The sequence below is a fragment of the Lolium rigidum genome, chromosome 4 (genome assembly GCF_022539505.1).
Source record: "Lolium rigidum isolate FL_2022 chromosome 4, APGP_CSIRO_Lrig_0.1, whole genome shotgun sequence".
Classification (NCBI taxonomy): domain Eukaryota; kingdom Viridiplantae; phylum Streptophyta; class Magnoliopsida; order Poales; family Poaceae; genus Lolium; species Lolium rigidum.
The window spans coordinates 63,288,946-63,361,034 of record NC_061511.1 but is presented as its reverse complement, the minus strand read 5'-3'; the positions used below and the strand labels follow the sequence as shown (position 1 = coordinate 63,361,034).

At 45.0% G+C, this 72,089-nt stretch overlaps 1 protein-coding gene across 2 annotated transcripts; it reads left to right on the top strand.

Annotated features, from left to right (window-relative positions):
- Positions 1 to 26,854: 26,854 nt before the first annotated feature.
- LOC124708160 (phosphoglycerate mutase-like protein AT74H) lies at positions 26,855 to 37,830 on the top strand. Of its 2 annotated transcripts, XM_047239848.1 has the most exons (4): positions 26,855 to 26,952; positions 30,005 to 30,117; positions 36,126 to 36,892; positions 37,029 to 37,830. In XM_047239848.1, exons 3-4 carry the CDS (start codon positions 36,352 to 36,354, stop codon positions 37,472 to 37,474), a joined length of 987 nt encoding a protein of 328 aa, XP_047095804.1. In that variant the 5' UTR covers positions 26,855 to 26,952; positions 30,005 to 30,117; positions 36,126 to 36,351; the 3' UTR covers positions 37,475 to 37,830. The 2 variants fall into 2 exon arrangements, with proteins under 2 accessions (XP_047095804.1, XP_047095803.1); XM_047239847.1 differs by lacking the exon at positions 26,855 to 26,952 and having other exon boundaries at positions 29,688 to 30,117.
- The last annotated feature ends 34,259 nt before the right edge of the window (positions 37,831 to 72,089 follow it).

Here is a 72,089-nt window from a genome sequence, read left to right as displayed (position 1 = left end):
AACAAACACACAAAACTAATTATGGGAGAAATGCCCTTTCACACGCACTCCCTCTCCTTCATAGGCAGTGGTAGCAGCGGTTGGTACGCCTCGTAGTTGACATCGTCGTTGTCGAGGCCCTCGAGGTGTGCCTCGATCATCTACCATTGAGCGTCGTGCTCGGCCTCGAACCACTGTCTCCACATCAGGGAGTCAACACCGGATCCCCCACAGATCCGGCAGGAGGTGGGCTCTCGGCAGCGGAGGATCTCCAAGGGGCATCCGCGCATGGTTATTAAGATCAGCTGGTGCGTGTGCGTGCATGGGGATGACAAGTGATTGGAGTGCGACAACGGTCTTCATTATTTATTAAGACTAGCCGGCGGTTGCGCTTGCGTGTGGGACCACGTCTCCTCACCTCCCTCGAGCACTAATGGGCGGGCTCGAGGATTTTCCAAGAGGACACACGCATAGATGTGGTCGTCCACGTGTAGGGCATACCCAGCCCATGGGCGTAATTGTATGTAAAACGAGCTAATATCCATATTTAGTGTTTTGTGCAACAATTAGAACAAAATATGGTGTTTTGTGCAAAAGCAAGACATGATTGTGTTTTTGTGGAAAAAATGGCCCAACATATGGTGTTATGTGCAATTTCCTCTATGCACTGGGCAGAAGCAAATAACTAACAGAGGGCAGCTTCTTTGTCGGACAGCAAAGGATCATACGACGGACCGTTCCACTTTTTACTAGGGCTTGATAGGCATTAACACGACGAGTCAAGTCTATGCTCACTAGAGTACTCCATTACGACGTGCGTTCTATAGCGGACTAGTAGGAAATTTTACTTACCATTTTTATATGCCGTAATACCATTGGTAAAAAAATCTTCTCCTTTTACATCTTCCATGCCGCGTGCAAATGGTCAAACACTCTGCTGTTACTTGCGTGCGGGTGCTACAGCGCCCCAGCCATTTTTTATGTTAGCACTTACCAGTTTTCAAAAAATCTAAAATAAAACTATGCATGGGCCTAGATAGCGTTGTACTCCTATATAATATTTTGTGTGCCTGTGAAGTTTCATCCGAAAATATGACAATAGATGACCTACACACAAAAAATGATTTCTGAATAGTATGGGACACTAAATATTCACTTATGTCTTCTCTTTTATTTGCACGTGCCAAAGTTCATGGAGCCCTCATGTGTGGTTTTCGTAATATATTCCTTAAAAATAATGTAAACTTCCAAAAAAAGTTGATATGAATATATTCCAAAAAAAATATGAACCTCCAAAAGAAGTGAATCTCCAAAAAATGAAGCAAACTTGCAAATAAAATGAAGTGAAGTTGGAAAAAATATAATGAACTTCCAAAAAATAGTGAACTTCCAAAAAATGATGTGAAACTTTTGAAAACAATGAACTTCCAAAAAATAGTGAACTTTCAAACATGTAGTAAACTTCAAAAAAATGAAGTGAACTTCCAAAAAAAAACTGAAGTGAACCTCCAAAAATAATAAGTGAACTTCAAAAAAAAGTGAACTTCCAAAAAAAATATAAAGTGAACTTCGAAAATAAGGATAGAACTTTCATAAAATGAAGTGAACTTCCAAAATAATGAAGTGAACTTCCAAAAAAGTGAAGTGAACTTCCCAAAAAATGAAGTGAAGTTGCAAAAAAAAAATGAAGCGAACTTCCTAAAAAATGGAGTGAACTTCCAGAAAGTGGGTGTGTCGATTGATGGAAGGTGGGGTGGAACAACGAGAGTTGAGGTGGTGTGGGGTCTCTATGGATGGTGGCATGGTGTGTGGGGTTGGCGGGCGAGGTGTGTGGTGGGGTTTGTGTCGGTGGGAGATGGGGTCCAAGGTGTGGGATGGCGTATGGTGGGGTCTATGTGGGAGGTAGAGTGGTGTTGGAGTCTGCGAAACATGGGATGGGTCCACGAAAGGTGGGTTGGAGCGGGGTTAGCGGGAGATGGGATGTGTGGCGCTCGACGGGAGGCAGGATGGGGTTAACGGAAGGTGGGAGGGCTGGGGTCGACGGGGTGGGGTGTGAGGTCGATGGTAGGTGGGGTAGTGTGGGGTCAGCGCAAGGTCGAATGGTATCGGCGGGAGGTGGGTGGGGTCGGTGGGAGGAAGGGTGTGGTGGTTTCAGCGGAATGTGGTGTTGGGTTGGGTTAGCGGGAGGTACGTGGGTCGGGGAGAGGTCGGTGGGAGGCTTGGTAGGGTACGTGTGGGTCGGAATGCAGTGGGTGGTGTGGGTTGGCGGAAAGAGGGTTGGGTGAGGTTGGCAGGAGGCAGGATGGGGTGTGTGTGGGATGTAGGGTGAGGGTAGTTTAGTGTTGGCGGAGGTGGGTTTATCGGTTGAGTGGGTGAGTCGGGTTTAGAATGTCTTTAGCGAGGGGTTTGTAGAATTAATAGCTATTATAAACCTCTTAGGGGGTTGTAGTATAGTCCCTGATGTGGGCATTACCCTTCGGGTACCGACATTGCTATACCCGGTGCAGATTATGAAGATGAACCATCACAATGACTCGACAAGGTGGACCCGCATGTAATATCAACTTGGACTACAAGAAAAAAGACTTCAATTCGTATTCTACTAGGACTCTTGTAAACCCTAGCCTAGTTGATATATAAAGCCAGGCAGGGGCACCCCTTAGGGGGGATATCCAGAAACAGAAAAACATAGACGCGATACGCCTAGACGTCGCAACCCGCCGATATGACCTAGACTAGATACAACAACTCCGCCTATGGCGGCCCCCTGTACAAATATGTCTATATAGTGGATTGCTAGCAGGACGTAGCGATCCTCCACCGCAGGGACGTGAACCTGGGTACGTCGTGCCTTTTTTCGCTCCCGGAATCTCCATCATCGCCTTCCGTCAACCCTAAGCCCCTTATGGTGGGTGATGACCCACAAGTATAGGGGATCGCAACAGTCTTCGAGGGAAGTAAAACCCAAATTTATTGATTCGACACAAGGGGAGGTAAAGAATACTTATAAGCCTTAACAACTGAGTTATCAATTCAGCTGCACCTGGAAAAGCACTAGCAACAGGGGTGATGTGAAAGTAGCAGTGATATGAGAGCAGTAGTAACAGTAACACAGCAGCAGTAATAGTAATATGAGAGCAATGGCACCAGAAAACAGTTGACATGTAGAACGAGTATATGATGATGAAAGATGGACCGGGGTTCCCAGCTATCTACACTAGTGGTAACTCTCCAATAACAAGTGTTGGGTGAACAAATTACAGTCGGGCAATTGATAGGATTGAAATAGCATTAAGACAGAATATCAAGATCATTAATCATGTAGGCATGTTTTCCAATAATAGTCGTACGTGCTCGCAATGAGAAACTTGCACAACATCTTTTGTCCTACCAGCCGGTGGCAGCCGGGCCTCAAGGGAAACTACTGGATATTAAGGTACTCCTTTTAATAGAGTACCGGAGCAAAGCATTAACACTCCGTGAAAACATGTGTCCCTCACATCACCGCCATCCCCTCCGGTTGTCCCGATTCTTGTCACTTCGGGGCCTTTGGTTCCGGACAGTGACATGTGCATACAACTTGTAGATACAATCTAAGCAATAAGTATAGAGCTCAAATCTAAGATCATGCCACTCGGGCCCTAGTGACAAGCATTAAGCATAACAAGATTGCAGCAACAATAACTTCATAAACTTTGTAGATAGACAATCATAATGTAACAATCCATCGGATCCCGACAAACACAACACCGATTACATCGGATGAATCTCAATCATGTAAGGCAGCTCATGAGATCATTGTATTGAAGTACATGGGGGAGAGAATACCAACTAGCTACAGCTAGAACCCGTAGTCCATGGGGGAACTACTCACGGAGCATGATGGAGGCGATGGCGTTGATGGAGATGGCTTCCGGGGCACTTCCCCGTCCCGGCAGGGTGCCGGGACAGAGACTTCGTCCCCCGAATTGGAGTTTCGCGATGGTGGCGGCGCCCCTGGAGTCTTTCTGGAGTTTCGTCAAGAGTTACGGTGTTTTTAGGTCGAAAGGGGTTAAATAGGCGAAGAGGCGGCGCAGGGGGGCACCTGGGGGCGCCACACCACAGGCCGGCGCGGGCCCAGGCCAGGCCGCGCCGCCCTATGGTGTGGTGGCCCTCTGGCCCCTCTCCGACTCTTCTTCGGTGTTCTGGACGCTTCCGGGAAAAATAGGAGGTTTGGTCTTCGTTTCGTCGAATTCCGAGAATATTGCCCGAACAGCCTTTCCGGAACCAAAAACAGCAGAAAACGAGGAACCGGCACTGTGGCATCTTGTTAATAGGTTAGTTCCGGAAAATGCATGAAATCATCATAAAGTGCAAGCAAAACATGTAAGTATTGTCATAAAACAAGCATGGAACAACAGAAATTATGGATACGTCGGGGACGTATCAGCATCCCCAAGCTTAGTTCTCGCTCGTCCCGAGCAGGTAAACGATAAAAAGAATAATTTCTGTAGTGACATGCTACTTACATAACCTTGATCATACTATTACAAAGCATATGAAATGAATGAAGTGACTCAAGGCAATGATCTATAGTTGCTAACAAATAGATAACATATAGCAAAACTTTTCATGGATAATACCTTCAAGACTAGTATCAAAAGTCTTGCATAAGAGTTAACTCATAAAGCAATAAGTTCAAAGTAAAGGCATCGAAGCAACACAAAGGAAGATATAAGTTTCAGCGGTCGCTTTCAACTTGTATCATGCATATCTCATGGATAATTGTCAACACAAAGTAATATGATGAATGCAAATATGCAAGTATGTAAGAATCAACGCACAGTTGACACAAGTGTTTGCTTCTAAGATGGAAGGAAGTAGGTAAACTGACTCAACATAAAGTAAAAGAATGGCCCTTCAAAGAGGAAAGCATCGATTGCTATATTTGTGCTAGAGCTTTGGTTTTGAAAACATAAAGAGAGCATAAAAGTAAAGTTTTGAGAGGTGTTTGTTGTTGTCAACGAATGGTAGTGGGCACTCTAACCCCCTTGCTAGACAAACCTTCAAAGAGCGGCTCCCATGAATTATTTTTATTTTTGGGTGGCACTCCTTCCAACCTTTCTTTCACAAACCATGGCTAACCGAATCCTCGGGTGCCCGCCAACAATCTCATACCATGAAGGAGTGCCTTTTTATTTTAGTTTCATTATGATGATGACACTCCTCCCAACCTTTGCTTACACAAGCCATGGCTAACCGAATCCTCGGGTGCCGTCCAACAATCACATACCATGGAGGAGTGTCTATTTTGGTTAATTAATTTGGGACTGGGAATCCCATTGCCAGCTCTTTTTGCAAAATTATTGGATAAGCGGATGAAGCCACTAGTCCATTGGTGAAAGTTGCCCAACAAGATTGAAAGATAAACACCACATACTTCCTCATGAGCTATAGAACATTGACACAAATAAGGAGTAATAAAGTTTTGAATTGTTTAAAGGTAGCACTCAAGCAATCTACTTTGGAATGGCAGGAAATACCACATAGTAGGTAGGTATGGTGGACACAAATGGCATAGTGGTTGGCTCAAGTATTTTGGATGCATGAGAATTAATCCCTCTCGATACAAGGCTTAGGCTAGCAAGGCTATTTGAAGCAAACACAAGTATGAACCAGTACAGCAAAACTTACATAAGAACATATTTCAAGCATTATAATACTCTACACTGTCTTCCTTGTTGCTCAAACACTTTTACCAGAAAATATCTAGACCTTAAGAGAGATCAATTATGCAATCCAATTTCAACAAGCTCTACAGTAGTTCTCCACTAATAGGCTTAGACTACATGAAAAAACTTAATCATGATCTACTTGAGAGCTCAAAACAATTGCCAAGTGTCAAATTATTCAAGACATGATGAGGCATTTTCTGTTTCCAACCAAATATAAATAAGTGCAATAGCTTCCAACTTTTATCATTGAACATTAAAAGTAAAACGAAGAACACGAGTGTTCATATGAAAAAGCGGAGCGTGTATCTCTCCCAATCAAGGATTGCTAGGATCCGAATTTATTCAAACATAAACAAAAATAAAAGCACACAGACGCTCCAAGTAAAACACATAAGATGTGACCGAATAAAAATATAGTTTCAGGGGAGGAACCTGATAAGTTGATGAAGAAGGGGATGCCTTGGGCATCCCCAAGCTTAGACGCTTGAGTCTTCTTGAAATATGCAGGGATGAACCACGGGGGCATCCCCAAGCTTAGACTTTTCACTCTTCTCGATCATATATCATCCTCCTCTCTTGACCCTTGAAAACTTCCTTCACACCAAACTTCTCATAAACTTCATTAGAGGGGTTAGTACTCAAAAAATTTGAATCCACCTTGGTCCTGTAGTGGCACATTGAAAGAACTCAATAAAACATTAGCTACAGCTTTCCACGTCTAGAAAACCTCGCTTAAAGTCCACAAGAGACAATGCAAAAAACAGAGACAGAATCTGCCAAAACAGAACAGCCAGTAAAAACGAATTTTAATAAAATACTTCCGTTACTCAAATCAGAAAACTCAAAACTAATGAAAGTTGCGTACATATCTGAGGAACACGCACGTAAATTGGCATATTTTTCTGAGTTACCTACAGGGAAAACAGCCCAGATTCGTTACAGATAGAAATCTGTTTCTGCGCAGAAATCCAAATCTAGTATCAACCTTCGATTAGAGGCTTCACTTGGCACAACAAAACACAAAACTAAGATAAGCAGAGGTTGCTATAGTAGTAAACAACTTCCAAGACACAAATATAAAACAAAGTACTGTAGCAAAATAACACATGGGTTATCTCCCAAGAAGTTCTTTCTTTACAGCCATTAAGATGGGCTCAGCAGTTTTAATGATGCACTCGCAAGAAATAGTATTCGAAGCAAAAGAGAGCATCAAGAGGCAAATCCAAAACACATTTAAGTCTAACATGCTTCCTATGCAAAGGAATCTTGTACACAAATAAATTCATGAAGAACAAAGTGACAAGCATAAGAAGATAAAACAAGTGTAGCTTCAAAATTTTAAGCATATAGAGAGGTGTTTTAGTACCATGCAAATTTCTACAACCATATTTTCCTCTCTCATAATAATTTTCAGTAGCTTCATGAACAAACTCAACAATATAGCTATCACATGCAGCATACTTTTCATGATTTCCAAACACATAATTTTTATCAAGTTCAAGAATAGTGGAATTAAAACTTTCAAACTTACTTTTATTAATAATATAACAAGGTAGTTGATCAATCTCAATAGATATGGGACTCATAGAATAAGTCAAGAACTCTCCAATCCCATTTTCATTAGTAGTACAATTAATATTATCAAGTAACATAGGACCATCATCTAGAGCCTTATCATAGACATTTGCCAAGCAAAATTCTTGAGTACCATGCATTTCGACATCAGGCACAAACAAAGCATTATCATAAGATTTATCAAAGTAGCATGGATTATCATATATAACAGTAGCATAATCATTCTCACAAGTATTACTCATAGGTACTATTTCAAGAGAATCCACAGGAACATAACATTCAACCTCTTCCGGTAAGCATGGAGGACAATCAAATAGTGTAAGAGATAAAGAGTTACTCTCATTAGAAGGTTGACATGGGTAGCTAATCCATTCTTCCTCCTTTTGTTCATCACTCTCCTCTTCTTTTTCATCCAATGAGCTTTCAGGTTCATCAATTTCTTCTTCCATCGGTTCCTGCAAATTGTGAGTGCATTCTTGTGCATTAATGTGTCTCTCTTTATAATCAAGGATATAAGGATTCCTACTGTAGCATTCTATGCAAGAATTAAGGATAGTAGAGACATAATCTTTAAGGCCCTTACAAACAACACAAGTTTCATACTTCTCAACCATGAAGGATTCTATCTCGGAGGCTCCCATAAATAAGACAAATTGTTCTACCTCTTCGAACCCATAATGAATATAGCAATTCCGATTATAGCTCTTAATTAAAAATTCCTCACTAAAGCCACATTGAAATTTAAGATGTTTAGTATCCTGTTGAGAGCAACAGTTTATATCATGGCATTCAAGCAAGATTTTAGCAATTGTATTCAATTTTTCTATCATAGCACTCATTATTTTACCAGTTCTTGATTCTCTATAACAATTATAACATTCTATAAGCTCCAAGTAGGTTGTAGGTTCTCCCATAACAGCAATTTTTAATTTTTTGGTTTTTCAAATTTTTATGGATTTTTGGGTATATGAGACAAATAAAACAAGACAAAATTATACTAAGCAAAAGTAAACTAAGCAAAATAATACTAGACAGAAATAAACTAAGCACAAATAAACTAGACAAAAGTAAATTAAGCGAAACAAAATAAAATAAAATAGAAAGAGAGGTGGAGTGTACTCCCCAGGTGAACTTATGAGTAGAGCTATGCCTCCCCGGCAACGGCGCCAGAAAATAGTCTTGATGACCCACAAGTATAGGGGATCGCAACAGTCTTCGAGGGAAGTAAAACCCAAATTTATTGATTCGACACAAGGGGAGGTAAAGAATACTTATAAGCCTTAACAACCGAGTTGTCAATTCAGCTGCACCTGGAAAAGCACTAGCAACAGGGGTGATGTGAAAGTAGCAGTGATATGAGAGCAGTAGTAACGAGAATACGACAGGCAGTAATAGTAATATGAGAGCAATGGCACCGGAAAACGAGTTGACATGTAGAACGAGTATATGATGATGAAAGATGGACCGGGGTTCCCAGCTATCTACACTAGTGGTAACTCTCCAATAACAAGTGTTGGGTGAACAAATTACGGTCGGGCAATTGATAGGATTGAAATAGCATTAAGACAGAATATCAAGATCATTAATCATGTAGGCATGTTTTCCAATAATAGTCGTACGTGCTCGCAATGAGAAACTTGCACAACATCTTTTGTCCTACCAGCCGGTGGCAGCCGGGCCTCAAGGGAAACTACTGGATATTAAGGTACTCCTTTTAATAGAGTACCGGAGCAAAGCATTAACACTCCGTGAAAACATGTGTCCCTCACATCACCGCCATCCCCTCCGGTTGTCCCGATTCTTGTCACTTCGGGGTCTTTGGTTCCGGACAGTGACATGTGCATACAACTTGTAGATACAATCTAAGCAATAAGTATAGAGCTCAAATCTAAGATCATGCCACTCGGGCCCTAGTGACAAGCATTAAGCATAACAAGATTGCAGCAACAATAAGTTCATAAACTTTGTAGATAGACAATCATAATGTAACAATCCATCGGATCCCGACAAACACAACACCGATTACATCGGATGAATCTCAATCATGTAAGGCAGCTCATGAGATCATTGTATTGAAGTACATGGGGGAGAGAATACCAACTAGCTACAGCCTAGAACCCGTAGTCCATGGGGGAACTACTCACGGAGCATGATGGAGGCGATGGCGTTGATGGAGATGGCTTCCGGGGCACTTCCCCGTCCCGGCAGGGTGCCGGGACAGAGACTTCTGTCCCCCGAATTGGAGTTTCGCGATGGTGGCGGCGCCCCTGGAGTCTTTCTGGAGTTTCGTCAAGAGTTACGGTGTTTTTAGGTCGAAAGGGGTTAAATAGGCGAAGAGGCGGCGCAAGGGGGCACTCAGGGCGCCACACCACGAGCCGGCGCGGGCCCGGGCCGGGCCGCGCCGCCCTATGGTGTGGTGGCCCTCCGGCCCCTCTTCGACTCTTCTTCGGTGTTCGGACGCTTCCGGGAAAAATAGGAGGTTTGGTCTTCGTTTCGTCGAATTCCGAGAATATTGCCCGAACAGCCTTTCCGGAACCAAAAACAGTAGAAAACGAGAACCGGCACTGTGGCATCTTGTTAATAGGTTAGTTCCGGAAAATGCATGAAATCATCATAAAGTGCAAGCAAAACATGTAAGTATTGTCATAAAACAAGCATGGAACAACAGAAATTATGGATACGTCGGGGACGTATCAGTGGGCATTGCCGAGGAACCGCCTCGTCAATTGGCGCCGTCTGTGGGAAGCGTGACGACTGGATTTTATCATCTGGGCAGGATCCTTCATTATCAACATCATCAAGATCGTATCTCGATCCAGTCCGGCGGATCCTCTTCATCGTGCAGAGTCGAAGGATGTATCTTCGCTTCTATACGTTCGAATCTCCATCATGCGTTTGGTTCTGATCACTGGTAGAAAAAGAGGCTTCCGTCCAGCCCCATTAGTCGCGAAAGTATAGGAACCACGACTAGTGGAGTCTTTAGTCGCGGTTCGCCTCCCGAACCGCAACTAAAGGCCTGGGCCCAGGGCGCTCGGTGGCCAGCTGGTGCACGTGAGGCGCTTTAGTCGCGGTTGGCCAGGCCAACCGCGACTAAAGGTTCCCGAAGGCCTTTAGTCGCGGTTGGCCAGGCCAACCGCGACTAAAGCCCCACCCCTACATATACCATTCAGCCCACAGCACTTAGCCATTTGGTGCCACTTCTCTTCACAAACTTCACAAGGGGGTGTAGGTTTGCTTTTGGCTCCTCTTATGCACACAAAGTGTTTGATGAAATGCCCCAAGAGCATGAAACAAACATGATATGAAGTGTCGGAGCAACACTTGAGCTTCCTCATTTATTTTTTCCTCCTCGATCGCGGTTAGCAACTTGAACCTTTCATATATATATGTGTCATTGATAAAATATGCATGTGTGTAGTTCATTGTTTAATTTCTATTGTTTGTAGCTAGTTAGTTTAACAAATGCATGATGGTTAATTATACATTTTATATTATAATAATGCAGATGAATCGGCAATGGATGTACGGTAACCGACTCTCTGGCGAGTTCACTACGGGTTTGAAAGATTTCCTCGTAGTGGCTAATGCGAACAAGCAGAAGGGTTTTGTTATCTCGTCCATGTGTTGACCGTAAGAATCGGAAGGGTTACTCTTCCTCAAGAGAAGTTCACCTGCACCTGCTTCGGCACGGTTTCATGCCAAGCTATAATTGTTGGACCAAGCATGGAGAAAGAGGGGTTATAATGGAAGAAGATGAAGAAGGGGATGATTTCATCGATGAAAACTATCTTGCTCATTTCGGTGATACTTTCATGGAGGATGCTGAAGGTGAAGGGGAAGGTGAAGGGGAAGGTCAAGGGGAAGGTGATCAAGAAGAGGCACGTGATGAGCCCGCTGATGATCTTGGTCGGACCATTGCTGATGCACGGAGCCGCTCGCGGAACCGAAAGGAGAGGGAGAATTTGGATCGCATGTTAGAGGATCACAAAAAGTCGCTGTACCCGGGATGCGATAATGGTCTGAAAAGCTGGGCTGCACACTGGATTTGCTTCGAGATGGAAGGCACGGGAAGGTGTAGCTGACTCGGGATTTGAAAACTTGCTGAAAATGTTGAAGAATATGTTTCCAAAGAATAACGAGTTGCCCTACAGTACGTACGAAGCAAAGAAGGTTGTCTGCCCTCTAGGTTTAGAGGTTCTGAAGATACATGCATGCATCAACGACTGCATCCTCTACCGCGGTGAATACGAGAATTTGATTGAATGCCCGGTATGCACTGCATTGCGTTATAAGATCAGAGGCGATGACACTGGTGACGATGTTGAGGGCGAGAAACCCAGGAAGAAGGTTCCCGCCAAGGTGATGTGGTATGCTCCTATAATACCACGGTTGAAACGTCTGTTCAGGAACAAAGAGCATGCCAAGTTGTTTCGATGGCACAAAGAGGACCGTAAGTCGGACGGGGAGTTGAGACACCCCGCGGATGGAACGCAATGGAGAAAGATCGACAGAGAGTTTAAAGATTTTGCAGTCGACGCAAGGAACATAAGATTTGGTCTAAGTACGGATGGCATGAATCCTTTTGGCGAGCAGAGCTCCGAGCCATAGCACCTGGCCCGTGACTCTATGCATCTACAACCTTCCTCCTTGGTTGTGCATGAAGCGGAAGTTCATTATGATGCCAGTGCTCATCCAAGGTCCGAAGCAACCCGGCAACGACATCGATGTGTACCTAAGGCCATTAGTTGATGAACTTTTATAGTTGTGGGGCAGACCTGGTGTCCGTGTGTGGGATGAGCACAAAGAAGAGGAATTTGACCTACGAGCGCTACTTTTCGTAACCATCAACGATTGGCCTGCTCTTAGTAACCTTTCGGGACTATCAAATAAGGGATACAATGCATGCACGCACTGCTTACATGAGACTGACAGTGTACATTTGCCAAATTGTAAGAAGAACGTGTACCTTGGGCATCGTCGATTTCTTCCGAAAATTCATCCAGTAAGAAAGAGAGGCAAGCATTACAACGGCAAGGCGGATCACCGGCCGAAGCTCGCGGAACGCACCGGTGCTCGAGGTATTTGATATGGTCAAGGATTTGAAAGTCATCTTTGGAAAGGGTCCCGGCGGACAATCAATTCCGAAGGGAGCCGACAGTGCACGCACCCATGTGGAAGAAGAAATCTATATTCCGGGAGCTAGAATATTGGAAAGTCCTAGATGTCCGCTCCGCAATCGACGTGATGCATGTTACGAAGAATATTTGCGTGAACCTCCTAAGCTTCTTGGGCGTGTATGGGAAGACAAATGATACAAAGGAAGCACGGCAGGACCAGAGCAACGTTTGAAAGACCCCGATAACCGGCATCCGGAATGGTTTCAAGGTCGTGCCAGCCTACGCTCCGACCAAAGAAGAGAAGGTCATCTTTTCCGAATGCTTGAGCAGTATGAAGGTCCCGTACTGGATTCTCGTCCAATATAAAGGGAATAATAAACATGGCGGAGAAAAAGTTCCAAAACCTGAAGTCTCACGACTGCCACGTGATTATGACGCAATTGCTTCCGATTGCTTTGAGGGGGCTCCTGCCGGAAAATGTTCGAGTACCCATTGTAAAGCTATGTGCATTCCTCAATGCAATCTCTCAGAAGGTAATCAATCCAGAAGTTCTACCACGGTTACAGAACGATGTGGTCCAATGTCTTGTCAGTTTCGAGTTGGTGTTCCCTCCATCCTTCTTCAATATTATGACGCACCTCCTGGTTCACCTAGTCGAAGAGATTTCCATTCTCGGTCCCGTATTTCTACACAATATGTTCCCCTTCGAGAGGTTCATGGGAGTATTAAAGAAATATGTTCGTAACCGTGCTAGGCCAGAAGGAAGCATCGCCAAGGGCTATGGAAATGAGGAGGTAATTGAGTTTTGTGTTGACTTTGTTCCCGACCTTAAGCCGATTGGTCTTCCTCGATCGCGGCACGAGGGGAGACTAAGTGGAAAAGGCACGATCGGAAGGAAATCAACGATATGTATGGACGGCCATTCTATGACCGAAGCACACCACACGGTTCGACCAATTCCAAGCTTGGTGGCTCCGTACTTTGAGAAACACAAGAATATTTTACGCTCGGACAACCCGGGAAGCCTCGGATCCTGGATTAGGAAGGCCCACATGGAGACTTTCGGCAGCTTGGTTGAGAAAACATTTAATGCATGACAATAAGGTTGTAGATCAGCTCGTACATGTTGGCCAAGACACCATCTTCGACTATAACGACTTTCCAAGGGTACGAGATAAATGGGAATACATTTTACACGATCGCCCAAGATAAAAAGAGCACCAACCAAAACAGTGGTGTCCGCTTTGATGCAGCAACCGAGAATGGGCAAAAGGTCACATATTATGGTTACATAGAGGAGATATGGGAACTTGACTATGGACCCTCCTTTAAGATCCCTTTGTTCCGGTGCAAATGGTTCAAGCTAACAGGAGGTGGGGTAAAGGTGGACCAGCAATACGGAATGACAATGGTGGATTTCAACAATCTTAGTTACCTTGACGAACCATTCGTCCTAGCGAAAGATGTCGCTCAGGTTTTCTATGTCAAGGACATGAGTAGCAAACCGAGGAAACGGAAAGATAAGAAAACGATCAGTACATCATGCGATGATCCAAAGCGCCACATTGTTCTTTCAGGGAAAAGAAACATCGTGGGAGTGGAGGACAAGACAGACATGTCGAAGATTATAATATGTTTGGTGAAATTCCGCCCTTCAAAGTGAACACCGACCCAAGCATTAAGTTAAATGATGAGGATGCTCCATGGATACGGCCCAATCGTAAGCAAGCAGGGACACAAGGGAAGAAATGATGTGTAATAATTTATTGTACCAAACTTTGTTGAATGGATCATGTGAATTATATTATCCGTGATGTGTTCTGGTGTCCATTTTCGAATGATTCGATTGATTCGAGATAGCACCGATGATACATGAAATTTGGAGTGATTTAGTCATACTCCTGCCTAGGCGTATAATATGCATACTCGTAGTCTTCATAGTCGCGGCCGTTGTACCGGTAGTCGTCGCCTTCTAAGTTGCCGCCGTCGCTCGCCGCTGCCGTCGTCGCCGTCGTCGGCCGGCGCTCGTGGCTCGAACCGAGGCCAGCGCAGAGCGGGGATATCGTCGGCCGTGATGTAGTCCATGACGCTCCGCGAGTCCGGCCGTACCACCATAGCCGACGGCCAGCCCTCGTGGAAGTTCCAGGAGGCAGACCGTCCTCCTCATACCTGGCGAGCGCCCTCTCACGCCGATTGATGAAGAAGGCGTCCCAAGTATGCTGGTTATCGGGATGCCAGCAGGGATTCATCCGCTGCTCCGGCGTGAGGTCGAGGTAGTAGTGGTTCGTGATGGCCGCCCGGCGCGTAGTACCCTGAGGGAGGGGAGGGACCGGCACGCCGCCGGCGCTTAGGCTCCAGCCGGCGGGGCCGCGGTAGCCCGGTGGGCAAGGGTAGTTCGAGGCGCAAAGCTCCTCCACCTGCTGGTAGGTTAGAGTGGGTGCGGTGGAAGCCATGAGAGAGTGATGGGAGATTGTAGAGATGTGATAATGCTGGCCAGGCCGGGCTACATATATGTAGTGAGAAATGGCGGGAAAAATTGGAGCGGGAAGACAAGAGGCGGGAAGAAAGTGGCGGGAAGAAAGAGGCGGGAAGAAAGAGGCGGGAAGACAGGAGGCGGGAAGAAAGTGGCGGGAAGAAAGAGGCGGGAAGAGGGGGTCGGCAGAAAGACAGAGGCTGGAAGAGGGGGCCGGCTGAAAGACAGAGGCGGGAAGAGGGGCCGACGGAAAGATAGAGGCGGAAAGAGGGGGCCGGCGCCGGAAAGACAGAGCCTCCTCCTTCGAATCTGGCCATGTATCCGCACCGGAAAGACGGAACCACTTTATTGAACAAAAACAACCGACAACAACTTTATAAACTAAATTTAAACTAATAGAACCGACAACGACTTTATTGAAATTACAATAAAATAGATAAATTACTAGTCTAGTCTCTACTCGTCGTCGGAGGTTGTCTCCGTCCAAATGTCATCCCACCGAGGGTCGTTTTCGGTCCAAGTTGTATTCGGGTTCTCGAGCTCGAAGGCGGCGACAGCCCGACGGTGGCGCCTGTTGGACCTACGTTGTGCCCTAAGGTTAGCAAAGAACGTGTCGGTGTTGTCGACATCGTTGGGGAACTGCGCCCTCCACTGGCGCATCAACTGCTTGTCGCGCTCGGCGATGGCGATCCTGCGCTGCAACTGGCGGTGCCGGCGACGGTCCTCATCGTCGACGAGGCACGGCGGTGGCGCGAGGAACTCCGCCTTCTGTCTTCCCGCCTCCTGTCTTCCCGTCTCCTGTCTTCCCGTCGTCGAAGAAAGTGGCGGGAGGTAAGAGGCGGGAAGAAAGTGGCGGGAAGAAAGAGGCGGGAAGAAAGAGGCGGGAAGAAAGAGTTTTGAAAAAGGCCTTTAGTTTTATTGAAATGAATTAGTTTTATTTTTCTGATTTTTTTGATATATAATTTGTATTTTTAAGATTTTGAATTGAATTAGTTTTATTTTTCTAAATTTTTTGATATATTATATGTATTTTTCACATTTAGAAATGAATTATTTTTATTTTTCACATTTAGAAAATGAAAGAATTTTGAAAAAGGCCTTTAGTCGCGGTTGGCCTGGCCAACCGCGACTAAAGGTCATTTCCGCGGGAACCCTTTAGTTGCGGTTGGCCACACCAACCGCGACTAAAGGTCGATTTGTATAAATACGCGCGCTCGGCCCAGGGCGGTTTCACTTCATCTCCCTCCTCGAAGACGCCGATCGACAGACCGACGCCGTCAGGCTGCCGCGCCGAAGCTCACCGACGAACCGCCCGCGCTCGCCACCATCTCCTCCCCGCCGCCGACGAACCTCCTCCCCGGCCCGCCGCGCGCCGTCACCGCGCCGAAGCTCCTTCCGCCGCCGCGCGCCGTACGTCGCCGATTTCCGCGCGCCCGAAACGCCTTGTGGTGCCCTTCCTCGATCGCCGGCGCCGCCGCACGCTCTCCTCAGCTCGTCGCATGCGTCTGCGCCGCCCTCGTGTACGTACTGCCGGCCCGACTACTTCCGCCGTCGGAATGAACTCCGCTCGCCGCGCGCCGCCGCGCCGCCGGTCCCGAGAGAGAGAGAGATCGAGGGAGAGGCAGAGAATTGGAGAGAGAGGGCCGTCGGTCGGCCGGATTTTTTTCTTTTTTTTAATGTTTTGTTTGTTATTTTTAATTTTAACTATACTTAACAAAAAAAAACTTAAAACTTTGTAATTATAATTAATGAATTAATTAGTAACTATATATAGTTAACAAAAAAACATAAAACTTGATAATTTTGACTTAACAAAATTTTAAGTGGACAAAAAATTTCTGAATTTTGAATTAACAAAAAATTTCCACCGCCACCGACCACCGCGTAAATATCCAAAGTAAATTATCCAAAGTAAATTATGTGAAGAACTAATTTGCACCGCCATCGCCACCGACCCGCGTGTATACGGAGGGGCGGCGAGGCCTCGCCTCCCCCTCCGTATACGCGCGGGTTTTTTTTTGTTTTTTTACGAGAGAGAGGAATGTTATTAAGTAAAAATTATACTTTGGAATGTTATATTTTCTTAACATATAATACCTCAGCCTCCGTTTTAATTAAGTTACTCGAATGCATATCCTTGAGGGTAATTAGATAGATAGGTGTGTCGTCTGATCATTGAGGCTGCGCCGATCACCCACCGCCACTGTCCCCCTTTCGCCACCGCCACCGCCACCGCCCCCCTTTCGCCACCGCCACCGCCACAGCCCCCCTTTCACCACCGCCACCGCCCCCCTTCTTCACTTAATTAATTAGTTTTTACTACATGTTTTCAGGACTGACATATGGCGGACGATAGAGCTGACCCGATTATGGACAACTATGATCAAGCAGCTGAAGACCATATATTTGGCATTATCAAAGGCGATATTATTTATGTGCCGACCGAACAAGATGAAGAAGACCTCGAGGATATTTCTTCTTATCTGAATCTTGACGGTCAAGATGAAGGCCGTCAGCAAGATGATGGGGAAGAAACGTCGATAAACGACGATCTTCAATTGCAAGTAGGAACCAGCTCCGGCGTCGAGGTATATATATACGTTGAGCCTCTGGTGATACAAACTTACTGATTTGAATAAATATGTGTGTACTAACGCGCGCGACTCTCTTTCTTATTTTAGCCCTCGGCCGGATCATTGAAACAATAGAGTACGTCGTCAAAACGTGGCGCAACCAAGACGCTCAAACAAGGAGAAACATATACCATCGAGGTTGTCGACAGTGCAACCGGCAGGCCGCTGGAGCCCCCCAAGCACGCCACCAAGTTTATCAACCAATGCGGAGCCGTTGTTAGAGAGAACGTCTCGATCACCCTCCAGGACTGGATTGATCCAAAGAAGGCACGTCTTGGTTTCACTTTTGTCGACAAGAGAACAAAAAAAGATTGCTTGAAAAAGCTTCTGGAACATTTCATCCTACCTCCGGAATACCACAAGTTCGATGAGGAGGGCAACAAGATTGAGGAAAACAAGAAGAGGAGGAGGCTAGTCAAAGAGTTCGCTCTTCATAAGATGGCCGAAACATTCCGGAAATTCAAGCAAAATCTAACCCGTGACTATGTCAACCAGAACAAGACTCCGAATTTCACAGGACAATATGAGAAACTGAAACATGATTGGCCAGACTTTGTGAAGCAGAAGAAATCGGAGCAGTTCATTGAATTATCGAAAAAAATAAGGAAAATGCGGCTAAGAAGGAGTACAATCATATTATGGGGCCAGGAGGGTGTCGCCTTTGGGAGCCTAGGTGGGAGAAGATGGAGAATGAGCTGAGGACGCGAGGAATCCGTCCAGGTACGGAGGGATGGGACCCAAGGGCCAAAAGCTGGTGGTACGGGCATGGGGGAACGCTAGACCCGGAGACAGGGGAGTGTGTTCACCGTGACAAAAAGTTTAAACCCACCCAAGCCCTTATTGACGCAATGAGGGATGCTCAACTGGGGAAGATCAAGTTCAACAGAGAGAACGACGCGCTGACAAAAGCCCTCGGGAAACCTGAACACGGAGGACGTGTACGAGGCATGGGGAACATTCCGTGGAAAATAGGGTTCTCCCAGAAAGATGACCCGTACGGTTACAGAAGCCGTAAGAGAAAGATGGATCGGGATGCAGATGTTATGGCGCGGTTGGTATCGGAATTCGATACGATGAAGAAAACCGTGAGTATACTAGTACAAGAAAGATCGGCAGCTGGGGCGCATGAAGATCATCCAACTGGATCTCGGAAGCCAGCCGCGGATGAGAAGCAGCGTGGCTTCCACGGAGAACCCGTCGGCTACTGATAATGCAACGGCGGTCGAAATTACTGCACCGGAGCCTCCTCGCTACCCCGTGGACGATGTAAATGAGATGAAAGAATGTCATCTGCATTATCCAATTGGGAACATGTCCACGAAGGTAGCCATCGGCAGTGCTTTACCATGTGAGCCCGGAGCACTCCACCACAACAACCCCATTCCGGATGGCTATGCTCGTGTCACGGTGGAGGAAATAGTCCCGGGGTTTGAGGAACTCGGAGATTGACATTGCTACACCGGAAGGGGAGAGAAGACTTGGAGGTGTCAAGCGCCGGTTCATTCTATGGAAAAAGAAGTTTATCAAGTTTCCAGGCGAGGCGCCAAGGCAAACAAGTCCACCCCCCTCCGGTGGTGGTGGCGATGGCGGCGGCGGCGGTGGTGGTGGTTCACCTACACCTCCTTCACGTCAGCCGACGCCGCCCCCAATTCACCTCCGACGGTGTAGCGGACGCCACCCCCGGTCCTCGTCCGGCGGGTGATCGACGCCGCCCCCCAATCCACCTCCGGCGAAGAAGCGAGAGCGGTCCCGGGTTATTAACCCGGACCCTTATGTACCTAGAACCACAAAGATACCAGAGCCATCATTGAAGCCTCTCATCCCGAGACCTTGGGAACTTAGTGTCGAGGAACATGCAGCGGCCGTGGCTACTCAAGCATGAGAAATGGAAGGAGGACTGCAAGAAGAAAAGAGAGGGCGAGCCCAAGCCGGTATTTTCCGACAAGCAAAAGCGAGTGGGCTAAGTCATTTTTGAACACACCGTCCCAAGCCGCGAAGAATCTGCCTGACGACTATGCACGTGAACTTTGTAGGCAAGCACTCGCGTTCAAGAGGAACCAAGAGTTGGCGGAGAAGCAGGAGAAGAAAGCCTTGGAGGAGGCCGAGAAAAAATTAGAAAGTATAAAAGGGGGAAAGAAGTTGCCCAGCTCGGGGAACAAAGTAAACAATCGATCGCCCCGCTCATAGTGCAATCCGCCGGTCCGGATGCCCCCGATATCATAGCAGCTGCGACAGCACATGGATTGACTGTAACGAGTGCCACAGAACAAGCGGCCAACTTAGGTATCACTCTTCGTGCACTGTTAGGCCTTGATGAGGCGCCAATGAAGGACGTAGTATTTACATATGTGGAGAATGGCCCTCTCGTCGAGCCTCGCGCAGGAAGAGGATCTACCTCGACAAATGAAAGGTCTGCTAAATTGGTACAAGGGTTACATAAAACTTAAAAACGCCAAAGACTATATTTATGCGGAAGTTAGATATGAGCATCACTTCAAACATTACTATATAACAATTCATCGGAGTGAATTGTTCCAGCTGTTCAATCTCGCGCGGGCTCGACAAATCTATCATCGGTTGCTACGTTCGTAAGTGATTTATTAATTTCTACCCCATCTCGTTCATTGCCTCGCACTATATATATATATATATATTGTCCTAACTATCTTGTTGTGTACGCTATTATGCAGTAATGAAGAAGCGGGAAATGCGAATAAGGAACATCCATGATGTTGGGTTCATTGACCCACACATCGTTAATTCATATGTGTTAGAACACCACCCCGCCGACGTGGAGGAAGACTCGTGGCGGTTTCTTAGAAAACAGGAACTCAAAAGTGATATTCTATTTCCTTACCATTTTGGGTGAGTGTTTCGTCTTGAGCACATTCTCTTTTGTTTACTCCATGCATGGTATGTGGCTAATCGATGAGTTATGCATGATTGTGCATGTATCGTGTCCACAGGTTCCACTGGATTCTGATGGTAATTCAATTTCACACCTCTACAGTTCTCGTCCACGACTCTCTGATTATGGATCCGGCGCTTTGGGCCGACATGAGAAAAATGATGCAAAAGTAATTATTTTCATTCATTTGCGCTCTATATCGATCGGCCTATTTCGTTCATCATTTCCTAATATCAAGTAACTAATTAATAACTCTCTTGTTCATTTAATTTTCTTTGCCTCGTAGGGTTTGGAGACGGTTCGTAGATGAAAAGGTCGGTGAATTCAAAAAAGAGCTACAATTTAAAAGGGGGCAGTGCGGACGACTGGGGATATTCAGCCACCGGGGACCAATCTATGTGGATACTATGTTTGTGAGAGGATCCGGAGATACACCAATGAGCGGGACCAGCCGTCTGAGAACAACATCAAGAGGAATAACCTCCGGAAGACGCTTAGTCCAGAAGCTCGCTTCCGACCACTTCAAGAGGAACTAGCTGGATGGTTCGCGAGGGAAGTCATCGATCCTAGAGGAGAACACTATGTAGAGGACGTAGAACTTCATATTCACTAAATTATGGATGGAAACTTGTTCAAAATTGTATATGGTCATCCGATATTGAATATATATTGTATATTCCTCTTGAATTATTTTTGGTTCTAATTTCAAATTTGTTTGAAATTGTACATTCATATGCATGTATGTAGTACCGTAGAATATGTGAAACTCCTTCAAAATTAAAACCCAAAAGAAATAAAACAATACAAATTAAAAAGAAACCAGATTTAGGGGGAGGGGGGGGGGGGCTAAACCCTAAACCCTGCGGAGGCCTTTAGTCGCGGTTGGCCAGAAGAACCGCGACTAAAGGTCCTCCGCCTTGGCGCTCGCCTGCCGCCCACGTGGACGGGCCTTTAGTCGCGGTTCGTAAGGAACCGTGACTAAAGGGGGGCCTTTAGTCGCGCCTAATTGGTCGCGGTTGCGCAACCGCGACCAATAGCAGTTGCGAACCGCTACCAATGACCGTTTTTCTACCAGTGTGATATATATGGCGCAAGCAGCAGTGGTCGGGTCAAGTCCTGAGAGAAAATAGATCGAGGAAAACATGTTTCGTTACCAGGAGCAAAAGTCTTCAATCAGCCAAGGCAGCAGCCGTTGCTAGCCATCCAATCTTTTTTCTCATTTATTATTTTATGAATTCTTTATTTTATCTAGATCTGACTCTCCATCCACGCGTTTGGATGTTTTTTTTGCACACAAGAAGGGGTCTAGAAGACCCAAGAGAACCATTCATTAAAGTGGCAGGAATACATTTTGCAGTAAGCCCCTCGCAACAACTCACTCTAAGAATCTAATATTTGAAGATAGGGGCCTACACTTTACAGAAAACACCCTAGAAAGAACTAGATCGAAGCAATCAAGGACAAGAGTGTCTCTGCCACTCGCCGCCGGCGCCCTCAAGGCGTCTCCGCCGAGGAACAAGGGCCAACTGCTCGGGAGCCCCCTCTGACGAGAACCCGCAGTCTCGGTCCACCACCATCCTGCGGGGAACGAATCACTTCGTAGGAGAGCAGCTTCGAGCACTCGCGACGGAGTCGAGCCATGGCCTCCTCATCGGAGGTTGTAGAGTTGTCGTCCTCACGGTCTTGGATAGCAACGGCGAGATCGCCAGCAGCTTGATTGATCTCAGACGAATAGCACCACACAGGCAGGGGTCGTCGATGTTGGCCTTGGAAGGTAGCTGGTCCGCCGCACCTTTCCTCCTCGCCACCACGGCAGGCCGGGAGAGCGTGCAGCCGAAACACCCACCACCCCGAACAGCTCCGGCGATAGGAGCCTCCACCTCCCAGATCCAAAAACAGCAGATCTTGCCCCCACTCCTCCAGTCCACCATGGCCAGCAAGGGGAGGAACAGAAGACCGCTTCACCGCATCAGATCGGCGCTCCCCCTCGCCACCACGGCCGGACAGGAGGGCTTCATCGACGCCGAGAGACTGAGGACGAGCAAAGTCAGGATCCACCAAATTATTGGGGAAGGCGGCGTTGCCGACGCTCGTTCTTCCCTCCGGCCGCAGGAGCAGAAGAACGAGCAACAACAACCCTAGAAGCATCATGGATCCGGTGGGCGGGATCAAGAGCTTCGCCTCCATCTACGGGCAGATCGCCCAAAACACCGGCAGAGGCCGGAACACACCAAGAAACCTACAAATCTAAGGACCTAGACTACCCCGGCGCCAACCTAAACCAACTCCGGCCAGCTATTCTGGCGAAGCGGCCGTCGGCGGCCCGGTCAACGACGGTGGCCTCTCAATAGTACTGTAGAGGGAGGAGAGCGGTGCGGGGGGGGGGGGGGGGCGGGGAATGTGTGTGGGATGTGTGTCGTTAGGATGTTTCAACTTTGTTTTTTGACTACGAAATCAGATTAGCTCAAAGCAGACACGTACGTGGCTCAATGACCCGGCGGCCGATGCGTTCTAGTTCAGCTACACGGATATCAAAACGAAATTATCTAGAGGACAAGATGCGGTTACGGACAATAGCGACGGTGTCCGTCGCGGTTTCATACACTTACCTACTCCTGATCCAACAAAAATTTCATCATCGACGACCATCCGACACAAAAATATCAGGCGCTATATTTCCAATTATTTAGTACTCGCAAAATTTATTCCACCAAATATTTTTCGGCTCGTACTATTTTCTGCGTGCAGTTTTTTTGCGCCGTAATATAATTGCAGATTGAAACAAAACTTCGACTACTCTGCTCGGTCGACCGCGCTCGTCATCGCGGACTCGATATACTCGAGTGCCCAACAGCTGCGGATCCGCCATATCAACTACGTCTTCTTCATTGGTCATGCCGTCCAGGCACCGCGCGGCTACGTCAACTATTTCTGGCCGCGGGACTACTACACCTGCCACATCGACTATTTTTTTGGCCAGGCGATTACTCCAACCGTGCCCACCACATCAACTATTTTTGATTGCGCAATAACTTTGACTGCGTCCACCATGCGACCTGCTTCCATATTGGGCTCTTCACAGTCGAGCTAATGGTCATCGTCTATGGTTATCAATGGATTTATCTTCTATGGCTAATATTGATCTGATGCATTCCCGGGTCGCTGGCTTCATCATCTATGGTTATCAATGGATTTATCATCTATGGCTATATAAATATTCATCCGGTGCACTCCCGGATCAGTGGATTCATCGTCTGTGATCTTCAATGGATATCATCTTATATAATATTGACCCCATACACTTCCGGGAGCACTGTAATTACTCAGGGGATCCAGGAAGATCTTCGATTATTGCGTTTACTCCCATCGAGAGCGCTGGAATTCAAGCAAACATGAAGAGTCGTTATACTATCAATGATTTCATCTAAGCCTCAGGGAACATGCGAGTGCTGCAATCAATGACAATCAAAGGATCTTCAAAAATACGACAAAGTACAAACCGTTTTCGTCAAAGCCTCAGGGAACATGCAAGCGCTGCAGATGATGAAAACGATACACACCAAGAAAGGCCCACGCCGGTACATCAAACATAGAGTACCAAGAGCTACAGAGTCGATAGTGCACATGGTTCCCTCGTTGACTCGGGGGCTGCTGCCGACATAATTCAAAAATAAATACGGCTTAGTAAGATGCAATGAGTCTGTCGTGCACATGGTTCCCTCGTTGACTCGGAGGTTGCCACCTATGATTTACAAAGATACACGGCTCAGAAAGATACAATGAGTTCGTCGGGCCTGCAGTGCACCCTATGTTCGGGTGTTGCCGCCGATGATTTACAAAAATACACGGCTTAGTAAGATGCAATGAGTCCGTCGGACCTGCAGTACACCCCATGTTCGGGTGTTGCCGCTGACGATTTACAAAAATACATGGCTCCCTGAGTTCGTCGGGCTTGCGGCGCACCCTACGTTCGGGTGTTGCCGTGGACCAATCATCGACTCCTCCATAACATCATCAAAATCATCGACTCCTCCGGAACATCATCAAAATCATCGACTCCTCCGGGACATCATCAAAATCATCGACCCCTCCGGGACATCATCAAAATCATCGACTCCTCCGGGACATCATCAAAATCATCGAATCCTCCGGAACATCATTAAAATCATCGAAACTTTCGTGACATCATCAAAATCATCAATTCATCTGTGACATCATCAAAATCATCGACTCTTTTGTGACATCATCAAAATCATCAATTCATCTGTGACATCATCAAAATCATCGATATCATCAAAATCATCCAAATGTTCTCGGAACTCGAAGAAATATACGATATTCGACACAATATTTTTTACCCTATACATGACTACTTCATAGTCATCTACAGGCTCGGGGGCTACACCCGATAATAAGATGGCAGCCTCGTCGATAAAGAAGAACGGACCCAAAGGTTCTAACAATCCAGCTCTTCGGCTTCTCTCGAAGCTTGCACCTTTTATCGGATGATGGAATAATTCGAAGACGTCGACATCAACATCAAGATCTTCGAGTATTAAAACTTGAGTCTACATACGGTTGCAAGCACACGTCCATAGACTCTGGAGCTACTCTCATCGGGAGCGATGTTCGCACACCCGATAAAAAACAATTATGACTCTACATCAACAAGATTCAACATTTTTCGGATGATCAAGACATTCAGATGAAGACAACTTTAGTCCCTGCCCGAAGCTTCACTTCGGCCAGACACTCGGGGGCTATTGATGTGGGCATTACCCTTCGGGTACCCGACATTGCTATACCCGGTGCAGATTATTAAGATGGACCAGCGCAATGACTCGACAAGCTGGACCCGCATGTAATATCAACTTGGACTACGAGAAAGAAGACTTCAATTCGTATTCTACTAGACTCTTGTAAACCCTAGCCTGGTTGATATATAAAGCCAGGTAGGGGCACCCCTTAGGGGGGATATTCAGAAACAGAAAAACATAGACGCAATACGCCTAGACGTCGCAACCCGCTGATTAGACCTAGACTAGATACAACAACTCCGCTTATGGCGGCCCCCTGTACACATATATCTATATAGTGGATTGCTAGCAGGACGTAGCGATCCTCCACCGCGGGGACGTGAACCTGGGTACGTCGTGCCTTCTCTCGCTCCCGGAATCTCCATCATCGCCTTCCGTCAACCCTAAGCCCCTTATGGTGGGCATTGCTGACGAACTGCCTCATCAGTCCCACTATATATAGAGAGAATTAATATCTATCATACAACCTCTTGGTTTATTATTAGGGTTTAGGGTTAGGGTTAGGGTTTACTAGGATTTATGGTTTATGGTTTAGGGTTTAGGCTTTCGGGTTAGGGTTTATGGTTTAGATAGGGAGGATGATTTTTTACATATCGCAACATCATACACACATACGTGGATGATATTCTTTTAGGGAGGAAAGAAATATTTACTTTTAGTATTGTGTTGCTAAGGATTTGAACCAATGTTTGATTTTCAAGTCTGATACCACGTGGAATTGTTATTGCATGCGTGATTGAGGTGACCCAGCATACCACTGCATGGTGTATTATGCTTATCGTTGATATAACACCAATGAAACACCGTTCCACTAGTATTAGATCCCTCAGAGTGGTACAACAGAAACATATGCGAGTCCAATGAATTGTATTTTGGGGATTTTGCCGCCATATACCCCGCATATTTGCAACATAGGAATAATTTCTGCTACAAACTTTATGCGGTTTTGCTACAATTGGTAAATATTTTTGCTACAAGGTCTCCGACGAGGTCCTCAGGTGAGGCCTCCGGCGAGTTCTCCGTCGGTTTTTGCTTAAGTGACATAATTCTTTTGCTACGAGATCTCCATCGAGGTTCCGGTGAGCTCTCCGGCGAGCTCAGTATTTTTCTTTCGTATCATGGACAAACTTTTTTTTGCTACACTAAAGTAAAAGCGAAAATACTTTTTGCAATATAAAGTTAAAAGGACACATGTCAACACAGAACCAGATGCTAGGAAATAAAATCCCGGAAAATTTCCAGCACTGTCCATGTAAAATATACACCACCTGTTTACTGAAGATGGTGTAATCCGACGTTCTGGAAACCGAGATCCGGGCCGCCGGCTGCGCGCGCGATCCACCTCGTGGTCGTGGGGTCGCAAACCCACCAAACACTCACCAACAGATCCGGTGACGCGCGCGGGCCCCACCCGTCATCTAGACAGAGGGCGATTGTTGAAGAGAAGAAAAAGTCTGGCTCTACTCGCGCGGGCCAACCGACACACGTCATGCCTCGCGCATGCTCACGCGAGACCCCACCGGCCAGCCAGCCAGTTCAAAACCAGCAAAAGAAAAACAATTATGTTCAAATCTCTCCGTCTCTGTTCTCTCTTGTCCTCTGATCCGCTCTCTTCTCTCCCTTCCTGCCTTTCTGGACCTCCTCTCCTCACGACCGAAGGCGCCTTTCCTCTTCCTCCTCCTACTCGCGACGGCGGAGGAGCCGCTGAACCGCTCCACGCCGGCCGCGGCCACGAGGTACGCAGCACGATGCAATCGCTCCCCCATGTTTCCGTCTTATGCGATTCGCGGTATCGAGGTGGGATTATCCGCTCCTGCCTTCGTTGCGCTAGCTTGTTTGGTCGATCCCTGGGCGTTGAATTTCGTGGATTCTGAGGCTCGATCACCGGTTCGGGGTAGATTTTGATGCTCACGCTTGCTGCGCGCGCGAGCTGGGGCGAATTTGGTTGGACGGGAGGTGGGAAATGGGGGCCCCGTTGAGGGGATCGGGCGATGCGGAATTGCAGTGCCTGTGCTGCTCCGTTGGGAGATGTCTTCTCGTTGATGAAGGATTTGGATGCCTGTGCTGCCGTTGCTCCTTGCACGATGGTGACTGACCAAGTTGCGCTGCTGCACCTCAGGTAGTCAGATTGTAGGAGCGATGACCATGTAATAGATACTGAATTGACGAAAGCTGCAGTGGAGTTGGAAGCATAACGTTGTATTGCCTTTCTTAGTGGAATATGCTGCATTCAGATGTCATTGTTCCACTTTCTGACACCTAACACTTCTGTTTTTGTTGCTTGGATAGTTGGAATTGACATGCTCTTCTTGTTTGAAAAGGACATGCCAACTACTATGACTGAATCTCCTTGCGAAAACTACTCTGTCTGTATGGCCATGAATGATGACATCTCTCAGGAGTCATGCCCACCTAACCATTCATATATTTCCCCATAAAGGAAATTTTGTCTGTTAAGGGCACGACTGGTTTGTAGCCTCAAGTCGACAGGCTTAACCTTGGTCATGCCATAGTTGCTTATGCATCTAGTAGTATTTCGTTGCCTTACACACTTTGTTAGCTCCACAGCCACATGTCATAATTTCAGTTGTTTTTTGTTGCTAATTTGGTCACATTGTGCAATGTCACTTTGCTGAATTGGTGAAAGCTGCAGTGGAGTTGGAAGCATAAGGTTGTATTGCCTTTCTAAGCGCAATATGTTGCATTCAGATGTCAGTGTTCCACTTTGTGACACCTAACAGTTCCGTTTTTGCTGCTAGGATAGTTGGAATTGACATGCTTTTCATGTTTGAAAAGGACATGCCAACTACTTTGACAGAATTTCCCTGCGAAAACAACTCTGTCTGTATGGCCATGAATGATGACATCTCTCAGGAGCCATGCCCATCTAGCCATTCGTATATTTCCCCATGAAGAAACTTTTGTCTGTTAAGTGCATGTCTGGTTTGTAGCCTGAAGTTGACACGCTTAACCTTGGTCATGCCGTAGTTCCTTATGCATCAACTAGCATTTCGCTCATTGCCACAAATACGGCTTACACACTTTGTTAGCTCCACAGCCACACGTCATAATTTCAGGCTTTTTTTGCTGCTAATTTGGCCACATTGCAATGTCATATTGATGAATTGGTGAAAGCTGCAGTGGAGTTGGAAGCATAAGGTTGGATTGCCTTTCCAAGCGCAATATGTTGCATTAAGATGTCAGTGTTCCACTTTGTGACACCTAACACTTCCGTTTTTGCCGCTAGGATAGTTGGAATTGACATGCTCTTCATGTTTGAAAAGTACATGCCAACTACTTTGACAGAATCTCCTTGCGAAAACAACTTTGTCTTTATGGCCATGAATGATGACATTTATCAGGAGTCATGCCCATCTAGCCATTCATACATTCCCCTGTAAGGAAACTTTTGTCTGTTAACGGCATGTCTGATTTGTAGCCTGAACTTGACATTGTTGGTCATGCCCATAGTTGCTTATGCATCTAGTAGCATTTCGCTCATTGCCACACATACGAATTAAAAACTTTGTTAGCTCCACAGCCAAATGTCATAATTTCCTTTTTTTTTCTTTGCTAATTTGGCCACATTGCAATGTCACTTTGCTGAATTGGTGAAAGCTGCAGTGGAGTTGGAGGCATAAGGTTGTATTGCCTTTCTAAAGGAAATATGTTGCATTCAGATGTCAGTGCTCCACTTTGTGACACCTAACAGTTCTGTTTTTGTCGCTAGGATCGATAGTTGGAATTGACATGCTCTTCATGTTTGAAAAGGATATACCAACTACTATGACTGAATCTCCCTGCGGAAACAACTTTGTCTTTGTGAACATGAATGATAACATTTCTCAGGAGCCATGGACATCTAGCCTTTCATATATTTCCCTGTAAGGAAACTTTTGTCTGCTAACGGTATGCCTGATTTGTAGCCTGAACTTGACACGCTTAACCTTAGTACTGCCATCGTTGCTTATGCATCCAGTATTTCATTACCACAACTACGGCTTACACACTTTGTTAGCTCCACTGTCACATGTCATAGATTCAGTTGTTTTGCCAGAGCTCTATAGTACATGTGTGATACTTCCGGTATACGAATTTGTCCACTTCGTCAGCAACACCTTTTGTGGTAATTACACAGTTAGTTGTGGCAATGTTACACATCAACCAAAGATTGCACTGAATCCCACTGATAAATCATACTCCCCTGGTCATAGCAAACATGTTAACTCTTGTTGAGCACAGAGAACGAAACAAATTATGTGCACTAACTTTTAGTTGACAGTTCTGATCTTCAAATGGTAGTAGAAGCTTCCAGCATTTTATTGTGCTCCTGGTTGTGTTCTTTTTTCTCGAACATACACCAAAAGTGTGTGTCATTTTGTATAAGAATAAACTGTCGAGATGATGCAAGAGTACAAAGAAAACTCCAACAGGAGTAGCAAAAGAAAACCAAAACAAAAACACAGAAACAAAAATCTGTAAACTGAAACTGAAAGGTTGTGTTCATATCAATCTATTTTTGTGAGCCCATATTTGGCCGGTTCTATAATGTGAAAAGCTGTGGAGCCAGAATTTTGTTTCCTCGTTTGTCAGCAGCCCGCACATAACATATATACTCCACATTAAGTTACAGATGAATTGTTGACATACTATATTGTCAGTCTCAAAGATGGAATGTAAGTTATGATTTAATGTGAACATGGCTTGGTAAACTGAAGAACCTTGTACTACTATTTTCATTTTGCCATGATATTGTAAGGATTTAATACTTACTCTTTATTGATGTAGATACATTGTCACCAGTTGGACCAAGGACTTTATACAAATACACAGCGTGTGTTTTTTTATCAACCGAATTTCAGGCTTGAAAATGAGCTGGTAATAGGGAAGGCGACTTCTCGGTAAGCACTAAGTCTTTTTTTCTGAGTGATACTTTTGATTCTGGTATTTTCAGTTGCCTCATCAGTTGTTTTACATAGTTTTAACCAGCGCAGTCGATTGTTGCCATGAGCCCGTAATTTTGTAGTTGTGCTGTCCTCTAGGCCTGTAGTGACTCCATTGTTCAAATATTTCAGTTCTGAAAGAAATGACTTAATATATTGTGACATGTCATGGAAAGCAATCTGAATAAATTAGCCCTTTGGAACATTTAACAATTTATCGCTTGAACACGCATCAGACTGTGTGTCATTTTGCATTACGAAGAAGATAGCCAGAGTGATGCAAACACTTCAACTGGGGAAACCAGAAGAAAGGGAAGAGAAAAGTAGGGTAAAATCTACCCAGGCTGTTGGAAAAGGCAACTAAAAAAACAGAAAAAAGCAACATGAAAATTTATTTGAATGATTGTATTCTATTTATTACTTGCTAAGTATCATCCTATGATATTTGTTTTAAAGAAGGTAATACTAAGTTTGTAAGTGGGAAAACCTTGGAGATGAATGTAATAGGGAATAGGGATGCCTTCTTCACCCTTATGTCCTCTATAAGCTGGGCATTTTGAAACTACAACTCTAAATGACAATTTAATGACTTTCATCTAAAAAATTGTAATTCTAGGGTTTACAAGATAATCCTAGCTGTATTTAGATAGACATCCGGCTACCATTGCTGATTGTGAAAAATTTAGCTGTCAATTAGTACATGGACACAAGAAATATGTCACATTAAGTTAGTGGAGACACCAAGTGTGACTGAGTTAGCATTAATAATACTGCAACTACATGTTTCACAACCTCTCAAACTAAAGCATAGATCATTGTGAAAATCTAGCTGAGAATCATGTAAGAGCATCTCCACGGCGCCCCCTATCATGTACCATAAGTCCAGAAACAGCGCCTGCTTCCGCTGGGGCGGAAGATCTCTTCAGTCTTCACTGGGCACTGGCGGCACAGACACCCCGCCCAAGATGATGGCCCAGCCCCTCGGCACCGTCTCTCTAGGCGGCGCGAGGATGCCGTACTTGGCGAGCTTGCTGGCCTCGTGCCATTCCAGCCAACGCCTATCCATGACGACGGGTCGACGGTGGGAGAGAGAGAGAGAGAGAGAGGCGACGGCAGGGCAGACTCGAGGATCGGGCGGAGGGGATAAATAGGAGGGTGTTCGCGGTAGGTGGGCGGTGGCGCCATTACTCCGGTGTCTCGGAAGTCGATCCTCCTGCCTTGACTCCTATTTAACTTGTCGACGGGAGCGGTCAGAGCGGCTGCCAAGCAGGCCAAGGGGAGGCCGTCTGACGTGGCACGGAGTGCCGGCACCCCAGGCCTGGCCCTTGTGGGTAGGGGCTGGCGTGGGGTTGCCAGCTATTCTATTGGACTCCAAAATGCGCCGGCGGCCTATGGGGGGCGCCGGTGGGTGCCCACTTTTCTGCTGGCACCCAATAAGGTTATTGGGGGCGCTATTGGGGCGCCTGTGGAGATGCTCTAAGAAGCAACTCTGTATGAACAGGGGATCAAGGAATGGGAAAGCAGATCACAAGCCAGAGAAGTTTTAGCCTTTTGGAAAATACCACTTGGATTTACAGGGTTTAGTGAAATAACGATGTAGATCAGAAAATGTTATTTTATTGCATATAGTTTTCTGTGATGAATATGCATGTGTGCTAGCAATGTGCAAGAGTTTGAGAGGTTAACATAAACATCTTGTGAGGGTGACAGAAAATTTCGACATAAACCCACAGAAATCAGTAGAGGAAGATATGCTTTTGGGCTTAAGTCTCACCCATGACCCATCGACTCTAGGAGAATATAATTTATTCTTTTGTTTTGCCATGCACTTGTTCTGTTTTTGTAGTAGGCCCCAATGATAGTGCTAAATATAATTGACTTGGTATTTGCTAGGCACCAAGGAGAAGAACCGTTGCCCTTTCCTTTTCATTCTTTCCCAATCATTTCGCCCTTCTGTTTTGTACCGTCAATTAGTCCTGTTTCTGTATTTGAGTGCACACCAGTGAGATAAAGTGGTTGCTTGATCAATTCTAGCCATATCCATGTATTGAGAGGGCCCAAAGAAACAGCTTGGGCACTCCACTTGGCCATGCTTACCATCATGATGAAGTGCATTACGCTCATTATCTGTTACTAGTCCGTCTGTACAGAATGAGGATATAATAGTGCCCGATTTATACCATGTACCTTAAGGTTGACGCACCACCAAAAGAAGTAGAAGGGCATTAGATGCTATGATTCTGAAGCATGTGCTATGAATGCTCCTTGTCAGATTCCTAACTTCTTATGCTCTGCTTGTTGAACTGAATGTCTCAGCCTCTCGGGCAATGTTAGACAACACAGCAGTGAGAAAAACTGAGTTTCCTGAGCTCTAGTTTGATTTTTTTGGATAAAGGTTATATATTAATATCAAAAGATACCAATTACATCTAGCCTCTGCAACAACGCAACACCCTAATGACAGTACGGATGCACATGGGCAAAAAAGAGAGAAGAAAACTAAGAAACAAAAGTCCAGCCGCTACATCATCCCATACCTAGCAACAGCAATACATCCACCACCAAGACAACACCTGAAATACAGACTCTCCAAAAGCGACGCCTCCAAGAAGGGAACGGTGCACCAGCGCCGTCGTCGCCCGACCAAAGATCTTAGGTTTCACCCTCCAACAAGGTCATTGATAGGCACAACCAGTTAATGCCAGACCTTGGGTTTTCACCCTGAAAGGTAGGACTCTTGCCGCCCCCACTTTCATACCACTGTTGCGGAGCCCGGAACGCCAAGCAAGTCCCTCAACATCGCGGAGACTTGAACCTCCCTTAGCTAGTCCTCCAATACGGCCTTCATGATATTCCTTCTTCTGATTTCACCATGGGCCAAAAAGTCACTTGATGTCACAGAATAGAGCTTTGCGTCGCTCCCTCCAGAACCGAACGGTCGGAATAAAAGCATGGGTGCGCGCGACCGAATACCACCCGATCCAGCAAACTCCAGTCAAAAGATGCACTGTTTCATTCGCTCCAGCACCAAAAAAGCGACCAGCAACCCCCACGCCGCCAGCCACTCCTGCCGGATCACCATAGAAGAAAAAGGCAGCGCGGATCATGCATACCACCGCCGAACCGCCGCCGGGGGCGAAGGCCGCCAACGCTCCACCCACTCCTCCATGGCTACCGGCGAAGTGCATCAGGCCATGGCCAAGCGGCCGTGCCGCCCGGCGTCCTCAACCTGTGCCTCATCGCCTCCCATGATGCGCCGCCGCGGAAGCCCTCTCCTCCCCATCGTCGTTCGACGGGAGGGGCGCCGCCACCGCCAACGGAGCCGGCAACAGCGGTGGCCTGAGGGGCGGGGGATGGAGGGCCGCTGGGGGCTGGAGGCCGGGGGCCTCCGCTGCCGCCCGGGAGGGGGCCGGCAGGGGAGGGTAGGGTTTCGGGAGGGGAGGGGAGGGCTTGCGCTCTGTAGTTTGATGCATTCTTCTAAATCTTTGGAAGAGAATAAGACACATTATTGAAACTATCTACACATTTGCTCTAACTCTGTTCACTATAAAACTCACTCGGTGCAGCAGTTTTAAGATTGTCGTTAGGTAAGCTGTTCACTAGGGTGTCCAAACTCAGGACAGGTAGCTTAATTTGTTGGGAGCCATTGGCTGTAGGCCCTCCTTTTGACACTCTCATTTCGAGATGAGTTCGTTATCTGAAACCCATAACCATCACATTTATAACGTGCTGACAGCTGAAATCTTGCATGGTCCTGCCTCCAGTCCCTTTCTTCTCCCTGTCCGGTCAAGCCTGTTCAGACTTCAGATGGTGCTATAAGCATAAATTTTTTTTTTGGATCTTAGAGGGCTGAAGCTACAGAAAATCCAGCCTCTGTTTAACGGGTAGCTGGGGATAACGGACATGCGTGACATGGAAAAGGTGATCTGAAACTGCACCGCAAGTCTGCAATACGAGCTGGATCCACTATCTTATCCGGTTCGGTGCCACATGAGATGTTCTTCTTCCTTAGGGGAGAGGACTTGCTCCCCACAAGTTAGCGTGTCAACCTTTTTGCAGGGGGATCTTGGCATGTGTAGGGTGAATGTATCTTGCACGGCAGGCCCTGGCGGTGCCTATGCGTCGTGTTCGTGCCTTATTTTCAGGATACCGGCTTGATATCCCTTAGGAAGCAACCTAAGCTGCCAGACGAAAGTTGGAATTGGGGCAGGCATGGGAACAACCAAACCAGGAAACCAACTTTCAAAGGTCCCGCTAATGTGTAGTCTATTAACAGCGTGAACCGTTAATCATGCTCTAAAGCATGACCCTGCTAATTTTGAGCTGGACTTTATGATAGGACCCTTTACCAAATTCTGTTGTTCGCATCCTATACACTCTATCCAATGTGTTGCTCTATTTTTATGTTTTTTATACTATCGAAGCAAACTTTACTCTCTGGTCTTTAGTTAGTACAAAGTGGCTACCCCTCTACACAACTAATCCACTACACATGCATCACGATCAAATGCCCTAAAAAAATTTAAAGTTCCCCACTCAATTGGAGTACAGCACTGCTGTAATTGAACCCTGCATATGTGATCTTCAGCCTTCATGATGGATGCACAGATACATGATAGCCATTGTATATGGCTCTCCATCAGTACTGAATGCATATGCCGTGTGTGTATGTGATTGATAGAAGCTTCTAAGTTCAGTCGTACAACTAGCTGTGTGCATGGGACCTGATCTGAACCTGAGACGTGTTTTGCGTGTACGGCCGTGTGCGTGTGTCTGTGGATGCCGTGTCAGGACAACTCCTACGCCTACAAGCATCCAAATCCCAAAATTAAAGCACCGACCTGTGTGATCAGGATAGACCAGGAATTGCTTAGCTGCTTCTGGCCTCCAACTCCATTTCGTGGTGCGCACATGCTTCACGGAGACACAAAGCAGCAACAGTAGAGGTGCCTTATCACGAGCATTTCCTTGCACCGCGTCTCGCGAGGAGAGGACCCATCCACAGTTGCACACTACTCATCCTAATCATGTGCCAAGCAAACCGAGTTGTCTTCAAGTTTCTGCATAATCACCATGATTGGTTACTTGGGTGAAACTTCAATAGTTACTGCAAGTTTCCAAGAAACTTGGCTTCTGAGTATAAAACATTGTGTATCTGAAAGAAAAAAAAATGTACTGCGGATTTGATGGGATCCATAGGCGCTCGGTGGATGCTGTGTTTGGAAGTTGACCACCTTAAGTTAAAAAAAAGAGCTTGGGTTTTCTAAATAAATTGGAGTTTACTGTAGTAACATGTTTGTCTCATTGCACGTTTTTCCTGTTTAACTTCTGTACTGAAAGGTTAAAATGTTTCGAGTGGGGCAACTTTACCCTCCGTAACCCAATGGAATGTAAAAAAAGGGTGTAACTCAATTTTTTTCCCGTGTCCGCTGCTGGTTAGTTGCAACCCACATTGCAATTCATGTTTACCATGGACCAGGAAACAATCTAATGGTTTGGGTCATTTACAACTCATCTTGTAATTCACGACTATCATGGATCACGAGAGCAATCTAACAATCTATACATTTTTTATTAGCCACAATCTTTGAGTAATTACAAAAATCTTAGTTGCAACTAATTCTAGCAAGAATCAAGGGTGCAGTTCTATGATTTAGGAGTTGACTGAAAATTAAAATGATTCTCCATTGACTACGAATTGCCCAAACTGAAAAAAAATTCTTGTACTAAAATAAGTGTCTCGGTTTTGTCTGGATAAAGATGCATCTACACATATTTTAGTTATAGATCCATTCTTTTCTAGGAAAACTTGCCACGCTTATTTTGAAACGGAAGAATTACAAATTATGTTGTCTGGTAATTTTTACAATCTTGCATATCTGATAAATTAAGTTTAACACATAATACAATACAGTTTCTACTAGAAAAACTGAAATGCTTTGCTTGCCTTGATCTTGATCTTGCAGGAGGAGCAAGCACACGGGTATCTCTGCAGCAACAGGAGATCTGTGGAGTGTCAGTTAACAATTCCTTGCAGGGTAAGCCGGCCAGCGCGGCAGGAACCAGAGCGCCAGCTGGACGAACCAGCGCGCGGCGTCAAGTTTGTTGCTCTCCATCACCCAACCACCTCCCTTCCAACTGGTCCCCACTTCCCCTGCTCTATATATACCCGCGCACGCCCTGGCGCCAGCGATGTCATCACCCGAGACGGCGGCGGAAGGCGTCGGCGGCGGCGGCAAGGACTCCTGCTGCTTCTGCGAGATGACGAAGCAGCACGCCACGGGCTGCTCGCGGCGGCTGCCGAAGCGGATCATCCTGGTGCGGCACGGCGAGAGCCAGGGCAACCTCGACATGTCGGCCTACTCCACCACCCCGGACTACCGCATCCCGCTCACGCCCCGCGGGGTCGAGCAGGCGCGCGCCGCCGGGAGGGGCATCCTCGACGTCGTCTCCTCCTCGCCGGACGGCGGCCCCGACCCCAACTGGAAGGTCTACTTCTACGTCTCCCCCTACGAGCGCACCCGCGCCACGCTGCGCGGGATCGGCGCCGCCTTCCCCCGCGACCGCGTCATCGGCGCCCGCGAGGAGTGCCGCGTCCGCGAGCAGGACTTCGGCAACTTCCAGGTCGAGGAGCGGATGCGCGCCGTCAAGGAGACCCGCGAGCGCTTCGGCCGCTTCTTCTTCCGCTTCCCCGAGGGCGAGTCCGCCGCCGACGTCTTCGACCGCGTCGCCAGTAAGCCCCCTCCAATCCCATCCCCCATTTCCCTTCTGCTAATCCTCCTTCCAATTCGGTTCGATCCAATCCCGTCCTTCCCCGATCTTCTCTCCCCGGCCGCCTCTGATGTCTGATCGCGAAATCAACAATGCAGGTTTCCTCGAGTCGCTGTGGCGGGACATCGACAACGGGCGGCTGGATCAGACCACCAGCTGCGAGACCAACCTGGTGATCGTCTCGCACGGCCTCACCTCGCGCGTCTTCATGATGAAGTGGTTCAAGTGGACGGTGGAGCAGTTCGAGCGCCTCAACAACTTCGAGAACTGCGAGTTCAGGGTCATGCAGCTCGGCCCAGAAGGGGAGTACAGCCTCCTCATGCACCACACCAAGGAGGAGCTCGAGGAATGGGGACTCTCGCCGGAGATGATCACCGACCAGCAGTGGCGCGCCTCAGCCAACCGACGCAGCTGGTCCGAGGAGTGCTCCTCATTCATCGCCACCTTCTTCGACAACTGGAACGATCGGCCAGAGGACGACGACTGCCAGGAAGAAGACGATGGGGCCGAGATCAAAGGCGAGACCAAATCTCTGGAGGAGTAACCAAATGATCTCGCCTTTCCTTTAGTTTCCACGCAAATTCTTTGAATTCGATACTGCACAACTCGGTCTTTGTTACTCTTCTCCAACTGGAAGGATTCTGAAGAAGGGATGGCATGATCGAGCTGTTGGACTATCCGAACTGACTTGCTCTTTCCATAGTTTCGTCAAAATTTCTTCAGATGTGATACTGCTAGTGTCTTTCGGCATGGATGGATGTAGCCATTGCTGGTTTCTTATTTATTGATTTCCAAACCTGTTCATAGTAGCTAGACATTGAGATATACGAATTGGGGAAATGCACAACTGGGTGCTCTGATTCAGAGCAGAGTCTTGGAAAATGACATTTCTTCAGGTTTTGCCTTACTGCCAAGTTTTTCTTGGACTATGCTGATTGTTGGTTGAATCAGCAGCAACCTTGTCTTAGTATTCTTGTTCATAGCAGCTAGACATAGAGATGCTATTCGGCGAAATGCAGGAAAGGGTCCTCTGATTGAGAGAAGAGCATTGGAGAATGATAGTTCTGGAGGTTTCCGTTTTGAATCATTCTTATTGCCAACTTTATTTGGAATGTGATTATTTTTGGTACAATTTATAACCTGTTCATTTGTGGTTTTCTTAATTTTGTTTTATCTTTTATGAGAAGTTTAGGTCTCTTTGGAGGACTTGCATCTGAGAAAATGGTTCTCTGCATGTTTCATTATCTAACATATAGTCTGTTTCTGCTCTTTATTTTTACATCTGAAGAAGAATGTTATGTTTATTTTATTTTTGTGAGAAGTTTACAGCAGCCTTTTTTGAGGAAAGTAAAGGTCACTTTTGAAAAATATTAAATAGCGTTATTATCTGAGAATTTTGTTGGGTAGTCTCTGTGCAAGCAAAGAGTACAATTATCTGAGCATTTTGTTTGGCAGCAAAAGTATTCTTTTATCTGATCATTGTTTAACTGTCACGTGCAATTATTCCTTCCTGGTTGCACTAGGATATATTTCATTTTCCAACTATTCGCCCATGATGGACTGTCGTTCTAATGCTGCATGCCTGCATCTACATCTTAATCCCTGCACAAGCATGTATCAGTACTACTACTAGTTTGAAAAATTATAGGAATTGGTAGATTCTATTATAGTCATAGTACATAATCCTTGCTGGCACGACGTCGTTGCTCTGTTTTGGTCCGATACTCCGACAGACATCTTTTTCGACGGCTGGTCCGACAGAATTGACCGTCCCGAGCGTGTTGCCGTGGCTTGTTATTGGGGCTAGGCAGTTCTTTTAGAGGGCTTTCTTGTTCAGGTGTGCCTGAAACAGGAGGATTTTAGGCGCTAACGATCATCTTGTGTCTATGAACTGTCAACAGTGCGCGTCAAGATCCCGAAATACCGGAGCCGGAGCGTTGAATCTTGACCGCTGCACTGCCATACCGTGTAGCAGTAATCTCTAGCTAACTCGTTGGTACTACCTTTAGGATATGCTTAAAAAAATTCGAAACATGCATGATTAATTATAATTTGTTCAGCCTGGTAACGACAACATTTGCTTGATCAGTACAATGAGAAGAGAACTCCACCATTCCGTTCCCACATGATTGAACTGTGACTCGTGACTTGTGCCAGCGTCACGGCTAGGGATACAGATAAGGTAGGAGCAGGGATATGGGGAAATCCAACTCGGCTCACGGGTGTATATAAATTTGTTGTGTGAAAATACATTTTAAAATATCAAAATATTTGAATATAAATTTTGCAAGTATATATAGACATTCTATGTTCGCACACAAGTTTTTTTTGGGGGGAGGGGGGGGATAATATTTTTTGTATCTCGTGTAAAAAGATAAATTTTGATGCTCCAACAAGATTACATGATTTTTTTGTCTTTTTTATACATGCCACATAATATATTGTTTTCTCAAGAAAACTTGTGTACGAATATAGAATATCATGCACTACTAGAAAAAGGCTTATTGCCGGCGCACCAAAAAGGGCTATTGCCGCCGCACTAGAGCCCGCCAGTAGGAATAGGCCGGTAGTAATAGCTTATCGCCGGCGCACCAACTGGTGCGCCGACGGTAACTCACATTATCCCGGCGCACCTGTCTAGTGCGCCGGTGGTAAGTTATACAAGAAAACAAAAAAAAATTGAAATCTAGATCTAGATCTAGATCGTCAACCGTGGTTGTCGTCTCTGCGCCGGTGTAGGAGGTGCACGAGGATGCCAGAAGATCCAAAGGTTGCCGCGCCGGTGTAGGAGGAGGAGGTGGAGGAGGCCGGAGGTGATGGAGGAGGCCGAAGGTGGTGGAGGAGGCTAGAGGGCGTCGAGGAGGCCGGAGGTGGTGGAGGAGGCCGGAGGATGTCGTGGCCGTCGGTGCAGGAGGAGGCCATGCAGATGAGTAGGTCACCGGAGTAGCTCACAGCAGCAGCCGGAGAAGGCTGTGGGTGTAGAAGAGGAGGAGGAGGAAGAGGAGGAGGAGGAGAAGAGAAGGAAAAGGGGGAAGTGAAGACCACATGCAGGTTTGGAGTATATATAGCATAGGTTACCGCCGGCGCACCAAATATGGTGGTGCGCCGGCTATCAATTTTTTATTTTTTCATCAAAATCTAAAAGCTGAAAAAAATCATGTTTCCTTGAATTTGCCGAATTTCGGATAGGAAATTTCGCGTAGATAGATTTTGATATAAAAAAGTTTTTCATCGGAGGTCATATGCAACCAAAAATCTCGTTTTACCGAAATATGATGCCATTTTGCATAATATATCGAAATTGATGTTTTTAAATTTTCACTAAAACTAGATGACATAATTATTCGGTATTTCAAAGGATTTTATTTTATGAATTTTCTATCATTTTTTTTGAAAACTGAAAAAGGTGGTCCAAAGGGGTGGGGGTGTGGTGGTGTGTGGAGGAAAAATGGCAGCTCCTCCTACTGCCGGCGCACCACCATATTGGTGCGCCGGAGGTAATCAGGAGAAGCAGCCCATTTTTCGTGACCCAAACCTGACCGATCATTACTCCCGGTGCACCAAATATGATTGTGCGCCGGCGGTAATGGAGCATCATCGACGCCCCCTATATAGTGGTGCACCAGTGGTAAATAGCACCGGCGTACCTAAAATGAAGTGCGCCGGCAGCAACCTTTGCAGCTATAGGCCTTTTCCTAGTAGGGAGGATATACACGTAATTTTTTTTTTTTTTTTTTTGATATTTTAAAGTTTGATTTTCAATTATTTTTTACAATATGCACTATGCGCCAAAACGCCACCTCCGAGGAATATGTGTATACAGACCTGGAGAAGATGCAGGTCGAGTAGGCAGAATGGGAGAGAGAATTTAGTCCATCAGTACCGTTGGGGCTTTCTAGGCCAAAATCCGGTGCTATATAGCGCTGTAAAATTCGGTCTAGGGGGTTTATTTTTCCAGCGGTGAGCCCAGGGGAAAAACCGAATATATTTGAATTCAAATACAAATACACGAAAAACAATCAAATTTAGGCGAAATTTTAGAGATGTATATAGGCCGAATTCGTAATATATTTGAATTCGACCAGAGGGAAACATAAACTAAGCTAAAAACACGGCGTTGTACATGCGAGTTCTCGTTCGTACCCGCGGCGGAAGAACTCGTATGCCGCGAGTTCTCGTTCGTACCTGCGACGGAAGAACTCGTTCCACGTGATGTAGTTGTCGGGAAGTAGCGCGGCTCGGCGCGCTGCTCGTCACTGAGAGTGACGAGCACGACATTAATCTTGGCGTCTAGGGCGTCGCATCCCACAGGTAGCGGCGGGATCGGGACACCCCCCGCGCTCAGGCGCCATCCCCCGGGCGTGCGGAAGTCCGGCGGCGCCGGGTAGCCCGCCATGTGGAGTAGCCTTGCCTCCCATTGGTGTAGAGAAAAGCCGGTCGAAGCCGTTGTTCGCCGCGTCGTCACCCGCCATTGCTCGCTCGAGGAGGATTGGGGAGAGAAGATTGGGCTGGAGAGAAGGGAGACGGTGGTGGTGAATGCGGCCAGACGCGGTAGTTCTGCGATAAATAGAGGGAGCCACGGGTGAATTCGAGGCGACGACATTAACTTGTTGTGTGGAAGCTATGCGTCCGGCGAAGACTGGCCAGCGGCAGGCTTTTACAGCGCGAGGAAAACGATGCGATGATGACGACGATCGGCCTTTCTTGCCGACAAGTCGGAGCTACCAGGCACGCGAGAACTTTCCTCGATGTTTCCCGCGCTTTTGTTTCTTATATGGACTCCCCGAGCGCGCCACGGGGTGCCGGGGATGACATAGACTCACCGGATGGATGAAAGCCCAAATCCGAGTGAAACGAGGATCCGAAGACACGACTAGACCATTTTCCGCCATCCAGATGAAAAAAGGGCTGCCGGAAGGATCATCAGGGAGACGGCTGAAGATGCTCTTACTCTCACAACTGGCTTACCCAGTTGCACTGCCTAGCCCGGCCCATACCCTTTGCCGCGCATGCTGTGAGCCGATGTAGGAAATTCCTATATATCGCCCAGGGCGTATTAACGCGCGCATGCGTGGGAAATAAAGTGGGGCACGGGCCCATGTACATGTGCTCTGGGTTTTCCGGTTTTAGGACATTTCTTGAACATTCTGCATCAGATCTTTCGTCTAGTTTTAACTGGTTCTGTCGGAATTTCGTTTTCTGCTTTTTTTTCGTTTTTTATCTTATCATTTTTGGTTTTTGATTTCAAATTCAAGAAAATTTCAAATTTGATCAAATTTCAAATTCAAGCAAATTTTGAAGTTGAGAAAATTTTATTTCTGAATATTTTTCAAACTCTAAACATCGTGTAGATCTAAACTTTTTAAAAATATGAGTTCTTTTTCAAATCTGAAAGATTTCAAATCTAGGTACTTTTCAAAGAAAAGATAATAGAGAAACCGAAAAACGTGCAGTAGTACCCATTCAGGGGCTGGCCCAAAACGGATGCTTAAGCGAGGCGCTGCGTGCGGGAGCTATTCCCTCCCTCCCGCAGCAGAGCGATTAATAGGCGCTCCCGCCGATGCACGACACACGCAACTGACAAGGAATCCTCAGAGAAACCTAAATGCCTATCAACTTGTGGTTACCGCGGGCCGCACACCCCACGCGCGTTGTATGGGTCAGCCTGGTCGGCCTAGTTCACGCTATTTTTTCTCTTTCTGATTTCTATATTTTATTTGTTTTTTCGGTACCATTTTTCTTTCTTAAGATTTAAAAGATTTTTTCTGAAAATATTAATTTTTTAGTAAATGTATAGATTTAACAAATATTTTAAATACCAAATGTTTAAATTTTAAAATTTTCATAGTCAAGAAATGTTCACTCTTAAAAATGTATAAATTCAAAAAAATAATTAATCTTGAAAACGTTCATATTAAAAAAATGTTCAATTTTTTTCGAAAATATGTTCAATCTCGAAAAAATTCAATGAAGAAAAATGTTCAAGTTTGAAAATGGTTAAAATTTTGAAACTTGAACATTTTCAAACTAAAATATCTCTAGATATTCAAAATTTTGTTCAATCCGAAAAAATGTTCATTTTTTAAAATTGGTCAAATTTAAAATACTCCTTCCGATCCATATTAGGTTCCTCTAATATAGATGTATCTAGAGATATTTTAGTTCTAGGTACATCTATAATAATGTCAAGTAATATGAATCAGAGGGAGTATTCATATAAGAAAATTTTAAAATAAAATAATCAGATTTTGAAAAAATATTCATTTTTAAAATGTTTAATATTAAAAAACTGTTCAAATTTCGAAATTTTTCAAATGTTAAACAAAAATCATATTTAAAAATATTCATATTATTTTAAAATATATTTCTGAAAAATATTAATTCCTTTTTTGTGTGGATAAACCAATCTTTAAAAGCAAAAATGCAGTAGAAAAAAATAAAATCTATGCTGGTTCTGTTTGGCCGCGGCCCAACTAACTACAGCCTGGCGCAGAGGGTGTGCGGCACTCCCGGACGCGCTGACCAGGTCGAAGGATAGGTGCTCTATGAATCTGTAACTCACATGCCACGGAAACGGGCTGGTCTTGGGCCGTATGGCCTTTCCTGGCGAAATGGTAACCAGCCACACCTAAAGAGAAATTTAATAGCGTCTAAAACAACAAAATCTAAGAGATAAAAAACTTTTTTTTTTGAAGTAAGATCACTTATATATTTAGCAGCAGGCCGCCTCATTAAAAACCTTCCAGTCCCCTCAGGTACCCTGGTAAGGAAAAGAGTGCGTAAAAAACCTGCTGCTACGAGAATTACATAGTGTTTTTACGATCAATTGCAATCAACTTCCTTATACAATCCGGGGTTGAGTTGCAAGAGGAACCGTTGAGACCCGATTTTCCTACCTGGGCTAGTACATGCGCCGGACTATTACACAAACGATCAGCTTTAGCCAATACAATGTCACTATAAATATTCAGAAGCTCCCGCCCTTCTAGAATGAGAGGCCAGCTTGCTGATCTTTCGGGTTCCGTAGATGACAAAGCTTGTATGGCTCTAAGGCAGTCAGATTCCAGGATCGCAGGCCACTGACGGAGCTCAATCAAAAGACGAAGACCCTCCAGACATGCCATAATCTCTTCCTCCTCGACACCGCCACACACGAAATAAACTTCCACTCGGCGACAAGAACCCGACCCCGCCGATCACGGGCCGAACTCCGATCCCACCATGCTTCGTCGCCGCGTCCCAGCCTGCATCGACATTTACTTTAATCACCCCTTCCGCCGGTGGAGCCCAAGCGGGTGCATCGAGCCCGGACTCTTTACTTCCGTAAGTTACTGCCGCAAAAGAGATGTGATAATTAATTAAGAATTGCACCGACGCCGACACCGAGGCTTTCCCATCTCCGTGAATAATGTTATTGCGATGGTGCCAAGTCCTCCACAGTAGGTAAATGATCTTTGGTTGCGCGTCTTTTTTGCATTGCCGAGGAGCTGGAAGAACCACTCCGTACCATCCCTTGCAAAAGCCTCCTCAGGGGGCATATCCCAGTGGCCACGGATCTCCTCCCTTAAGGCCCTCGCCACGGTACATCGCACCAACGCATGATGAGCATCCTCACCCTCACGTCCACAGATGGTACAAATAGGATCAATGGAGGTAATTCTTTTATGTAAATTCTCCAAGACTCCCAGCGAATCTGTTGCAGCGCGCCAAGCAAAAACACGCATCTTCTGGGGTACCCGCGCCTTCCAAACTAAGTCCCATACTTTCCGCTCGCCCGAAGGGGCCGAGCTTGACTGACCATGATCAAGTTTCTCAAAAATCGGCTGCATACCTATGCGATAGGCTGAACGAACACTGAAAGTCCCATTGCTCTCTCCGTTCCATGCCAAGAAGTCATGTTGTGCTCTTGAGGGAAGTTTAATGCTCAGAATACACTGTGCATCATGTGGCCAAAAAAACTCACGAATCACATCTTCTTTCCAGCATCTAGTTCCTTGATCAATGAGTTCAGAGACCCATTTCATACGATTTGCCCGTCTCTTCCCTTCTACCTGCAAAGCACCAGGCCTTGGAAGCCAATTATCCCTATAAATTTTGACCATTGATCCCGTACCAATTCTCCACACCATACCCTTTTTAACTAGTTCCAGCCCGTAGACAATTGCCTGCCACGTTTGAGACTGGTTTTGGATAAAGGCTGTGTCAAGCAAATTGCCTGAAGGATAATAACGCGCTCTAAGTAGTCTAGCACAAAGACTCTCCGGGAACTGAATCAATCTCCATGCTTGTCGCGCCAACAACGCCTGGTTAAAAACGCGCAGATCACGGAATCCCGTGCCACCATGGGATTTAGGACGTGTCAGTTTGTTCCAACCCAGCCAATGCATCTTTTTTTTTATTTTGCTCATCTCCCCACCAGAAATTTCGAATTATTTGCTCCAGTTCATCGACAAGACCGAACGGGAATTTAAAGACCCCCATAGCATAAGTGGATATTGATTGGAGAACTGATTTAATGAGAATTTCTTTTGCACCCGAAGACATGTACTTCTCACACCAGTCACTTGCATGCTTCGAAAATTTGCCCTTCGTAGATTTAAATTTGCCTTTCTTCACCTTTCCTTCCGGAACTGGCAGGCCGAGATATTTTTCCCCAAAACATTGAGTTTCATATTTGAGGATGCTTTTTAGCTTATTTTGAACCTCTGCAGTAACATTGTCCCCAAACATAATGGAACACTTCCCCAAGCTTACGAGTTGTCCAGTACCTTGCTCATATTTATCCAAGTATGGTCTTAACCAAGGTTGCTTGCTCCACCGTACCCTCAAAGAATAATAAGCTATCATCGGCAAATAATAAGTGAGATATACCAGGAGCCCTCCGACATATATGAAGCTCACGAAGGGCAGAATTCTCAATCTCCTTTCGAATGAGACAAGACAAACCATCAGCAACAAAGAGAAAAAGGTACGGAGAAAGAGGATCACCTTGACGGATGCCACGGGTAGGAGTGAAGGAGTCCAATATTTGTCCGTTAAAGCGAATAGAGTATCGTACGGTGGTAACGCACTCCATTACCCACCGTATCCATTGACTATGAAAGCCCAATTTCGCTAAAACCCCTTCCAAAAATCTCCAATCCACGCGATCATACGCTTTGGCCATATCCAGTTTATACGCACAAAATTTCCTCCGAGCAGCCGAGCCCGTTTGTAAAGAGTGAATGCACTCAAAAGCCATTAAGGTATTATCTGTAATTAGTCTTCCCGGGATAAACGCACTTTGAGTAGGAGAAATAATATCCTGGAGCACCGGTCTGAGTCTATTGACAAGGCACTTCGACACCACCTTGTAGATTACATTGCATAAGCTTATAGGTCTGAAATCTTTAAGAGCTTGAGGGTCATTGTTTTTCGGTATTAACACAATGACAGTATCATTGACCCCTTCTGGCATAACACCTGTGGCAAAGAATCGCTGAACATCCTGAACAACTTCATCTTTTAGTAAATCCCAATTCCTCTGAATAAAATGCGCTGGAAAACCATCTGGCCCTGGGGCCTTGAGTGGGCCGATCTGAAAAAGTGCGTCGCTAATTTCCTTATCAGAGAAGGGTGCAACAAGCTTCTGATTTGTGTCCATGTCCACCCCCTCCTGCATGCAATCAAAGATGATTCTGGGATTTGTGCTCTCTTCTTGGATATATAGCTTCTGAAAAAAATCGGTAGCTAACTCCCCCATCTCCTCACTGTCCATTGTCCACGAACCATCATCTCTCTTTAGCTTTCGGACTTTGTTTTTTTGCCGACGCCTTGAGGCCTTCCGATGGAAAAACTTTGTATTACGATCACCTTCTCGCAGCCATGTGACCCGTGAACGTTGCATCCAAAGGATCTCCTCTCGGTAAAGAAGCTCATCCAATTCCTTCTCGAGTTCAACACATGCAGCCACACTAGCCTCGTCATTAAGCAATTTTCTAGACTCCAGTTCCGCACGCTTCCTCTCAATCTCCCGTGGTACCGATTTGAAGTGCAGTTTTTTCCAATTGTACAGATTATTCATAACAGATTTCAGAGATGAAGCCACATCACCAAGGTCTTGGCCTGGGATTCTGCGTGACCAAGCTTCCTCAACCGCCGCACTTAAAGTGGGCTCGCGCTCCCAAGCAACCTCGTACCTTCTGGACGGAAAGCTGGGTCGCTGGTCACTAGCTTGATCAGAAAACACCAGGATAGGGCAGTGGTCAGACCTAGAAGAAACAATATGGCGCAACCTGTGTTCCGGGAACATAGCCGACCACGCTGGAGATGCCACAGCCCTGTCAAGCCTAACTTTAACATTACGTTCCCCTTGCTGCTTGTTGTCAAATGTCCAAGGCACACCTATAAAACCAATATCATGGAGGTCACAATGTGAGAGCACCTCCCTGAAATCCATCATGAGTCTCTCCGATCTGGCCGTCTGGGAGAAATGCTCTTCTTGCCACATCGCCTCGTTGAAATCACCCATCATTAGCCATGGTCTATCGGATCGGTCCTTCATTTGCTGCAACTTAGTCCACATCCGATGGCGATCAGCTGCCTTCGGCTCACCATAAACGAAGGTCCCCCTCCACATATTATCATAAGGTCCGCCACTGATGTGGACGTCAATGTGATTGTCGCTGAAGGACAAGAGGTCTACGGTTACTTCCTCTGTCCAGAAAAGAGCAAGACCACCACCTTTGCCCTCCCCTTTTACCGCAAAACACTCTTTCATGCCAAGTCTGTAACGCAAATTCTCCATCCTCTGTTTACTTTGCCTAGTTTCACAAATAAAAACTAAGCTGGGCCTATATGTCTGTACTAAGCAGACAAGCTCTTGAACGGTCGCAGGACGCCCCAGCCCGCGGCCGTTCCAGCCTAATGTCGACATTAGGCCCGGCGGTCCTCCTCGAGGGAGGCCGCCGATGATGCCAAAGAATTACCAGAATCAGTTCTCCTCAACTTCGCCCTATCCTTGTTCTTCACATACGCCGGAGGTAGAGGGGGGACAGGAGGATCAGTGTCCACCTCCTCACTACCCTTCGGATCAGTAACAATGTCCTCATTCATATTTTCAAAGCCCAAGTTCTTCCTTGCGTTCAGATCACCATCACGTTCCTCCGTAGAGACATTTTCATCTCCTGTCTCCCCGGCATTTGTTTTCATAGGGCTCAATGCCGTGTCTCTGAGATCCTCGTTCTTGTCCAAGTCTGCATCCCCCGATGAACGTTTCCTCGTAGTAACAAAAGGATTGCCTCCCCGACCACCGCGACCACGACCTCCACCTCTCGCTGGAAAGGACTCCCGGTAGGTTGGCATAGTATTAGTCTGAGCCCTTCGCTTGGCTAACATCCACTTCCCGAACTGAATATCTTCAGGTTTGTGCACGCCATCCCCACACTCCTCAAGATCATGCCCCATGATACCACACACATCGCAGAAATATCCGATCTTCTCGTACTTAACGAGCAAGAGAGTACGGCCTGTTCCACTGATATTCAGCGGAGTCCAGCGAATTAACGGCGCATTGACTTCTATGATGGCCCTGACTCTGACGTAATCACCTTCAAACCATCGAGGATGCTGCATCTCCAGGCTCTTTACATGTCCAATTCTCCTGGCAAGCTGGTCAACAATTGCTGTTGTACGGTAAAGCTCTGGAATTGAGTGGATCTGGGCCCAAACAACAACTCGATTAAGGTCTACTGATGCTGGGTTTACAATGCCATCATACTCCGCAAGAACGACCACCAGTTTGCGAAACAGCCAGGGGCCTTGGTTCATCACTTTGTTCCAATCACCTAGGCAAAAAAAATTGAACGTGAAAAGGTTGTCATCAACCTCCCGAAGTTCTGGATCCATGGCCAGGTTCCACACGAAGCGCAAAGTCTGGAATAGGGCATCCGCACTAAAATTCTTCTTTGTATGAACTCTTGCCACGGCGAGCCATCTAGCCCGCTGCTTCATCTCCGCGAGATCCTGTTCTCCGACCACCACATCGTCGAGCTCGCCCCCATGTAGCTCCATGTGCTGCAGGGCGCGCGCCAACGCCTCATCTCCATCGCTCTTCACTCCCGAAGCCGAGCCATCGCTTGACGCCTCCGCCATGTCTCAGATCCCGGCAAGGAAACCAAGACTCAATCACCCAGGAAAGAAAACGGCAGGCTAGCTGCCCCTGTTCAGCCCGATCAGATCTTGAGATCGATTTGGATTGGAAACCGAATACGAACGAGAAACTCACGACAGGAACGAGCCGCCGCCGGAGTAGGGAACCCTAGTCGCCTAGGGTAGAGTTACGTACTCCCTCTGTTCCATTCTATAGTGCCTATTGTTTTTTGGCACGGAAATTAGCGTAAGAGTATTTTTTACACAAGACCCCTAGCTGAACGATTTGAGATCAACGTAAAATTTGGGAAATCCATATCTTCCTAACTTACCATAACAATTTTGGGAGCTGAATGATTTGGGAGCTGAACGGGGAGGGGGTAATTGAAAAAAAGCTAAGCTTAAACCTTATATTCTGAAACAAATGCCAAAAATCTATAGGCACTATAGAAAGGAACGGAGGGAGTATTCAGTAAGAGATAAAAACTCTTCTGAAAAGAACCTGAATAGAAATCTATGAGCATGTAGAACGCAGAGTGCTTACTGCTTAGAGAGATGGTTATCAGAATATAGTTTTTGTCTACCCATCGGTGCTTATGCATACTAGGTAGACGTCTAACTAGTCGCCTCTTGAATTCAAATAAGCACTAGTGGTAAAACAAAATTTTGGTTTATTTTTATAGGCACTCTTTTAAGCATCTTGCATTGTACATCGCCTAAATAGGCATTGACATGGCCCACTTATACTTCTTTTATTTCTGAGAAAATATTTCTTTATACTTTAAATAAATATAATTATGATCGTAAATTAATCAAATAAAATTAAAAATTAAGAATTCTATATCGGTCCAGAACATATTAAATCTGACTTTCAAATTATATAATAGGCTCAAAATATATTAAATCTGAATTTTTTATTTGTCAATTTGTTTTAGGACATTTTTATTGATATTAAAATAATTTCTTACACAGTTCTGTAGAATGGAAAAAACTTTGTATCAAACCAAAACTATTATTTTATAATTATTTAAAAATATTCATATATTTCAACAAAATTGTTCATAGCTAGCTACCAAAGTAAATATCCATATATTTGAAAAGAGATGTTTGTTTGTTTTCAGAATGTATTAGATACACAACGTATCTACTATATATATAGCTTGGTGACCAGACGGTCCGAGATGTTCACATTTAGTTTCTTAGAGTATTTTGTGTACATTTAAGTCCCCCATCTTTTGAAAGCAAACGAGTTTTGTCCCTCACCCAACCCTAAGTGGAACCTGTAACTCTGGCAAGCTCAAGCTCCCAAAGGCCACATGTCTCTCCCATGTTTTTCCTCTATTTTATGTGTGTTTTGAATAAATATGTATCAAGTTTATGTGTGCCAGCATGGATACATGGGCAGCCCTAAGGCCCTCCTGGCCGGCCGGCTTGCTGGCAGACCTATGTCTTACCTCCTGTAATATTTTACGGATATTTACACTGAAAATTATTATCTTCAGGACCTTGATCTTTGGTTTTGCCCAGATTTCAAAGACTTCAAAGCTTCTAGGTACCGCACCACATAAGCAAGGATGCCGGCCGTTTCTAATCAGATAAAGGACAGGGTTTTGTTCTGTTTAGAAAGACAAGGAAAAGAAAGACAAGGGACTAAAATAAACTGTGAAAACAGTTGAAGTTATTTCAACATTACTATCTGTTGATCACTTTGTAAAGCCTACAACCTTGAGTTTCCGTGGTTTTCACGGATCACTAGCAGCTATAGAATCTATCTCCTTCCGAATCAGTTCGACTGCAGAAGCTGATTATCCGTAATAATTTAAAAGATTACGAATCCGACCATGACAACGACTAATTAAAGAAATCACGCTAACAAAGTATACAAGCGTGCAACCAACAAACAGCATAAGGATCCAAAATTATTTAGCTGGCATACTCATACTGATGGAGTAGCAAGAACCACCACACCGTATCACGCATGCAGTGCGCGCCGGTTGTATATATGTACACGCTGAACTTTGATAAACAAATAATTTGGCGAGAGTATGATCACATCATAATATCGGGGCTATAACTTATGTGTACTAAACGAGCAGGTTAAATAATTTGTACTGATGGCGACGAGACGGAGTAGCTAGGGAGGTTGACACAAATACATGCGCGGATGACTGGACTTGACGACGACGGTGGCCGGTGGTGGGCGAGCTAATTAGCGACCGCTGGTGTGCCGGAATGACTTGAGGCCCATGCGCCAGCGGTTCTTATGGCGTGTTTGGTAGACTGACTCACCTTGCCAGGCATATCTCTCCTCATACAAGCTCACCTTAGCTTAGCTGAGCAGAGATGTTGATACTGTGTTTGGTAGCCTGTGTCTGTTCAACCAAGCTGAGGTGAGATGTTGTTTGGTAGAGTGTGGCTATGTAACTAGGCTGAGCTGAGATTTGTTTGTTTGGTAGACCGTGTCCGTATATCAGTGTGTCCTCTGACCGATTATTTCTCTATCTTGACAAACGCCATGACAATTTCAGCAAAGACATCAAATTTATGAAACATTTAAGTAGAATATTTGAAAAACAACATCATAAATAATATTTGAACACATATTGCAAGATTTAAAATACGTCGATGTTCCAAAATAACTTTATATCACCAAGGCATGCTACCTACTGATCCATATTGCATAAAATAGATATCCATAAGTTATAATTACCATTATAGCATAGATAGTTTTTCTAGTCGAATGAACATCAAGTCAAACAAGATCGGGATTTTTGGCTATGATACGCTTGAACTTGACGAACTTCAGTTTCCATCTTGACGAAATTAAGACCTTGACCCTTATGCTCCGTCAAATAATCCAGAACAACCAACTTTTGATCCATATCACAACCAGTAAGGTCCATAACAGCCTGATACAGATTTGGATGTGTTTCGGTATGGCATGTGTTATTGATAGCCACAACCACATGACGCAATGCATCAGACATGTTGTTTACCTGAATTTTATCTTCCTCACACAAAATAGAGGTCCTCTTCCTCTTCTTATTTGAGCTAGAAGGTGGTGAAGGAGTAGTTGTCCTAACGCCTTGAACACCAGATTCAAAGTTGGCTTGACCTCCCACAAAATCTTCACCACTTGTCTCTTGGCCCTCCAAATCAATAGTATTCTCTGGACACTCTACCTCAACGGGTTTCCCCAAAGGCTCATTTGACCCCATTGCAAACTTTCCTGTTGCTAGCTTATCGGCAAAGTAAGCTTCCATATATTCGAAGTTGACAAGTGGTGTGTTCAGAAATTCAGCATCCTTAGGAGTGTCCTACAGAACATGTTTGCAACACATTTCAGCAACAATGTACAACAACAGAACTATGATATTTCAGCCATGTGTAATAAGCTACAGAGGTAATAGGTTTCAGCAAAAAGGAAATACCTGAGTGTGGCCCAAATAATGTTGCTCGTCTAGAAGAATCATTTTTTATCATCATCCCAAAGTGTCCCACTTAATACTCTCAACTTTTCAATTCGTTGATACCTTATCTTCCACTTGCGTAGATAATTGGTCACTTGGGTGGTAGTCACTTCGTAACCGACAAGTTTAGTCAAAGCTTTTGCAGCTTGAGTAATATGGATCTCTTTGAATCCTTTGTCTGTCTTCACACCTTTCACCGCTATGCCGGCTAGACATCGCATCATGCATGCTGATATAGGAGGGGTCCAAGTCATCACCTTCACGGTCTTCTTGGCTTTAGCACCAACATCCGGAACTTCCTCCACAGATTCAGCCATCTACACCAAACAAATTACATCATTATATAGCAATTTTCAGCAAAAATATGACATTCCAGCAACAAAATGACATATTCCGGCAGTAAATGACATGTTCCAGCAACAAAATAACATATTCCAGCAGTAAATGGCATATTCCAGCGGCTGTGTAGTGCCTTCTTTTTTACCCCTAAATGCGGCTGAGATATTTTTTGGGACTCTAGCAAGCACATGTGTCCCATCAATTGCTCCAATACAGTCGTAATTTGTAAATACAAGTATTTGTTATCCATGAGTCTTTTCAAAATAACAGTATTTACATTTTTGAAGTGACAAAACAATTTACCTTGAAGTAAGGATTGAAGCGGTTGTTTTCCTGTATTTTAGGGTGGATTTGAGTGGAGGGAGGACGGATCATCTCATCTCGCAACTCTCCAACAGCATATAACACCGCCTTAAAATACCTACTAATAACTTCAATAGATCTTCTGAAAGTTGGCTGTAGAGCTCTAAACCTTGTGTTGTGCCCAACTACTAGGAGAAACATGGCTACTTGTTCCTCGATAGAAGTATGGATACTATCTTTCAATAATGACCTCTCTCTAAACAAGGTGCACAAGCGAAAAAACGGAGTTCTTTTCATCCTTAGCTGATTTGAACAATTTGTGTCACTCGAATGATAGATATATCTCAGATTTGATTCCCTAGCTATATCCATGTCAATCCTACGGCCTATGGATATCATCGGTGTTTTCCTAGCTCTCCTTGAGATAAAAACCATGTATGCACCCATTACCGCTGCAAGACCGGCTGCCTTGACAATCAATTGGCGTCGCTTTCTAGCCAAATCATCCATCTAAAACAAATAGAAACAACAATTTCTTCCTTCATACATGCACATGGAATAACATGCACTGCCCACAGCAACAAAAAATACACACATACAACAGGGAAATAAATCAAGGCATATGATGTGGTGATACCTCGGATGCAGGCTGTTGCCGGTGGTGGGCGATGTGGATGAACTAGGGTTTGGAGAAGCGAGGCGCACGTGCTAGAGAGAGGTCGGCGTCGGCAGTCGTCAGTGAAGGCCGCCGCACGTGCGAGGTAGAGGGAGGAGCCGGCGCTCAGCCTGTACCGACCGGGGAGCTCGCGACCTCCATGGGGGCGATTGGGATTTTGGTGGTGCCGGGCAGGGCCTAGAGGGTAGCGGGGGGCTGCAGGGTGGAGGGCGGCGTCTGCGGGTGAGAGGGAGTGGGGAGCCTCACCGGAGAGGAGGAGCTTCGGGCCGGCGGGAAGATCTGGCGATGGATGGCGATGCGTACGAGCGGAGTTGCGTGCGAGGCTGCGAGCGAATGGGGGGCGATGGGGCGAGGGGGTTTCGGGTCGAGGACGCTTGCGGGATGGGTGGGGATTCCTTCCGGACGAGCGGAGATATTTTCTCGGACGAAGTCGGCCGAGCCCGGGTGTGAAGCCCGATTTTCCTTTCGCAACTCGGCCTGGCTCACAGCCCCTATTTGCATGAGGTGGGCATAGCCCAGAGGCCTCACCCGACCTAACAAACACCCAAAATCCGGTTGGGTAGAGAAAATCTGGGCTCAACCGGCCTAACAAACACACCCTTAGTGTCCTCGATGAACCTGCCCGCCCTAGAGTTGATGTCGTCTCCGGCGCTCTCGGGTTTCTTCGCCGCCGTCCATGGCTGTGCCTTCCACACGACGCGCCGCCTCCGGCACCATGGTGAGGAGGTTTGACGTGGACAAGGTTGACGTAGTCGATCTTCTCCACCTTATGCACCGCCACCTCCCCGCCATCGACTACCGGACCAGGGGCCTTGCTGCTCTTACCCCAGCGGAACATGTTGTAGCTAGCTGCTAGGTAGTACGTTCGATGCCTATTTTGTTCATGAGCTATGCTTGGATGGGGATTGGCAACGACACTAGTGGAGAACAAGCCTTTCGTCCCAAGCCCTGGAAGCAACAGTCCCAATTTTGAACCAAACCGAGTCCAATGAGGGGTACTGGTCCCGGTTCATCGTGGAAACCCTTTGATCCCGGTCCGTTTGGAGTCTTTTGTCCCGGTTTGTAATACCAACCGGGACTAAAGGGGAGGTCTCTGGGGCAAAAGCCTTTAGTCCCGGTTCGTATTACCAGGGACTAAAGGATTTTTGGTTTTTTTTTGGCTCCCCACGCACCTCCACACGCCCCCCCCTCCGTGGATCGCCTTTTTTAACACTGTAAAATAGAAAAGAAAATCATAGAAAATTCAAAAAATAAAATATTTTCAGATTCTTGTATGTTATGCAACCTACTATTAGGGAAAATTAAAAAATTTCAATTTTCACTTTTTTTGCAAAAAAAAGTTTGAAAAATGGTAAAACCGCATTAACTTTTGCATACGACATCGGAAAAAAACGTATAATATATCAAAATCATCGTGGGAAAAAGTTACATCCGAATTCACCCGGGTTCACCCGGTTAGCCAATTTTTAGATTCTCAAAATTCCAAATGAAATTATGAAAGCAGGAAGATTTTAGTTTTTGCCAGAAATTCAGGATTTATATTTTTAAATTTTATAAATTAATAATTTCATCATGCATAAACATTACCATAAAGTTAGCCAATTTTTTATATTTTCAAAGTTTGGCAAAAAAAATATTTAAAAATTTAATATTAAAAAACAATTATAATAGAAATTAAAAAATTATTTTTTTAAAATAAAATTATAGTATAATTATCACAACATGTTATTACGTCATTAGTTTTGTTTATTAAAATAATTATTTAGAATTCGAACAATAAATAAGTGTGACATCGACCAACATGTTAATAGGATTGATATGATACTATTATCACAACATGCACGCGAAGCACTTGGATGCGGGATGGGAAAAGAACTTGGAAGTTAAACGTGCTAGTGCTGGAGTAGTGGGAGGATGGGTGACCGAGCGGGAAGTTGGACCACGGGTAAGTAATTTGACTAGAGATTATAAGCGTAGTTAGAGATTAAGTGTAGTTAGAGACTAAACTAGTTAAATAACTAAAATACTAGAAATTCTGAAAAAATAGATTAAAAAAGGAGGAGCGAAAAATAATTGAGCATAACAAAATGGATTAAAAAATTAACAAATAACCTTTAGTCCCGTTTGGTGTTACAAACCGGGACTAAAGGTCATTTTCTCGACGCGCGCCAGCAGCCCACATGGCGGTACCGGTTTGTTTTACAACCGGGACTAAAGGGGAGGGCCTTTAGTCACGGATGGTTGGTCCTGGTTCTAAAACCGGGACTAAAGGCTCTTATAAACCGGGATTATAGGCCATTTTTCTACTAGTGCGATGGCTTCTTTTTATAGCGGACGTGGGATATATGCTTTTGTAGGTCAATGTTCATACACAAAGACGACTTTGCGCGCAATGTGTTACCTAATTACCAACCAGTGAAGTACTGAAGGCAATAGTGGAAGCTCACGGTAGTTTTGCGGGCGTATGGAACAGAAAATCGAGTGAGATAGTCAACATAAGAGGTGATTGCATATGGCCGACATGGTGTGATTTATCTGGAATCTCTTATGTTTTCTACCATATGTAAATGTACTACTCACATGATTTGGCCATAGTGGGAGCCGACATGACGGAGCCATGATTTGGCTATAGCGGGGCAACGATGAGTTTGTGTTGTTCAGCATGAAGGAGGCGAATTGTTGTAGTTTCCGTTACTTAATATAGGACAAATATAATAGAGGTGGGGGTTTCTTGGGGTGGACATAAAACTCGAAACTCTTGAGCTCACCCCTGCTAGAAGGTCTAAACAAGGCAAGCCCAAGCCTCAGGCCAAGCTTGCTGGTTGTAAAGCTCTGCAAGCTGGCTCCATGAAGCTAGCAAGTCGGCTCGAACTCCCGATCTATAAAAAAGTCTGCCAGCCTAGGCTTCGTAAAAAACTTAAAATTCACAATCAGAATTATATATAACATGATGTAAAATTGAGAAAGTTTTACTTAAACATGTAAATGTTGATGTATTTACAGTAGGCAGTAGCCACACATGATTGAGTTTTAGTAACATGTTTGAATAAAGTGATTAGATACTAAAATGCGTTTCCTCGATAGAAGGCTACATACAGGGGCGGAGCTCCCAGTAGGGCAAGGTAGGGCAGCCGCCCTACCTTGATTTTTGGTGAATACACTTAGATGCGCGTGTTTTTTCTGAAAATTTTGAGTGGTTATACATCAAAAACGGACTCTGTATGAGAAAGTTATACGTGTTTCAGTAAAAACACTGCACAAAATCGATTACAGACCAAAAACATAGACTATTTTCACCTCGAAATATAAACTCGTATTCTAGATTCAATGTGAATAATATTGCTTGTATTACAGAGATTTATTATTGAATGTACCGTAGTATATACAAGATAAGCTCGAGTTATTAATTATACATACTTGTAGAATTGGAGATTTTTAGATATTTTAAAGAAACGTAATACTTTCTCCGATCGGGTTAATACTCCATTAAGATGGCATAGGGTTTACCCGTGACGATATCAACAACTGAAAGGAATTTTCTAGCAACAAAAATAATCAAAATCGAGTTGCTCATCGAACAAAGGATAATCAAACGTCTTGATTATTTGAATTACATCATATTTTTAAGAAGATGTAAGCCGTTGAGCTAGTATTATTGGTATATTTTTTTAGGTTATACTTATAATCAAATATATTTTTATCGTATTGAGATATTACTACTCTTTTAAGACTATTTGGTATTTGCACAAAGTTCGCCCTACCTTAGATTTTTTCCGTCCTTCGCTACTGGCTACATAGAATTGTGATCATTAAACAAAGCTGAAGTTACAGAGCCTGCAACATAAGCCAGAGAAGAGGAGCATCGGGGAGGACATGATGTGCATGATGGGGGAAGGTGGCGGATCCAGGGAGATGTTATCTAGGTAGGTTAGGCTCACAAAACCGTGCAAGACAAGCCCGAGCCACGTGTTCTAGATGTTTTTAGAGATAAGACGAGCTAGGCTTGGCTCGTGATTGCACGAGCTTGACCGAGCCGACTTGCTAGCCGACTCAATGAGAGAGGCACACCACTACCATGGATGCTGTAAGATTTTGACCTAGGTATTGAAATCCAAGGGTCAACATAAGGATCCGATTGTTGAGTGAAGAGGAGCTATGAAAGCGGCTAAGTTTATCAACGTACTAAGAGGACTCAATCAATATCAGCGGATTTGACTGATCTCGAATTCGAATGCGGACCGAACTGCTGTTTCGAAGTGAAAATGGAATGAACTCGGTTCGGAAATAAAAATAGTCGGATACATGCTATTAATTATCAGTAGATAGTTGTAGTTTTGCAAATCTTGAGAATGATTTAAACTTTGAATCATGTGTAATTAAAAAAAAGAGGCGCAATATGCTAAATTCAAGCATTCATATAAATTATAGCTGAAGATGGTAGACAAATGCGGCAACTCAATAACTGCTAACCTTGTGATATTGGGCTTGGTTTTTGACCAAAAATCAGATTAGCCGATTAAAAGTCTTTAGAATATTCTAATTAAATTTCGGATAGTCCATATCACATGCTATTTACTATACCATATCCTATACTGTAGCCGAAGCACCACTTCGAAATCGGATATCTTTATTTATCGGATTTTTTAAAATCGGATATAGATATCTTAAAATGGATTCAGATCCGGTTTCGGCTTGGAAATTATCCTATCTATTTACACATATACGTGGTAGTGCCTACGTCAGATCATGGCGTCGAACATCTTCACGCGAAACCTGCCGCTGCCTTCGAACTTGAAGTTCAGCAAGAAGCCGACCTCCAGGTCATGGGCGCGGCGAACTGCTCTCCATCCATTGTGAATGTACATCTGGCTTTGCCTATCGAATATGACCTCAATGGGCCACAGGCAAAAAACCGCAGCCATCTTCTTGCACCTGCGCGCAACTCGGCCTGCTCCCGGCCATCTTCTTGCACCTGCGCGCACCTCGGCCTGCTTGTGGATGTGCGGCGCTAGGGGTGTGTGATGAGGGGTGAACACCTCAATTTATACGTCGGAGGCAGGCGAGGGGGCGGTGGTTAAAGGCCGTTGTGCATGGCCATGCGCACCGAGATGTCTCTCTGCGCGACCCCTGCGCCTAGGATAACTGCAAGTCTGCAATGTCGTTGCAAAACCTGTACGTGCATTTATTTTACGCGGCTTGACGAGAGGTATGCGACTGGTTTAAGACGATGATACATCGCGTGTCAATCCTGTGTTACTGACGCAATGGGCCTAACACTCGTCCCGCCTCTTCGCGTAGTGTCCGACACGCCTGCAATTACCCCTGTCCGGCGTGTTCCAAGCCGATTCGGTAACGGTTTGGGGAAACGCAACTAAAGATGCTTTTAGTAGTATATGGTAGGTTGTCTGGTACAGCTACACGGAGATAGAGCATATTGGGAGCTGTGAGGGAATCTCCAGGGTAAGCTACCGATCAGATAAGACAGGCGTGTTGCGCGTTTCGCACTGATATTGAAGGTTCGAAGGCATCCAAATTACTCGAAGCGTCTAGTACCATTTCAGAATTTTTCAGAGAAAAGGAGAGAGAAGTCCTCATACCTGCACATAACGACAGCAATCGTATTTGCTGATAGTGGTTGTATTTTTTGCTGCAGTGAAATTTGCTGGGTCGTGAATAGATGAAGAAGTTCCGCGCATAACTCTAGTATCAGCGGCGCTGAGCAAGGCTGCAGGGAAAACCAACTGGCCTTTTCTCCTTTTCTTTTCTAGCATCTTTTCTTATTGGCACACAGTCACAGTGTATATCTAATGAATGACCCCCAGCTGGACTTTTCTTTTTCGCATATGATAGAAGAATAATCATAAAAAGTTTCAAAAAAAACCCGAGGACTAATCCTGTACGATGAATTCGTGCAATAACTTATTGGATGACAGGGGCAATTGATGCAAAGCGCATGTAAAGATGTTACTTTTACAATCGATGATCGCATTATTTATGTAACGCAAGTATTTTTCACGTTTGATGACCATGTTATGAATTTCGCTTTAATTTAGGAGTGGAAGCGGCACTAGCAGCCACTAGGGAATATCTCCTACCGAACTAGTTTGCCAATGCCCTAAAGAAAGTATTAGTTTGGCAATGGCATCTGATTAGCCGTAACAACAGACATGTTTAAGAATCCACGACCATGACCATAAAAAACATACTTTATGGTGGATTTCGATCTTGACAACTTGTGGGCTTTAAAATAGGATGTCGGAAAACCCATGGAGTATAAAATATCACACTGCAAAAAACACGATAAAAATAGGATTAGAAATGTACCTTAAAGACACAAGAGGTAACGCGTACTTACATTAACCTATTACTAGTACCGTGACATTTCTTGGAACTTTTGAAGTGTAGAAAAGTACAAAAACCCAACCCTAACCCCCACGCCGCCTAACCCAGGTGACATGGGCGGGTGGGGGTGGGGGCACCGCCGCTGGCCCTCGAGCCCCCTCCCACCTCTCTCTCCCTCTCCACCCGCCATTGTTGCACGACCCGAAGGGCGAAGCCAGGTGGCGGCGATGGGGGCTTCTCCATGCATGGTAGAGGTCATTTTCGCTGGAGGCGGTGGCTCGGATTTCCAACGATTTCTCGGATTTGCAACGATTTCTCAGTAGCAAAGTGCTGTAGGGGTCGACCGACAACGCATCTCGACATTGACTGAGGAGTGGTGCAGTCTCCCCGTGGTGGAGGCGCCCCTGCTGTGGCGCCGGGAGCTCGGAGCCCGCTCGGTCCTTTGGCTAGTGCGGGTCTGGATCCACAACTCAGTGGCGGGCAAGCGCGGTCTTGCCAGCGGTGCTAGTTGCTGGACATCGTGATTGTGTCGGTAGTCGGCCTGGCAGCGGTAGCCTAGAACCCAACCATCAAGTCACGTATGAGACCTTGAATAAGGTGATGGTCCTAGGGTTCCTCTCATGCCAAGAAAAAAATCTTCTTGATGTCGTCCATCATTAATCCGGTCAGAGTGTCGAGTTCTAGAAGGCTTCGTCCGCGAACTCCACTAGACGACATGCTTGGAGATTGCTGGACTGGGTAGAATTCGGTAATAGCACACCCATGTTTTATTCTGACTGTTTGGTTTCAGAGGGAGCGTGGTTAAGTTCTGCTGTCTGTTATCATCATGGGACATGTCTTATGTTGCATGGTTAAGTGAGAGGCGGAGAATGACATGGAAGCCGAGATTCTAGTGACTAGTATTGGTGGTTCGAGTCTTTGTGGTGTGAGGAATTTTCTTGGTGTTTCATGACTCGTAGCAGCAACATAGGTAAGGTGGCAACAAGACAAGAGAAGCTTAAAGTCCTACCTTTGCAGGGTAAAAATCCAAGATTTGGCCTTAATTGGTTATGCTTGGCAATGACCTTGTTGAAGGCATTGTTTGTGAGTGAGAACTTTCTCCATGGTGAAAATATATGATCTATGATCGGGCAACTATGATGCGTGTACATTGTTTCCTTTTTGGAAGCATCGCTATTCGAGAAGCTAGACTTTTGGTGTTGTCCTAGTAGTGTTTGTACTACTATTACTACAAGGATTTGATCACTGTAGTAGGACTTTTCTTTTATGATTTCTTCTTTTATTTGATTGTGTACATCCGCAATGTCACAAGGGCACCACGTTGTTGTAGAGGCTGAATGTAATTGATATCTTCAAGATATTAATATATACTCGTTATCTAAAAGTACAAAAACATGAAGAAGTGCATATGGACATGTGCTCATATCATATAGAACTAAATAATTGATCCACGCTGACCTATTTCACCACTGGTACAGTGGTACTATGACTAATCAATCCCACGAAATATTACTAGTTGTAATTATGTGTGGCCATGGGCAGCCCAACAGAGGCCCAGCCCAAAAATCCTGGGACTAAACCTGAAAAAGTTGCCCTAATGGTTGGACCGGGCCGGGCCTGGGTAGCCCAAAAATACGAAATATGGAAGTGACATGGCCCGCGGCCTGCCGGACGGATGGGCTTCCGCCCTTTTTGGCTGAGCAAGGCCTAGGGCTAGTCTTTGTATCTTAGGCTTCTCTCGGCCTGGCCCGGACCAAAGCCCAGCCCGGATTGACCAATGCCTAGGTGATAGCTGTAATGGAGGTTGTCAGGTAACTAAGAGCCAATTCTTTTGCCATCTTAAAAAATAACCTGCCCCCATCCCAGCTTCTTCAATAATCCATTTGACTAGTTCAGAAGCCCCACGTAATAAGTCAGGTGACTTATGGTGTAGCTAGCGAGGAAGGTGCAACTTATTTTTTAAGCTAACTGGGCCTAATTGGGCACCAAGCCATCTGCACATACCCGGGGATTTCACTTTACTGGTTGAGCTTGTTAGTACCATATTTCTTCCGAAAGTACTATAAATGGTTAACATTTCCCTCCGTTACTTTGTAGTGGAAGCAATATAGTAAAGTTCACATATTGAAAGCATCCCCTAACTAGCATGATCTAGAACAAATTAAAGCTGCAAAATTTTACTCACCAATAACTTATTCTCTAGTGTGAAATGGCCCAAAAGGACTACAGTGGTTTTCTTAAACCTATTCGCGGTCACTATTGTTGAGTCTAGCTAGCTTGCCCTCTCCGAAAATCCATTAGATATTATGGCACGTACGATTGGCGATAATAAGTAGTGGAAAAAATAGAGTAATGTTACAAGTGAGAATATTTGACCACAACTTTATATATGAATACCTAATAGTGAACTAAATAAGTAGTAGTAATAAAGCTAAAAGATATGTAAGACCCCGATTGAAATGTAGAAATTTATCATCCGATTATGCTATAATGAAACGTGACATGCCCTAGAAACATTGATGCATCTATTGTTTGAGTGCAGCTACAGCCAGAGCTTCTGGTGGGCTCTTGGCGGCATATTGAATGAAATACTGATATGCACCTACACAACATGATCACTAATGCCAAAGAAAGATACTCCAAGAAATTCATCATGGAAATATTCATAACACTGTTGGAGCCTATATATTGGATCAAAGAAATAACTATATTTTGAATCAAATTATAGTCAAATAACTATAACACCTTAGCTGTTTCACCAAATTTAAAATGTATCTCATCAAGTAATACTCGGTAACTTATTTCATTATTACGTTATGTTGATCACTTTGCAGATCCTAAAACCTTGAATCGAGTTGTTGTGGTTGTCACGGATCATCAGCTTCTAAAGAATCTATCCTTCCGAATCAGCTGATTAGTCGTAATAAGTGAGATAATTGCGTACGAATCCGAACGTGAATGCCCTGCAGCGACTAAAGAAGCTAACAAAATATGCAAGCGTGCAACCACCAAACAGCATATATACAGACCCAAGATTATTAAGCTGGCATATTCGTACTGAATTAACAACCGCGCCTTATCATGTAGGCATTGCGCGCAGTATACACAACACTTCATGTACAAATAATTTGCATAGAGCAAGATCATCACATCACAATCGACGGGGCTATAGTATACCCACTTATGTCTACTTGGAGAAGTTAAGTACAAATTTATACTGACGACGGCGGAGTAACTAGGGAGCGTGGCGCACTCACGCACATACATGCACGGACCACTGGACGAGGATGGTGGTCGGCGGAGGGCGAGTTAATTAGCGGCCGCCGGTAGCCCGGAATGACTTGAGGCCCATACGCCACCGGTTCTTAGTGTCCTCGATGAACCTGCTCGCCTTCGAGTTGATGTCATCTCCAGAGCTTTGGGGCTTCCTCGCCGCCGTCCATGGCTGTGCCTTCCAAGACGCGTTGCCCATGGAGCCTCCGCCGCCGTGGACTGGAGGCTTGGTGTGGACGAGGTTGACGTAGTCGATCTTCTCCACCTTATGCACCGCCACCTCGTCGCCGGCGACTGCTGGGCCCGGGGTCTTGCTGCTCTTACCCCAGCGGAACATGTTGTAGCTAGCTAGTATGATGAAGTATGAATATGTGTGATGCTTGTTTGTTTTCCGAGCTGTGCTTGGATGGGGATTGGCAACGATGGCCTCCTTTTATAGCGCGTGGGATATATGCTTTTGCAGGTCAATGTTCATACACAGAGAGGATTTTGCACGAAATGTGCTGCCTAATTAACCATCTAGAGAACGCAACAGTGGTACCCGCCCGTAGTTTTGCGGGCGCATCCGCGCATGCACAGAAAAACAAATTCAGTTAAGGCAGCAACCACAACTTCAGAAGATATGATGTTGGCTTCTCATGTGACAAAAGTTTGTTCCCTGCTAAGGGTCTAGAGGGTGTCTGCTCCTACCACTGGGTTCGATTACATATGGCCGACATGAATTATTTTCCTCATTAGATGTGTCCTTTTCAACCTCCTTTTCAAAAAAAATGAGTCCTCTATTTTTCTTTGCAAATATAACTTTCCTGAAAATTTTCTTTGCTTTCTTGAATATTTTCAATAGCTGTAATGTTAGTGCAAATTTAGTCTCTAGTTATTATGTGAGAGGTGAGATATAGGATGGTCGGATGTTAACCCAATGGTATATGAACATAACCGAGGTTGATAGGATCATGTGAATTACAAATAAACATAGAGAGTGCCGTTCATTCCTTGCACGGGACCTCCATCGTTCCTTGAAGGAATCTTTGCATGCAGGGTACCCCACACTAATACTTCCTCTTCCATTGTTTAATACATTGATTTTGTTTCTAGTATTGAATTGAAATAGCCATATTTTTTTTGTTTGAGAAACACAGTACAAACGCAGACGCTCACATACAAGAAATATATAATAGCCATATTTGATAGAATATATATCAGATAACACCCCGTTTGAATTTATGTATTTCTTTCCATTATATCTTTTAAACAAGAAAACAATTATTTTGATAAAATTCAAAATTTGAATTATGAAACACATTCAAATATGATGATACACAATAAAACTCAATGAAACTATATACAAAAATTATGTCTCCAATTTAGACTATAAGATAATTGGCAAATATTTTCTAAATTTGATGAACCAAGTTTTAAACGCAGCAAAACAAAATGTTTTACAAATATTTTTTTAACAAGTTTCACTAAGTATTAACATGTTTCATCAAGTTTTAAAAGTTAATTTTTAAAAATTGCAAAATTCAATTAAAATTGGTCTCATTTTGAAGCTTCCTTCAAGAGGAGCTCAAATATGCAAACCGATCAAACATTAAACTTTCAATTAAAAAACTGCATAGATTTTAAGTTTCAAAACTATGTATACATGCGTGGAGGAAGAGGAAATCTAACTCGCACAACACCAATTAAATATAAGGAGAGAGAGAAGGTGGGCCCGTGCACGAGACGGGATATCCCGTACACGGGAGAGGAGCTTTTCTCAATAAACACATCCTATATTTATTTTTGCATGCCATATGAAATAAGGGGAAAACCATAGCCGCCCCAGACGCCCTAGCCGTCACTACCCACTCCTATGCGCCTCCTAGCTTCCCCACTAGGCCTCATCGGGGAAGCCGTGTGGATGCCCATGAATGCGGTGGCTAGAATCTTTTGTGACGTTTGCTTCTCGGCCCGATGTGATAGATGGGTGCTCTCCATCGGGGCATGCTTCTCTTCTTCACGCGCCTGAGCAGGTGGCGACGAGTCGGGTGCGGACCTGGCTTGCTGGTGGTTGGCGATATTGGCTCGGTGGACTGGAGATGGGGCGGAATTTCATGCATCTACTTGTGTTGTTACTGGAGGGACTCGGTAGTGCGCCGCAACGTAGTCTCATCGGTGGGTATGTCTGAAGGTGAACGGGCGTAGGGTGGTGGTATTGTTTGGCGTTGTAGTGGTGCCAATGGCTGGTCTGGCAAGGTCCTTTCGTGGATCTATACCCTAAACATGAGTTGACTGAAGATGGCGGCCGCGACTTCTGGAGCATGCGCTTGCGGCACGCCTTATAGATCTGCTGGACTGGATTTGGGCTTCAACTTTGCCATAGGGTGACTTGTTTATGCCACTGGATCTGCCGTATGGGCGGTGGTGGAGCATTCATAGCACCGGGATTCGAAATCATGGCCACCCTCATTGTCGTGCTTGAAGGGTGGTGACCATCAATTGGTTACGGCCATGCAAGGTTGACGGGAATGATTGATCAAAAGACGAGTATTGTCTATCCGGTGGATACGTACTAGATCTATGATCAGGTAAAGTTGTCATGTGATAGCGACGAAAATCCGGAGTTTGACATAGGTGAGACTCACTATCATCGGCCCACATGCGACAAACACTTCTTGAAGAATTCGTGTGGTATGTTTGGTGTGTTGTTGCCGGAAAGGTTGCTTCAGGTTGATCGATGCATGCTTTTTCAGACTTTGTTAAATAAATTAAAAATATCAGGTTGTATGCATCTGATGCAGAGACTGAAAGTTCGTCCTGTTAGAAAAGAAACTGGACCGAAAATACATGGAAACAAAGATTTGAGAGCAAGTAAATCATGGAAACAATTGAGGAACTATAAACATACTTACCTTTCTATGAAGGCCGCAGAGGCAGGGTTTGATTCCATTTCGAAAAAAAAACTTACCTTTCTATGAGAAAGTTCTATTCGTTCTTTCATTATTACCAGCTGTTGGACGCTTTGCAAAGCCTAAAACCTTGAGGGTGGTACACTCACGGATCACTAGCTACTATACAATCTATCATTCGGAATCAGTTCGGCAGCAGAAGCTGATCGATCAGCCGTGATTATTGAGACGATTAAGAATCCGATAATGAATGCCCACACAGCGACCAAGGACAACACCTTAACAAAAGCATGTATGCAAGCGTGCAATCAACAAACACATACATATCCAAAATTATTTGTCTGGCATACTCATACTCATACTCATACTGATGAATCAACAGCCATGCTAGCTGTATCCCCATGATTGCGTTCCGTATACACTACACTTCATATCAATACAAATAATTTGCATAGAGCTTGATTACATCTTAATCGGGGCTATATAACTCATGTGTACCAACTGAGCTGTTAAATAATTTGCACGGACGACGATCGAGTATCTAGGGAGCATGAGGACGTGACACACATGCAAGCATGGGCGACAACGGCCGGGGCTAGCTAATTAGCGGCCAAGGCGCCACCGGTTCTTAGTCTCCTCGATGAACCTGCTGGCCCTCGAGTTGATGTCTCCGGTGCTCTCAGGCTTCTTCGGCGCCGTCCATGGCGCGTTCCGGATGCTGCCGCTGCTCCGACCACCGCGGACAGGAGGCTTGATGTGGACGAGGTTGACGTACTTGATCTTCTCCACCTTCTGCACCGCCACTTCACCGCCGGCGACTGCCGGACCAGGAGTCTTGCTGCTCTTGCCCCAGCCGAACATGATGCGGCAAGCTAAGCCAATATGATGCTTGTTTTTGGTTTCTTTGCTTGGATGGGGATTGACAACGGATGGCCTATTGGCCTCCTCATTTTATAACAATGGTTATAACTTTTTGGGGTCATACACCGAGAGGAGTCTTCTCATATTGTACCTTATTAGCCATCCACATCCAGTAAAGGCAGTCACGGGATTACCGCAAGATGTGATGTTGGCTTCTGACGTCAAAGATGTTTGTTCCTTGCTAATGATCTACATTGTTCCTACCATGAGTCCCACGCAAGGTTTTTTTCTCGGCCGGAATTTCCGAAAATTCGGCGGAAACCGATAATCTCGTTACCCCCCGAGAATAATTGATACCGACCAAAATATTTCGGCTACATTTGAATTTGAACTCTAGTATTTGGTCAAATAGGCGATGTATGACGTAATAAATGTGAAGCTTGGTGTGGCACGGTGACATGGTGTGCTGTTGATTCAGAAAGGTCACGATTTCAACTCCATGCAGTCGCAAAATATCTTTTTCTGTCTATTTATTCTATGTTTTGCTTTAAAAATTTAGAAAGATGGCTAAACTATGATTCGAGGCCGCGACCTGCTGGTATTGGACGCAATAGTCTTTCCGCTGCGCTGCAGAAGCTGTACGCCCAATTTGCGCTAGAAATTTCTTCATTTTATGCTCGAAATTTTTGAATTTCAAATTTTGTTTAAATAATCTCGAACGAAAAAAGTCCGAGATATCCGAAATTTCGGGGTAACCAGTTCTTCCGGGGACCTCCGGTAAAAAACTGTCACCGAGAAATAAAACCTAGCCCCACAAGGTTCGATTACACGTGACTTTTTTTTGACATGGGGAAATATCACCCCATCTTCTGCATCCAAGAGATGCACACGGCTTTTTTATTAGATTATTCACAACACCTTACAAGAAGAATTATAAAGATCGAACCGAAACCACCAAAACTAACGACAACTCGTTAATCCTACATCACCGATGAGGGGGGTCAATGAACAGAGCCAACATCCTGACATCACACCAACACGCGTCATTAAAAAACCGAAGGCCTCGACAAGTCGTCCAATAGCATAGCAATTATTTATCAAGGGACTATGAGTTTGATAGTAATAAGTGCATGTAACCTTCTACTGCGATGTACTTCATGAAGGAACATGTATATTTTTGGGTCACACAACTGTTCTGAAAGTATAAGTTTGGCTTCTCAAGTTCAGTATGACTGTATGAGAGACTTCTGTCCCATTGTGTCTCACACCGTCTACATTTGGTCATGGAAAATTATGTTGAGACATTGTTAGCTTTTTAGTCTCATGGAGCAGATGTTATCTCTAGATTTGCGTCCGTGGTCATTACTTTTGCTATGTGTTGCAGCTTCCAGAAAGCCTTAGCGGTCGATTCTCGCTTGGCACATGTGGCAACATAACGGGCATCGTATAAACCAAATTACTATTTTCTTTAAAATGAACTAATTAGTTTGAAGAAAAAAACTACAAAAATATGAAAATATACGAAAAGAAAGCAGGTACTTATAAATGAGGATTTGCATGAAGAGTCATGAAACATTGAAAAATATACACGGTTCGGTGAAACGACAAATAATTTGTAAAGTTATTGAGAAAATTATGTGAATTCTTAAAATTAAATTAAAAATAAAACCATGTGAATTTTACGGTTTTCTTGTTTTTAGATGTATTTTGTTCAAAATGAAGGCAAAAGCTAGTTAATTAGCGAAAAATCAGACGAAAACCATACAACAAGCTCAACACCACGCTGGCCACATCCACACTCGGCACAACGGCCAAGCTCAGTCACGTCAAGCAACAACGAAGCGCAAACTCGAAACACCACTCCGTCAAGGCCAATCGGCATTTCATCACCGCCGGAGAGAAGACACGCGATGACTCCTACGGAAGGAGCAGACACGAAACGCTGGGCCATAGATGAAGAAGCCAACCCCTCTAAAGATTGTCAACACTAACAATGTTTCAGGGCCACCATCCCGATATCCAGTCGCCTAGCGCACCGCCAACATCACTTTCCGGGACCACCATCCCGACATACCACCACTTGCACTCGAGCCACGATGCTGCACCACTCAACCACCCGCAGACTAGGTTGCACAGGGAAAACTGCTCGCAAACCAACCGCCGCACAAGCATCAGGGGCTGTCGCATGAGCCTAAAAGTTAAAACGCCTCCTTCCGAGGTGCGTCAACCGAGCCGACAAAGTCATAACACTGGAGACACAAGTATGTCACCCAAGCCATGCGTGCAGCAAGTCCAACCCGTGAAGATGCTCCCCACTATGGTTCCCGAGATCGGGGCAGCAGCCCCGAGTGGATAGATGTTTTTTGATTGTTTTATTTTGACAAAATCCATGAAGGACCTATGCATTTTGGTTTCCTTTATTTTCCCCATTTTCTGATTTTATTTCAATTTTTTCTGTAACTAGAGTGCAATTCGTGCGGGATTGCTACCATCTGATCAGCAAAACCCCTTTCTATGGGCGATAATTTGTAGGATTTGAGTTGAGAGACAAGAACTAGACTTTCACAATAGTTGATGAACAAGAGGTACACCTTTTTCTTTCATGAATGAATTGTTGGGTTTTTTTTTCTCAAGGACCGTAATATACTTTCGAAAACCTAACATATGTTTGAAAGCACTTATGTTCTTAGTTGGACTTTACATCATTGTGGTTTTCATTTTCTCTGGAAGGTCACCTGAAATTTTAAAAGTTAGAGAATTCAAGTCGAACTCAAACTCAAAGGTAATCAATATTTGTTGAAATTTGTTTAATTTTAATCAATTTGTAATGAATATTTCTTTGTCATTGGCCGTTGGATGCTTGAGTTGTTTTCACTGGTGGCTGAAATTTGACCGAAACTGAACACACCTCAATATACCTGCCCACTTACACACACCTCCAAATCATATTAAGTTCCACTGTCATCGACAAGAAACAAATCAAAAAGAAAAATTCCAGTAACGGGCAGTGAATCGTCCTGAGCTCGCTCTGTGTTTACAGATGCAAATAAACTCAACCAGATACAACGTTTTTTTTATAGTAGTATGATACTTTTTTCAGATATTGCTAAATGGGGATAGAGCATCTTGGGCGTTGAGGGCATCTCCAGTAGTAAGCTTCCAATTGGATATCAAGGCAGGGGTATATTTCGCGCTTCGCACAGACATCGAAGGTTCGAATGCGAAAGGTATCCAAATTAATCCAAGCACTATAGGGAATGCATAAGGTGCCGATGGCTGGAAGGCCGTCGGCTTAGAGGGAATGCATAAGATGCCGATGGCTGGAAGGCCGTTGGCATAGTACTAAGCCGACGGTGGCCATCGGCAGAATACCTGGCTGGCTGTTGGCATAGAACTAACATCCGTTTGGCAATTCTGGCTCGATTTTTTAAATATTTTTATCATTTTTTAAAATTTCTTTTTGTCTCTCACATGGATTATTTTTAACTCTAACTTAATTTTATGTCACATTACAATCATAGTCAAACTTTTTAGTTAGTCACTCATCCTCACACTACTCCAACCCTAGCACGCTTAACTTCTTCGTTTCTTTTGGGGTAAGCTTCTTGCAGAGAAGCTATTCTTTGTTGACAATAGCACCGTGACAATAGCACCGTTTATTTTGGTGGCGGCACCCCCTCCGTCGAATCGATGAGGGGGAGAAGAGGGTTTCTGCGGCGGCATTCCATGGGAGGTGATGTAGCACTGGTGGAGGAAGTCGCCGACATGGAGGATTCGGTGGAGAGGTGGCGGCCTCCGCCCCCGGTAACGGTTCGGCGGCGGTACGCATGATCCGCGTCGCTCTCCTCTTCCTTGGTGATCCGGCAAGAGGAATTGGCGGCGTGAGGGCTGCTGATCTTGCTTTGTTTCTTGTGGCGGTCCTCGGGTTTCTCGCATGCGAGGATGAAGATCTTCCGAAGGTCAGTTTGGTTCGATCTGGCTGGAGAGATGAGTTCCGAAAAGCTCCGCTGGCGAATGAAACAGTGCATCTTTTGCTTGCAGTTTGCTGGATCGGGTGGTATTCGGCCGCGCGCACCCATACTTTTATTCCGACCGTTTGGTTCCAGAGGGAGCGGCGCGAAGCTCTATTCTGTGTTGACATCATGTGACTTTTTGGTCTATGGTGAAGTCAGAAGAAGGAATATCATGAAGTCCGGATTGGTGGACTGGCTAAAGGAGGTTCGAGTCTCCGTGATGCTGAGGGATCTGCTTGGCGTTCCGGGCTCTGCAGCAGCAGTGGTATGCAAGTGGGGGGTGGCAGCACCGGAGAAGTTCAGAGTCTTACATCCCAGGGTGAAAACCCAAGGTCTGGCCTTAACTGGTTGTGCCTGTCAATGTTCTTGTTGGAGGCATTGTTTTGAGAGTGGGGACTATCTTCAGGGTGAAAACCTAAGACCTTTGGTCGGGCGACGACGGTGCTAGTGCACTGTTCCCTTCTTGGAGGCGTCGCTTTTGGAGAGTCTATACTTCAGGTGTTTTCATGGTGGTGGTTGTATTGCTGTTGCTAGGTCTAGAATGTTGTAGCGGAACTTTTATTTCTTAGTTTTCTTTACACTTTTTTAGTTGTGTGCATCCGTACTGCCATTAGGGTGGGACGTTGTTGTAAAAGCTGGATGTAATTGGTATCTTTTGATATTAATATATTATCTTTATCTAAAAAATACACCGTATCAATCCTATTAACCCTTGCTTATGACATCACACTTCTTTAGTTTTTGAATCCAAACAATTATTTGAGTAAATAATAATAAATAAGATAAGTAATAATAGATCTTCAAATAATAAAATAAATTTAATTTAATTTTAAATTACTTTTTAGCCTGAAAACTAAAAGCT

Bases quoted from the DNA above. Each gene is read 5' to 3' on its own strand.
- LOC124708160 (XM_047239848.1), top strand. From the start codon at position 36,352: ATGTCATCACCCGAGACGGCGGCGGAAGGCGTCGGCGGCGGCGGCAAG. The intron at 36,893-37,028 runs GTAAGCCCCCTC...TCAACAATGCAG, and splicing joins CGTCTTCGACCGCGTCGCCA to GTTTCCTCGAGTCGCTGTGG.